Here is a 69639-nt window from a genome sequence, read left to right on the forward strand (position 1 = left end):
TTTTTCTGAAAAGTTTTAGATTTGCTCCATCATTTTTAAAGTTGTTTGTTGTGACTGCAGAGATTCCGTGCATCTTTGAAAGACCATCGTGTTTTCCTCCTTATCCAAATACCACCACCTTTTGTTTACTGCCCAAACATCCTGGGCTGAGCTGCTGCTTTCAGTTCATGACTGAAACCCAGATCTGGGCAAAAAAAAACACCAAAAAAAACAAAAAAAAGTGACATTTCCCAGAAATCTCTTCCTATTTACCTTTAACCTTCAGAGCAGTCAGTGGGAGGAAGCTTGGGCAGGGAAAGCAGAACACCAGGAGATAAAATAAGGTGAGATAAGCCCTGTGATAACACAGAAGGTGAACTGGGATCCTGCATCCCTTGCCCCTGCAGCACACAAATATTTAATTCTTCCAAAAACACAAGCAGTGGAGGGACCAGAGCAGTGGAAGCCTTTATTAACTCCAGCTGCCCGACCCGTGAAATCAGGAAGAGCTGTCCAAGGGGAATGGAGAGCTCTGCCTTTGAGGTCGCCTTGATTTTTTGGGTTTCAGCCATTTGAAAGGATTAAACCACAAAAACTTCTTGGGAGGTTCCTTTGCCCTGCTCCTCTGGGAAGGGGCTGAAACTCACTGCTCTGAACTTGCTCCTTGCAGCTTGACCACGGGATTAAATCTGGAGCTGAAATAAATATCCCAAAGAAATGCTCCCTGCTCAGTATGTATTAGGATATTAAGCAGCACATGGGTGTTGTAATCCTGCCCTGCTCTAACTGCACTCATGTTCCTTAATATTTGGGCGAAAACAGAACAAACTGGCCTCTTACCAGCCTGGTGAAGCAGGCAGGCAGCGGCAGCCTCTATTTTAGGTTATTTTTAGCATCTCCCCAGTGTTTGTAACGTGATTCAGGGTCTGGTTCAGACCCCAGAGCACGTGAGCAGGGGTTTGCCAACAAACCACGTGCCTGAGGCCAGGCACAAATTCACTTCCTGCAGCGGAACGTGGAAAGTGAGCGGTTCCACAAAGCCTCCTTGGGATGAGGAAGGATGAAAGTGCATGAGGAAGGATCAGTCTGGGGGAGGAAGGATGAAAGTGGATGAGGAAGGATGGGTCTGGGTGAGGAAGGATGGGTCTGGGTGAGGAAGGATGAATTTGGAAGAGGAAAGATGAATTTGGAAGAGGAAAGATGAATCTGGATGAGGAAGGATCAGTCTGGGTGAGGAAGGATGAACCTGGATGGAGAAGGATGAACCTGGGAGAGGAAAGATGAATCTGGATGAGGAAGGATGAATCTGTACTTAGGGAAGAGGCGCTCAGAGTCCAGCCCAGCTCTCTGTTCTATTTCCTTTGAACAAGATCTTGTTCTATTTCCTTTGAACCTTAGTTGTCCAAAGTTAAGGAGACAAGTTCTCCCCCTTTGGCATGTTATTTGCTTCCTCTGAAGTGGTGTTTAACTCCCAGTGACCTGTTTTATTTTAAATCACATCATTTTCTTTCTCATCTTAGCTGGAAAAATGCAGCAGGTATCCAAGAAAGCCTCACTGATATTTCAGCAAACCTGCGCTCTCCTGTGGAAAAACATTCTTCTGGTGTGGAGGATGAAGTCAAAAAGCGTTCAGGCAAGTGTGAGTTCTTCCAAAGGGAAATCAGGAGTTCTGCTCCACAGTATCTGCACCTTTTATTGTTTTGGAGTGAGGGGATGTGAGAAGGCTCAGCTGGGGCTCCCTGGGAAATGTCAGCAGCTCCTTCTTCCTGCGACACGACAATTCTGCCTCGGGACAAAGCTGCTCCCTTTGTGCCTGTTGATCCTGCCCTGCCCAGAGGAACACAATGTCCAGTTCATGGCTCCAGTGTCCCGTTAGCCACAGAGCTCATTGCATCCAGCGCTAAAAAAACATGTTTTCCGTGTGAAACCTGGCTGGGATTGTAAATCCATCACCTGTGGAACAGCTCTTCCCTTGGGGGAAAGGGAAGGGAAGGAAAGGGAAGGAAAGGGAAGGGAAGGAAAGGGAAGGAAAGGGAAGGGAAGGAAAGGGAAGGACAGGTAAGGAAAGGAAAGGCCAGGACAGGAAAGGAAAGGAAAGGAAAGGAAAGGAAAGGAAAGGAAAGGAAAGGAAAGGAAAGGAAAGGAAAGGAAAGGAAAGGAAAGGAAAGGAAAGGAAAGGAAAGGAAAGGAAAGGAAAGGAAAGGAAAGGAAAGGAAAGGAAAGGAAAGGAAAGGAAAGGAAAGGAAAGGAAAGGAAAGGAAAGGAAAGGGGAAAGGAAAGGGAAAGGAAAGGGAAAGGAAAGGGAAAGGAAAGGGAAAGGAAAGGGAAAGGAGGGGAAAGGGAAAGGAAAGGAAAAGGAAAGGAAAGGGAAAGGGAAGGGAAAGGGAAGGGAAAGGGAAAGGAAAGGAGCTGGGTTACAAGACTCCTGCAGGAGCCTCCCCTGATGCCTTGGAGTGGGTGTCTAAAAGAGAGGCTAGAAAAGATTGAGAGAATAAAAGAATAAAAGTGGGTGTTTGTTAAGAGAATAAACGTGGGTGTTTATTAAAAGCCTTCAATAGGTGCACCTTGGGCAGTCAGGAGCCTCCAAGGGGCTACACCCAAGCTGGATGATGATCACACAATCATAAATTTGGTCCATTTATGTCCATCAGGGGTTAATCCTCCAATTACAGCTTCAGGTGATGAAGTAATTTACTCCAAGTTTGCCTTTTCTGCCCCAATTCCCTGTTGTTTCCATCTTTCGAGGCCTGGGACAGAGAGGTGAATCCTTGATTCTCAGGCCTGGAGAGGAACTTTTTGTCTGAAAAAAATGGGAGAGCAGCAGCTGACAGGCCATGGAGTTTCAGAGTTACACCCTGAAGCAGTACAGGGAAAATATAAAAAAATAATATATTATAGAAAATTGTATTATAATATAAAATAAATAATATCAAATATTAGAATATAAAAAATACTGCAGCTGAAAAATAATATAAAATATGATTATGATATCATAAATACACTACAGCTGAAAAAGAAATATAAAATATTACTGCAATGTTATAAAACTTCTGCAGCTGAAAAAAAATCATATCAAACACTATGACAATGTTATAAAAAATCAGTTGAAAAACATAAAAGCATCATCCCCACGCCAGCAACTCCCCAGGCTGCCCCTCACCTCTGCATTTCCTTCCTCCCTTCCCTGCAGGAATGGGTGGCATCGCTGATTTTCCTCTACATCCTGCGGGACTCTGCGGCTCTGATCATGGATTACCCCACCCAGGAATTCCCCTACAAATCCCTGGGGAGCCTGGAGGACCCAGCCTTCAACACCTCGGGGGTGACACTCCTCTACACCCCTGCAACCAACTCCACCAGGAGAATAATGGCCAAAGTGGCCTCCAGCTCGTCACTGAGGGGTAAAAACTCTTAAATATCCATTTTTCTGCAGTGTCTGAAGTGGAGTTGGCTCATCCTCATGAGCATTTGTCCCATGTGATTTTCGAGGGGGGGAAAAAAAACCAATCCATTTTCATTGTTGCTTGAAGGATGGGAGTTTCAGCTGTGCTGGTTTGGTTAAAGTTTTTAGTAATTTTTTTAAAAATTAATATGATTGATCTATTCTAACGGCAGGTGTAATTATAGAAGAGGTGGAAAACGAGGCAAAAATGGAAGAAAAAGGGCTCTCGGAGGAGGAAACCATCGGCGTGGTTTTTAAGGATGACTTCTCCTACATTCTCAGATTTCCAGTGGGCAGAGCTGCGTTTCCAAACGAAGGCTTTCAGCACATAGGTAACAAAAGAAATGAAACCCCAGGCTTTGGTTTTTCATAAAAGATGTTTGGCTGGATTTCTGTGCTGCTGTGCCACCCCAAAAGGGATGGAGGCTGCACGTGCCAAATGGCTCAAGAAAACACGTGAGTGAAAATCTGAGGGTTTGTGTCTGTAAAAGGAAAACAAATACCAGAGAAAACAAAATTTTGTAAGATCATAAATGTCATCCACAGCCAGAGAATCTGAGAACCCCAGAATGGTTTGGGGTGGAAGGGAGCTCAGAGATTGTCCAGTGCCTTTTTCCCCCCTCTCCCTTTTGTACCTTAATACATAAAATATTACATAAAAACATGCCTGGAAAAGGAGAAAATTTTATGCAATAATGTCCCAGAGATTTAACACATTAAAACATAAAAAAACAGCCAGAGATTTTAACACATTAAAAGATAAAAAGGTTGAATAAACCCCAATCTTGATTTCCTCACACTTCAGTCAAACTCATTTTCAACCCCACGGATCATGCCCTAGTATTTACATGCACATGCATATGGAAATGTATAAATTAATATTGATGAATTCTGGTTGTTTTTTTTTATTTTAAAATGTTTGTTTCCCCAACAGAAACCTGCTGGGATTTTTCAGCCAGGCACTGCAGAGTCCCTCTGTACTGGTACGGGGGTTTCCTCTCCGTGCAGTCCAGCATCGATGCAGCAATCATAGAAGTAAGTGTGCTCGTGGTGGAATTTGCTCTTCTTCCCCTGAGTTCTGTGTGAACTTAAAACCCCAAACTGATTAAACTAAAAATAGAGGGGGGGGAAAAAAAAGCCCCCAGACACTGAGAAAACCACCGAGCCGGTTCATTTTTCCATCCTTGAACGTGTCTGAGGCCAAGTTGAACAAGGCTTGGAGCAAACTGGGATAGTGCCCCCTGGTAGGGGATGGAACAAGGGGATCTTTAAGGTCCCTTCCAATCCAAACCATTCTGAGATTTTTGATTTTCTGTGGACATGGACCTCTTAAACAATGTAATTCAAAATTTAAAAGAACGACAGATCGTTCTCATGGCTCGAGGCAGTGACTGGAACAAGGATTTAAAATGTTTATTGCAAGTCAACACAAAATTATACTAAATGCTGATTATTTGCTTATAAACATAACCTCATTATTGATAAACATAATTCTGAGGTTTGTAACCCCCAATTTATTGCAAGTAACACAAAAAGATACCAAATACTGATTATTTACTTATAAACAAAACCTCATTATTGGCAAGCATTATTCTGAGGCTTGTAATCCCCAGTTTATTGCAAGTCAACACAAAAAGATACTAAATGCTGATTATTTGCTTATAAACATCACCTCATTATTGACAGACTGATGCCTGTAACCCCCCTGTTTGTTCTGGTGTTGGCTATTTCAATGCAAAAACGAAATGAACCACTGATTTCTTTCCTTTAGATGAAAACCAACCACTCTGTGTGGAGGGAAATGGAGTCAATTACTGGAGTTCACCTAAAAACCGTGATTAAACCCCTGTTTAAACTGGATTACCTTTGGTTCAGCATCTTTGCCATACTGAGCTACTGCCCATACATGCACTTTTTATCCATCAAAGTCCTCAAGGAGAAGAAGAAGCTGAAGATATTGATGAGAGCAATGGGTCTGCAAGACATTTCCTTCTGGTAAGTCCCAGAAACGATTGTGCAAGTGCAGGGATTATTTTGCCAAGTGTATGGAGCAGCCTGCTCTGGTGGGAGGGATGGAATTAGGGGATTTTTGGAGGTGCCTAAACCATTCTGGGGTACTTTTTGCTGAGGGACCTCTGTTTCCAAGCCTGTTGTTCTGAGATAGGAGTTTTGTAGTTTTTTCCTCCCAGAAAAGAGGAGGAGCCCTCCTGGTGCAGCAGGGTTCTGGGTGTGGAGGGCTTGTTTGCCTCCAGAAAAATGGATGGAACACACAGAAAAAGGGAAAAAAACCCAACAAATTTTGGAGAAACCCCCAAATGCTGAAGCAGAGGAGGGACACAGGGTCTACCCAAACAGGCTCCTTAATCCCTCTGGGCATAAATATTTCACATTATCAGGAAAAACACGTGGATAAAAGGTCCTGGCTGCAGGTTTTTCCATGTCCCTTTGCTGCCATCAGTGCATCTGCAGAGACCTGGGCACATGCAGGACCTGAATTTGTGGAAGAACTTTTCTCCTGAGCAGTAACCCAGCACTGAACAGGCTTGAGCTGATCAGAGAGGGTTTGGAGTGTCCCTCACTGGAGATATTGCAGACCCATGTGGACACACTCCTGTGCTCTGGATGACCCTTTTAGAGTGCCCGTTCCAACTTGACCCCTCCTGTGACTCTCTGTGCAGTCTGGAGACTGTGAATGGATGAAAATAAGAAATATTTGAGTTTAAACCACTGCACCTGGTCTCGGCTGTGTCACAACAAGGGTTGTCATGCTCAGGGACAGAAAGAACTGTGCTTTTCTTTGTAGGTTATCCTGGAGCTTGCTGTACACTGTGTATGTCTCCATCACAGCCAGCCTGCTGACCTGGGTCACCCTGAGCGAAGCCTTTCCTCAAAACAGCTTTTTGGATGTGTATTTCTTTTATTTCTTTTATGGCACGGCATCTGTAAGTCTGCTTTCGTGTTCTTATATGATACAGCTTTTTTTTTTTTTTTTCCTTTTTTTTTTTTCCCTAATTAAACTATCTGAAAGACTGCAGAGCTTTTAGGTCTGGTATTATAGGAGAAAGTAGCAAAAAATACTGTGCTGTGATTTATTGTTATTATTTGTAGGCTTTTATACCACTCCCATTACATTTTGGGAGATTCTGACTCAAAATCAGAGTGAAGAGAGGGGCTAAAATGAGTGCCAGGAGTGATTTTCCTGTCCCTATAAACCTGCCCTAAATCTCAGAGCTGCCTGCTAAACAAAACCTTGTGCATCTTGGAGGGAACCACTGAAACCCAGCTGAGTCCCTAATTTTACTCCTATTTTGTTTTGTTTGGTTTGGTTTTTATTGCAGCAGGAATACATCCTGGTAACTACTGGTTTTGTCTTCTGCAGATTCACTTCACTTTCCTGCTCAGCTCGTTGCTAAAGCAGCGAAATATTTCCAGTTTTGTGGGATTCCTCCTTCACGTCCTCCTTGGGATGCTGGGCTTTTTGACATTGTTTGGAAAAGTGCCCCGGGCTTTGGAGTGGATTTTAAGCCTCTTCAGTCCTTTTGCCTTCACAGCTGGCCTTGCAACGGTATGTCCATAATAAAACCAGGGCATCATCAAAGCTCAGCCCCCCCAAAATCCACAATTTGCATCTCCAGAACAACCCAGTCACCCCTCTCTGCTTTTTTTTTTTTTTTAAAAAAAAGGAAATTTGGATTTTTAGATGATTTTTTTTGCTCCAAAAACTACCTGTGCTAAATCCTGGCAAATGTGGTTGGACAATCAACTGCATCACGAATTTTACTGCCACGAATTTAAATCCCCACGGAATGAGCAGTGGGATGTGGGCACCAAAAGCTGCAGGGATTGGGAGGGCTGGAAGTGCTGCCTCTGCAGACAGCACGTGCATCCCTCTGTAACTTCTGCATGGTTTGAAATTCAGCTTACTGAGGCATTTCTGGTGCCATTGTGGTCAGGAATAACCTTAGAAGCAGCGTCGTGGTCACGAGTGAATTGGGATTTTTAGGGAAAATGGCTGTGATGACACAGCAGTAGCTCACACAAAGTATTTCTGTCTGAAGGAAATGTTGCATCTGAATTGTGCTGCCTTTTTTTTTTTTTTTTTTCTCTCCCCTCCTCTAGATGGTAAAAATAGAAAAATATGGGCCAGCATCTACCCCAGAGTTGCAGCCTTTTTCTAACCTGTACCTCATCCTGAGCTTCGACAGTGTCTTGTATTTCCTGCTGGCCATCTACTTCGATAAGGTTTTGCCAGGTGAGTGAAAATGTGAGGGGAAAAAACGCTTTTTTCTTCTATAATTCCCTTCTTTGTAGGGAGAAAGTTACCAAGGGGGTGGTGAAAGGAGAGAAAACTACGACCCTGATGGAGGCACTGAGATCTTGCTCCGACAGCCCTGACCACTGGGGTTGGAAGGATGTTATAAGACTCCAGCTGATTTTTTGGAACCAAAGAGGTTGCAAATGGGGCCTTGGCTGTGATTATTCCCCACCTGCATTTACAGATAGGGGGCAATTGAAATTGCAGAGTTTATCAATTCTTCTGCTCCGCTGGAAGTTCACATCCTGCAGCTCCCGGGGCAGCGCTGGGAGTTTCTCAGAGTTGACAGATGGAGGTTTTGGGGTTGATATTTCACTTTCCTTGCCTCCGTTTCAGGCAAGTACGGGATCCCACATCCTCCTGCCTTCTTCCTGAGGCCCTGGTACTGGCTCGGGGGCAGCAGTGGGTACGTGGGGGTGAGAGCTGGCAGCAGCCACGACCCCGTTCTCGGCTGCGACGCCGAGCCGATGCCGCCGGGCTTCGATGGCAAGGAAGCCATCAGGTGAGGAACTCCCTTTGGCATGGAAAACACAGCTCTGAGTGGATTGTTTGGCTCTAGAGAGCACAGCCAGGCTGCACTGGTGAGGGTGAGGCTGGCAGCTGGTGTTATGGATAGGATTAATGCAAACAAGTGAAAGGGAGGGGTTCTTCAGTGTTTCATCCCGCCCCAGAGCTGGATTTGAACGTTTGTCGGATGTAGGGCATCCTCCAACTCTCTGCCCTGCATTTCCCTGCTCCTGTTCCCCTTCCCCATCATCTTCAAGCACAGATTGTGCTGCAGAAGCTCTGCACTGTCCATCCTTGCAGGGCTGGGTGGGCTCGTGGCTGGTTGTTACCAGAAAGCAAATAGAAACCTGCCAAACTTACACCTAGGTCATCCCTCTTAATTAAATATCCACATGTTGTTCCCCAGAGCCTCCTCCTTCACTCACAAAATGTTCCTCGAGTTTATCTTTGGCACCTTTTAAACGGCTTTTTGAAAAGTACAAGACCTAATCCTGCTTTAAAGGTACCAAAAAATGACTTACATCAAGTGATAACTTCCACAGGACCAGTGTGAGGAGGAGCCTGGGAAATATTCCCCCAAAAGCTTTCAAAGTTTAATTCGAGGCAGAGGAAACAGCCCCAAATTGTGATTCAATAACTAATGGCTTGCTTACTTTCCTTTAGACTAAACAATATTAAAAAAATATTCAAGAAGAAGAACAAGAGCACCGAAGCTTTAAAGGGTAAGGAGAGGCTTTGTAATTCTTTTATTCCTTTTTCACCAGATGAGAACGCAAGGTGTTTTGAAATGTACTGGCTGTACTGAATTCTGCCTCTGAGCCTGTTAAATTATATTGTGCAATGGTTATTTCTGCTGGGGGAAATTACTGGCAAATTCCTACCAGGTCGTTATCTCCCTGTTCCCTCCAGGAAAATCACTGTTTATTTTTTTTTTTTTTTGCAACAGCAGAACTGTCCTTAAAAGCTGTATTTTTGCAGTGATGAACCACTCTAGAAATCCCCTCTCAAACCTCCTTTTCAAAATGTAAACTATTTTGGACAAACTTGGGATTTTATTGCCAAATCTTCTGTCCCTGCCCGAGCTGCGTTCTCCAATTGCACTTGCCAATGCAAATATTTGACACAGTCATAATAAAGTCATGGGTTATTTGTAAAATGCCTTTGTTTAACAAGAACTCCAAGTGAAAATACCAAAATTGAAAAATACAAAAATATTTTAAAAATCAATATGGCCTCGAAGGTCTATATTGAGTAGGAAAAAAAACCAAACAAGCACAACTTGAACAACCCAGCAGAAAGACAAAATATTTTTTACAAAAGAAAATGAGGTAGAAAAGTCTGGCTGCTTTGTAATAAATCCTGAAATCTCATATGTTGGAAAAGCTCTGGGCTCTTCTTCTCCTGAGGACAGCTCTTGAGCCGCACTAAAATAAAATGTTATGAACCTTGTAGAAAACTGGAGTCAAAATTCTTTCAATATTGAAGATAATAACTTTATTCCCTCAATTCAATCAAAACATGGTTCCTTACTAAGCTTAGACCAAATTCCTGAAGAACCAACCTGTGCTTTTGAATCTGGTTTTGCCTCTCAGCTTCTAAAGAAATGTCACTTCTGTCACCTGTGGCAGCAGCTACAGGTCCAAGTCCACTTCTCACACCCTTCCATCCTACTGCTGTCCTGTTTCTGTTCCAGGTTTGTCCTTAACTATTTACGAAGGCCAGATCACTGCACTGCTGGGTCACAGTGGATCCGGGAAAACTGCTCTGTTAAATGTTCTCAGCGGGTTTTCCAAGCCTTCAGAAGGTAGGATAACGGGCCTGGAAGCTGAAGAGGAGGAGCTGTTGGTTTATTCAAGGGGAAAATGTGCAAAAAAACCCCTCCAAGTTTTCCCTCAGTCGTTCATGGTGGGTTGTTGTCAGTGCAGATTTCTCCCTCAACACGAGCTCCAGGGATAATGGATCCCAAGTGTCCATCTGCATGCCCTGGTGCTTTCCATGAGCTGCACGCCTGTAGGAAATATGTTTATTTTCAAGGGAGGGTTTTGGTGCTCTGAAATATTTTTGAAATGTATTAAATTTTTTAATCCAGTTATTTTGCTTTATTGGCTTTTTGTGGGGGTTTTTTTGTTTTGTTTTGTTTTGTTGTTTTGTTTTGTTTTGTTTTGTTTTAATTTAGGACTCAAGAAACATCCATGGTGTTGCAATTAATGTCAAATGTTTCGTTCATCCCCCTGTGCAGGTTCTGCCATGATCTACAACTACAATGCTTCTGAAATATGGGATATAGAAGGAATGCAGGAAAAAGTTGGGATTTGCCCCCAAATTAATTTGCATTTTGAAGCCTTAACGGTGAAAGAAAACCTGAGAATTTTTGCTCACATCAAAGGTATTCCGTGGAAGGAAGTGGATGAAGAGGTTGGTATGTTCTCAGCCACTGACTTGTCTTTTATGGAATCTTGGGCACTTTGTGCTTTATTTATAAAAGATAAATATGTGTCTTGTTCCGTGCAAATGAGGACAAACCTAATTTAGTGGCAAAGTAGTTTTCCAGTTCTTTCTTATCCTCATGTCATGAGTTAAAACTCAGATTTATCTTAGTTGTCTCCAAGCAAAACCATTAAGAGTAGATAACTTTGAAGTCCTGAAGTTATAAAGTTTGCAGCAATTTAGGAATTCAAATGTGCCCATCTGGAAATGTGACCCTTGTCTTCTTGTGTCCCCAAGGTGCAGAAAGTTCTCGTCGTGCTGGACCTCACCGACGCTCAGAATGTTTGTGCTGATGCCCTGAGTGGGGGACAGAAGCGAAAATTGTCCCTTGGAATTGCAATTTTAGGGAATCCCAAGGTAGGCACCAGTGGTTATGCACACACAACATGCATTGTTTTGGGACACAGCTTTGCATTTTGACTTGGCACAGAGAGGGTTGTGATTTTCCCCTGCCCTTCCATGACGGTGTTTTACACCACAACGACACGGACTCCGAGCTTCAGAAGGCTGAAATGACTCCTTTATTTTTGGGATGTGTCTCCCTTATGTACTATTTTACACAGGCCAATTTGATTGGTGACACAAAGACAAACCTCTTCCCCCCCATTGGTCAGAGCAGAGGGACATCAAGGAGAAGTCCCTCCTAGGGAAAAGAATGAAACATAGTACGGTTACAAAACCACTCCTCTTGTTTACAGAAAATTCCCTTGGGAAAAGAATTTCAGAAAACCAAAACATCTCAGCCAAAAACCATGGCTACACTTCCAGGCTACTAGTTCACTAATTGGAAGGACTGGGGAATCCGGTTCAGTCAGAGCCATATTTATAATTAGAAGGGTGGTAATATTATGACAGGAGGAAGAGCAGTAAAAACGAGCGACACTTGAGGATGTGTTCTCTGAGTGAGATCACAAAAAAGCACGAAACAAAGTGTGGAGCTGAACACACCTGGGGCCTGGAGGGGCTCTGATCCTGTTGGCCTTTGCAGGTGTTGCTGCTGGACGAGCCCACGGCAGGGCTGGATCCCTGCTCCAGGCATCACATCTGGAGTGTGTTGCGGGAGCGCCGCGCCGGGCGCGTCACGCTCTTCACCACCCAGTCCATGGAGGAGGCTGATGCTCAGGCTGGTGAGCCCAGGCTGGCACCTTGTGGGGGTGTAAACCAGGGTGTCTTGGTTTGGCAAGACGGGTGTCTGCCAGGGAAAACTGGGGTTTCCCTTGGAATGGAGAACGTAACCCCCCCACACCTGCCTTAGAAATTAATATGATTTTGCAATTCAAGGCTTTTCTGGCAAAGATTTGGGAATAGGAATGATGGTTCTTTACTAGAAATATTGAGAATACAAATGTGGGAGTGCAAAAAACAAGCAAACAAAACAAACAGAAAATCCTAGAAACCCCGACAGAGTCGGAAATGCGACCCCTGACACCCCGTTGGTTGGGGTGCTGGAAGCAGTCCAAAGTCAGCCCTCCCGGAGTGGCAGATGTGGTTCTGTTGGAGTAGAGATGGTCCTTGTAGGAAAAAAGGGTCCAGTAATGGTGAGAAGGGTCCAGTCATCCTTCAGGAATGCAGTGGAAAACCAGATGTTCCTAGTTTCCACTGTGTTCCTAACTGGTTCCTATACCTGGTGTTCCTATGTCTCGATTTTCATCTGGATAGGAACGATTTGGCTCCCTCCACAGGGTGGAGCCTCTCACAATGGGATGATGTAATGTGTGATGTCACTGGTGAGCCCTGATGGCCCATTACCAAAAGATATCCCCTGGAAGGTGGGAAGAGATAAAGAACAATGCCCCACCCGGTTTTATCAGCTGGCCCATTATCAGAAGGGCACCTTCTCCCTCCTCCCTGGAGTTACAAGAGATAAGGAAAACACCTCCCCAGCTGATTTCAACAGATGGAATAGAATAAACATGTTTTGCTAACATAACCCAAGGCAGAGGGGTTTGCAGGGCACAGCCCACCTCTGGGGCACACAGAGCTGGTGTTCTCTGGATGGGTTCGGTCTGAGAGGGCCCACCCAAGCTGAGCTGGGCAAGGCTAAAACTGGGCTGAGGTGTCCCTCCAAGGCTTTGCTCATGCTCCTCTCCAGGATAAAGTCCTGTTCTTCACAATAAAGCACTTCCACATTATCTGGATTTGTCTCTATGTCAGTAAAACTCGGTATTTTAATATATTTAATCCAGTGATTCTCGGTATTTTAATTAGATTTAATCCAGCATTTTCCTGGATTTCACTTGCCACTATTCTCATTTCTGTGCTGCATGGGAAATTCTCCACGAGCCCACAAGAATGCAGAACTAAAAGAATTAACCATGATGTTGAGGGAAAAGGCATTGGTTCAAAAATAATATAAAAAAAAAACCCTTCAGGACTGGCCTGGTTTTACTCTTCTCAAATTATTATTAAAATGTCTGCTGAGTTCAGAAGGAGCAGACTGAGGTCAGTCTGCTGCACTCTTGTAAATCCCCGTAAATTCTTTGTGTTCCCTCCTCCTTAGATCGGAAAGCTTTCCTCTCCTGTGGGAGATTACAGACTGTCGGCTCATCTCTCTACTTGAAGAGAAAGTGGGGAATTGGCTATCACTTGAGGTAAAACCTTTTGTTCCATGAAAAGCTTCCCGTTCTCACGAGTATTTTCTCGTAGAATCTGTGTTTTTGTAGTGCTCATATAGACAGTAATAGAAATCCCAACAATTCATTTTAAAAGACCTTTATGGCAGCCAAAATTTCCCTGCTTTGGACAACAAACTGCCTTGCTTTGGAACCCAACACTGAAAGCTCCTCTACAGCTGGAAGGGGACCAGAGTGAGGTGATCTGAGGTGCCAGAGTGATGCACAATGGCTTTGATGCAGAGTTGTTTTTCTTAGGAGTTTGATTGCTGAGGTCTTGGTTTAGCAGCATTGTCCAGGATTGTATTTCTTAACCTCATCCACTTTGTGCATGCATGGCAAAAACAGGGGCACTGCAGATGGCTGTAAAAAATCCCACTGAAGTTCTGCCCAGTTTTGGAGGTTTCCCTATGGAAGAATCACCGCTGGCTCTGTGCTCCAACCAGATGATTCACTTTATTTTTTGTTTTGTTTTGTATTTACCATTATAACAATTTAATTTTTTTTTTAACAGGATGCACATTAACGACCTGTGTGACCCAGAGCTTGTGTCATCCGTGGTCAGGCAGTACATCCCTGATGCTGTGCTCAAGGGGCAGAAAAGGAATGAACTGTGTTTTAGGCTGCCTCTGGAAAACACTGACAGCTTCCCAGGTAGGAAACCTGTCCCTGTGCCAGGGTTTTAAAGGGAAACTCACTGGTGGAAAAAGCAGAAATCAAAGTTACTGTGAAGGAAAAAAAATTATATCACTTGGTCTATAATGTGTGGTATTAGGAGGCTGCATAAATACCAGTTTTACAGAAAGCCTTCAGTGCACATGCTAATATTAATAACAAAGATTAAAAAAAAAAGAAATTCCACCAACTAACCTACACATTAAAATCCACTGACCCTCTTCTGGTTTCAGGGTGGTCCATGAAAACCAAAACGACTGAATTTTCCACTAGTTACGTCTAAAAAAAAAAATAGTAAATTTGTGATGACTTTCAGGTTATGGGGATTGATGATCCCTGTGAATGCTGGAACATCCCGTGCTAATTGGCTGAGCTGGTGCTGACTCTGGCTGTTCCTCCCGTGTAGGTCTGTTCAGCCACCTCGAGAGCAACCTCTTGCAGGGGGTTGTTGATTATGAGGTGACCAGGACAACCCTGGAAGATGTTTTCCTGAAGCTGCAGGGTGAGGAAGCCATCGATCCAGAAGGTAAAGCATTGGCTCCCTTTAGCAAGCGTGGCATCCCTAAAGTTCCATCTATGGAATCTAAGCTCCATCTGATGTGTGATTTAATTGAATATCTAATAAATTCCTGCTAAATGTGGCTGTTGACAGGCCTAGAATGGCACTTGTATCCCACTTGCCTTCACTGAGGAATATCATCTTGGAGAAGCCCAAATGATTCCATCTTGGCTTCCCAAAAGCTTTCAAGCACAAAAATTAAGGCTGCTGTTGGAAGTGTATTTACCTTTGAAGGGTTGTACAGCCCAGACCAGGAGGTGGGAAAGGATAAAGTTTGCAAAAGGCGCTTCCCAAGGCCACTGAAGATCTTGGATGTGTTGCCAGCCCAGCCAGTCTGAATTCACCGATATAAATTCTCTTCTGGATGAATTATGGCCCCTCTTCTCTACCCTTCTTACTTTTCTCTCTCTCAAAAAAAAAATGAAAGCATCCCTCTGTTCAGAGCAGAAGAGCCTTGATGATTGTTTGGGATTAAAAGGTGTCCTTCGAGGGCTCTTTGTGGGTGATGGCATTTCTCTTGGTGAACACACAGGAGATGGAGACCTCGAGGAGAGGGACCAGAACTTCCCGGGGTTCTCCAAGCAGGAGATCCTGGCCATGAGTGGGATGATGCTCTGGAGGCAGCAAGTGTGTGCTGTGCTGAGAATTCGCCTGCTGAGGCTGAAGCATGAAGGAAAATTCCTCAGGGGAATGTAAGTACAGAAGCTCCCACCTACTCTGCAGCCCTGGAGTGGCTGAGGGAAGGCTTAAACACTACTGGAGATATTTGGAAGCAGAGATTTAGGTGGGAAATGTTTCAAAATAGGGGCAGTCTGGACTTAGTGGGAGTACTCTGGCTTGCTTAAGTTTAAAATTCCCCTATAAATCACACAATTACTTATTAGTGGATTTCCCCTAGCCTCACTTATGCTCTGTTTCTCCATCTAGATTACTGTTATTTGGAACGTTTATCCTTCCACCCCTGATGACTTTAATGCTGTTTCATCTGTGGCACAACTCCAGCAGCTGGGAAATCACATCTAGCCCGTATTTTCTTCCCACAAAAGAGAAAATTCAAAATAGGTCTACAAACCTCCTCATCTTCAATGACACAGGTGAGGAAAAACATGTGAGGCTGACTCACTTTCTGCATCAATGTGGATTTTATTATAATTGACAGAGCAACCTTGCAAATGCCACAAAACTGTAAAGGAATGTGCATTGAGAGATGTTTTCTTCTGAGCAAAAGCAAATGCAGTTCTAGTAATGATATAGATGATCTATAAAAAAGTAATGAACCAGGTAAGTTTAAAAAAAGGCAATAAATTGACTAACTTTGAAACATATATTTTGTTTAACCAGTTTAAATAAATATAAAAGATAAAGGAAATATATGTTTGCTTAGAATCTCAATATTTGGAGTTTTTTACATACCTCTGCTTTGCAAATAGGAACTTGTTTATATGAAACTGTTTCTCTTTAAAGGAAAAAAACCCTCTAATGGCTTTAATTTCTGTCCTTGATTTGATTTCAGGATCAGAAATCGAGGATTTCATTGCTGCTTTGAAGGCTCAAAACATAACCCCAGAAATAACTCAAGAGAAAAATATCACGAGCCTTCCAGATTACAATGGAGCTATAAAAATATCCCTGGAAGGCAAGGTGAGGGATTTTTTCCCCCTCTTCTTTCATCCTGTACATAATCTGAGAAGTATTTAAATGAGAGAAATAAATATTTTTGGTGTAATAAGTACTTTCAGTAGCGCTGCTCACGCCTCTCAATGGGACATGAAGGCCCATTTCTAATTTTTTTTTTTTTTTTGACATCTTCAGAGGCAGCAGTTCACGGTCATGTGCAGCCTAGAGCCCATCAACTGCTTCCCTGTGCTGGTGAACATCCTCAGCAACACCTTCCTGAAGCTCCACAATTCCACCGCGCGCCTCCGCGTCTGGAGCCAGCTCTTCTACACGGTGAGAGCCCTGCCCTCATTGCTGGGCCAGAATTCCCTGGGATAGCTGCAGGGCTGGGGGCTGAACAGCCTGGAAACCTGGCTGGGAGAATAGAATTTAAGGGTTGGGGGCAATGGTCCCACTGCTGGTGGCTCCTGGGGGTGTTTAATGATGATTTTTCCTGCAGTGTCCAAGGGTTCTGTGGGGTTTCGGTAGGGTGAGGTATTTAAGTTCGTGCTGTTCGCAGAGAATTGGGGTTGTTCTTGGAAAAGAGAAGTTTCAAGGTGACCTAACTGTGGCCTTCCAGTCCCTGGTGGAAAGAAAGATTGTTTACAAGGCCTGGAGTGACAGGAAAAATGGCTTCCCACTGAGCCAGATTGGTTTAGATGGATATTAGGAGGAAATTTTTCCCTGGCCAGGTGGGACACTGGGGCTTGGAGCCACCTGGGACACTGGAAGATGTCCCTTCCCATGGCAAGGAGTGGAATGAGGTGATTATTAAGGTCCTTTCCAACCAGGACACTCTGATGAATTTGGTGGGAATACAACAGTGACCTTTGCAAACCTTTCCTCAGCAACAAAAAATTGGTCTCCATCTTCAACAATTCACAGGAATCCAAATCTTTCTGCAAATTTTAGGATGCTAAATGTCATTATTTTGGGGTGGGGTTTTTTTGCCTTGTTTTCTGTTCTTAAACACAACTGACTTACCGTCAGTGCTCTTGTTCACTTCGACCATCTCATGAGCATCAAGCCACCACCAGATTTTCCCTGGGGAGCATCAGCTGTGGATGACTGAATTTCTCCCCACAGGGAGGAAACGGAGAGCTAACAAACTACATTTTTTTCGGCTTGTTCACCTACCTGCTGGTTTTGGCTGCTGGTTTGCCTCCTCTCTTTGCCATCAGCAGCGTGGAGGATTACAAGGTAAAGAGCACGAGCTGCGGGTGGTTGTACACAAAGAGTGAATAAGATGCAAAATGTCTGCAGAGCATCAGTGGGGAGGCCCTGGCACAGGGTGTCCAGAGAATCTGTGGCTGCCCCTGGACCCCTGGAATTGTCCAAGGCCAGATTGAAAATGGAGCTTGGAACACCCTGGCATAGGGGATGGTGTCCGTGCTTGTGGAACTGGATGGTCTTTACGGTCCCTTCCAACCCAAATCATTCTGTGATTCTGTGATTTCTAGGCAGGATGACAGAAGAGAATCAGTCAGATTAGCACCACTGTGCACTTCTCTGCATCCCATCTGGGGCTCGCAATAATTTGGATGTTAATAAAGCTTTTGAGATTGGAATGATGTAATATTTTTCCTTTTAGGAATTATATGGTTTTAAACAATGGTGGAGCTAAGAATTGGAAGTGCTCAGAAAGGAGAGGAAGGGAGGAGGAGCGAGGGAACAGAGAAGGAGCAGGAATGATGTTTCAGGCTTTCCCTTTTCTCATTTTTGTCACTTTTGCAGCTCCAGGCTCGCTCCCAGCTGCGCCTGGCGGGGCTCTTCCCCTCAGCCTACTGGTGTGGGCAGGCTCTAGTGGACATCCCCCTCTTCTGGAGCCTGATGTGCCTCATGTTTGGGCTCCTAGTGCTCTTCACCCGCATCTGCCCCTTGGAGGCCAAGGCCGTGCTGACCCTGGTGAGCTCCGGGCCATTTCCTAGCAGGATTTGGCTTTAAAGAGTTTCTTTGCAATGGGCAGCTCTGGGCAGGTTTTCATATATCCACAGGCCCCTCCTTGTCACTGATGTTTCTCTCTCTCTCTCTCTCCAGCTCATTTGCCTCTTTGGTTATGGGATGTCTCTTGTCCTCCTTGTTTATTTAATGGCCTTCGTGTTCCACACGGGACGAAGCAATCGTTACATTTGGTCTTTAACCTTCATTTTGGTAAGTGAGGAAGTGTTTGATTTGCACACCTTGCCACTTGGTGCTTTATTTCAAATTTACGTCGCTTTTCAATTTATTGTCAAATTTCAATTTATGTCAATATTCAGCAGAACGACCTGAATCACCGACAAATATTTTTAGCAGTGGTACGTTAATATTGGAAATAGTTTTTCTGCTTTATTCCAGGTGAATTATGCTGCTTTTATGAACAGTGACCATCATGAAGCACTTTACTACGTCTGTATGCTGATTCCTGTGTTTCCACCCGTGGGCTGGATCATGTTCTCTGGACTAGTAAGCAAAACACATCCTACTAAATTCAGTAATTATCCTCATGGTTTGCAAACTGGCAAAGCAAGAGGCACTTCCCAAATTCCCAGTCAAAAGGAGAGAGTGGGAAAAGAAAACAGGAAAAGATTTTCCAGGCTATTGAGTGGGAGAAGAGGCCGAGATTTGCCCCGTTAATCCTTTGTTTGATGGGGTTGTTTTTGGTTTGTTTAGTCACCAAGAGCTGATACAGTGGCTGCATTTTGGCAGCAAGGTTGGCATGGGAGGGGAAAGTGGTGGAGTGGGAAAAGCAGGAAGGACGAGGTGAGCTGGGAGAAGGCCAAAGAACTGGGAAGAGAGAAGCAATAATAGAAAATACTGACTTAACCTGACTGATTAGAGGCCTCTGAATGACTGCAGCCAAGGAAGCCACAACCTCTTGAGGCAGTAAGAACCAAAGAAAAAAAGGCAGATCAAAGCTCCTTTATCCCACCCTGAAGAGGAGCTGAACATCCCCACCTTGCTCTGACCCTGCCCTGAGAAGCACCGTGCTGAGGAATTTTCTAATTGACTGATCTCCTTTTCTTCCAGAATTTCATCATTTATAACAATCACACGATTTTTGAGACGTGGAATTACGTCTACATACCTGTCTTTGCAGTAAGGAGAGGCTTGGAGGTGGCTGCTTGGGCAGGGATGACTGTCACTGATGCAGTGGGCTTGCACTGGGATTGTAAACTCTCCCCATGATGAAAGGATTGAGTTTTTTGTAGTCAAAATTTCCCATTAAGTGTTGGCAGGGAAGGAAAATTCCAATTAATCCTGGTTTTATGCCTCATGTGGCTCTTGGATGCTGCAAAAATGAGGGAGGGGGTTAAGTGGAGCTCATGTGGAAGGCAGAGATATCATTAATAAGGTGATCATCCCAATGCTGCTCCTACGAAAGGACGAGATGATCTTCCATCCCACAGGATGTCTGCTGGGGTGCGGGTGGATTATCTGGGCTAGAGCTGCTGTAAAAATTCAAGGCTTTTGCAAAAAACCTGCATATCAGAGAGGAATGTCTGCAAAGCATCAATTCAGCTCCTTCCCCTTGCAGACCTTTTCAACAGCTGAAATTAATGAGATATGTCACTGCATCCCTTTATAATTAAAATTAACAGAGTGTGTTGTTGCCTTGTCTCCTACAAACCTAATTAATGTCTGCTTTTCAGCCGTACATCCACTGTGTGATTTTGGTTTTCCTCCTGCGCTGTTTGGAGATGAGATATGGAGAAGGAGTCCCTGGATTTGATCCTGTCTTCAGGTGTGTCCCAGGGATTCCTCGTGATAATCCCACTAATCCCGGTCTGCAGGGTGGGCTTGGAGCTGCACAGCCAGGCAGGACCCTGACAGCAGGAGGGAAAAACATGATATGTGAAAAATGTTTTCCAACATGTGGCTAAAGCCAGTGTTTTCAATTTTTTCTATGTCCTTGAGAAGATAATAATTGTAATTTAACCTTTTTTCAAAGGTTCATACCTGAGATTTCAGGACATTTCCCTACAGGGGGCTAAATTATAGTTCCAGATTGAAACAGAAAAATTTTAACTGCTTTTCAAAGGTGTCAGTATCGCTCCAAATAGGATGAGGACTTTCCCTAAATCTTCATCAGGTCGAGGTTGTTTAAGTGCTCTCTGCTTAATTGTCACCAGCAACAAGTGACCAACCACCTCAGCCACGTGGGAGAAGACTTGTAAAAACATCATCAAACATTACCTCGACTTATAAAAAGTATTTCACTATCAAACGTTGTGGGAGTTAAATGCCCAAATCGGTCTGCAAACCTGCCACTTGGATTTTAATTCTCCTTGAACAGATGATTGGCATGTGTGGAGCAGGGAACAGGTCAATTATTAAAGATGAAGGAAAAGCTAAAACTGCCCTTCATTTTCTCCGTGAATTTTAGCTTTTCCTCCCCAGGAATAAACACTTGAGCAGACACTGTCTGTGGAGCAGCTCAGTGATCCTTGTGTGTCCCTTCCCAGCTCCCCGAGGGCAAATAAATTTTGGGTTTCACTGGCACCGCCCTGGGGAAAAAAAAAACCCTCGTAAACACCAACCTTTTTGGAAGTGATTCCCAGTGAAAGCATCTCTCCTCCTTCTCCACTCACAGGATCCAGCAGAGGAGAGTGGTCACCCAGCAGAACAAGGACCACCCTGGAGAGGAGCCCCCCGAGGTGCAGGCGGAGAGGGAGCGGATGCGGAGCGCCGCGGCTTTGCTGCAGCACGAGGAGGTGAATCCAGACCCAGCCCTCCTCTGCATGGTTTGGCTTCTCACTCCCCATCATTTCCCTTCTCTCATCTGCCTCTGCTTTCTTAGCTCATGCACTCAGATCTCCCAATGTGATCTCAGCGTCCAGCCCACGGTCACCCTGGCACCACAAGGACTCTAGCTGGCACCGTTATTTTTATTCCCATTCTGCATATTTTTCTTTTTTTTTTTTTTTTTTCTCTTTCTCAAAGTTCTGCTTAATGGTAAGAACAGACCAGCTGTCTCATGGGGTGGGAGGAGAATTTTTATTTCCCTCTCTGTCTCTTCATAGGACTTGGTTGTTGTCAACAGTTTGCGCAAGGAATACGAAGTCAGGACAGCCACTTCCATTTTTAAGAAAAAGAAGAAACTTGCTGTCAAAAACCTCTCTTTTGGTGTTAAAAAAGGTTCAAGTACTTTGCAATACTCTCTATAATATAAATGACTAAAATCTAAAGGGAAGGTCTCATTTGGAGGCAATATTTTTGTCAGAATTTTCTCACGGGCATTGAGACCTGACGCTCAGGTCTCCTGCATTCAAAGTTTTAGTTTAAGGGGATAAAACAACTCTTTCTCCTACTGGACTTTTAAATATTACATAGAATACTGAGGAGAAGTCACATTAGCAATAAATATTCTTAACAGTTGTTGCATATTTGTTCCAGGAGAAGTCTTAGGTCTGTTAGGACCCAACGGAGCTGGCAAAAGCACAACTCTCAAGATGATTTCTGGAGGTGTAGCAGTGACTGCTGGGGAGGTAGGTGGCTCCTTGGAGCAGCTGCAGAGATGACCTTGATGCTTTTAAATATTCAGAATGTGATAAGGCAAGCCAGCAATATCTTCCTACAATCAGGGGATTTATGGGTGTTTATGTACAATTTATGTGTCCTGGATATTTACAGAGCTGAGAAAAAAAGCGTTGATTTATGCCAAACATAAATTCTAGTGTTCCTCAAAGTCAGTGTTACAGATTAAAGAGTTTGAGCAACAGAAAATCTTCAGCTGGCATTGGAAACCCATGGTGAAATGTCACAAGCCTTGTAAGGATTGTTGACATCTAAAAAACCCCAAAAATAACACTCCCCATAAACAGCCTTGCAAAACCAGGAAATTGAAAACGAATGTGAGCAGTGTTGGGCCAGTAACAATCCATCACTTAATTACTTGCAGAATGATTAATGGCATGTGCTGAGGGAGGGGAAATGCCATTGCTCTTACAGATTTGGGCCTGAAGGTTGGAAACACGAAAGTGTTACTAGGAAAAGACAGGGTGATGTCAGTAATATTACCCAGAGTGAAAAGGCAGATGGAGCAGGATCACCCTGCTCATGGAGTGACCACTCACTGGTCTGCTGACCACACAACTGCTTGGCTTGGCCAGTTGGACAGGGCTTGGGGCAACCTGGGCTGGTGGAAGATGTTCCTGCCCGTGGCAGGTGTGGGATGGGATGAGCTCTGTCTTGGTTTGGAAAGACAGGTGTCTGCTAGGGAAAGCCAGAGCTTCCCTTGGAATGGAGGAAAGTAAACCACACCCCCCTCCAAAGTGCTATAATTTTGCAATTAAGGGAAGATTTCAGGCAAAGATATGGGAATAGGAATGACAGTCCTTCACTAGGAATATTAAAAAGATACAAATGTAGTAGTACAAAAGGCAATCAAGCAAACAAACAAAAAATCCTAGAAGCACTGACAGAGTCAGAATACAGCCCTGTTGGTCAGGGTGATGGAAGCAGTCCAAATAAATCCTCCTGCAGTGACAGATGTGGTTCTGTGGGAGTAGAGATGATCCTGGAGAACAGGGTCTAGTGGTGGTGAGCTGGGTCCAGTCTTCCTCTGGAATCCAGTGAAAAATAGGCTGCTCAGGTGTTTGGAATGGCAGGTTTTATACAGGTAGGAATATTTGGCTCCTCCCCCTGGGTGGAGCCTCTCCCAATGGGATGATGGGATTGTCTGAGCCCTGCAGTGAGCCTGGATGGCCCATGAACAGCAGATACCCCTGGGGGAGGATGGGTCCTGGAAGGGATAAAGAACACAGCCCCAGCTGGTTTTAACAGCTGGGCCATTGACAGAAGGCACTCACTCCCTCCCCAACCAGTTTCAAGAGATGGAAAATAGAATACACATTTTTGGTCACGTATTGCAAACCCAAGACAAGCTCTAAGATACCTCCAACCCAAACCAGGCTGTGACAGTGTGACCGCACAACCACAGGGCTGTGTGTCTGTGCAGGTGCTGTTCAGGGGCCGGGATGAAGCCACCCCATGCCCGGGGGCCCTGGGCTGGTGCCCACAGCTGGACCCACTCTGGCCACACCTGACAGTGCTGCAGCACCTGGAGGCCTTTGCTGCTGTCAGAGGGATGAGGGAAGAAGATGCTGCTCTTGCCATCAGCTGGTAGGAAGCCAAATGCTCTCATCTGTTGGTTTTCCCTCCCTCCAGAGGTAGGGAGTCTTCCAGCCCAGTCACTCCATGGTTTTATAGGGTAGGGAAAGGGTTTCTCTGTTAACAAAACTGGCTTGTGCGGTTAAGAAACAACATCTTCAATGCTTCTCACCTTAGAGAGGTGATGACATCTGCTCCCGATGACATCTGCTATTTTATACTGTTCTCAGTCCCTTGCCAATGAAGGTTGTAGCCCAAGTTTACCTCGGAAAACTCAGAAAAAAAATATTCAAACTTGTCCCGGTTCATGACCAGTTGCATGAGTAACTCACTTCTCTCATTAGCTGCGCTTCCTGCCTTGAATTTCTGCAAAAATTCCTCAATTTACCATCCAAGTTAGGAGCAGAATCAGCAAGTAACCCAAGGGGATGGATATAACCTGAGGATGTCAGTGTCTGACCACAGAGGTTGCACACCAAGATGGTCATCTGGGGCTTTTCCCTTTCCCTTCCCCACAGCATAGGAAGGGCCTTGGATCTCCTGAAGCATTTCAAGACCCCAGCAAGAAGTTTATCTGCTGGAGAAGCCAGAAAGGTAAGTTTTGGGTTTGTCTTTGCTACTTAACCAACCTTGCTCGCTCTTTCTTGGACGTGGTGCAGAGGAAACCTTCAGCTGAGTGTATTCCTGGCATCTTTCATTTTCATCAAAACCTTTTGAATCCAGCCTGGCAGAATTCCCTCCCTCCTCCTCACCCTGTTGTCCCATTCTCCTGCACCGGGTGTTTAATAAGTGCTAACCACAAATTGGATTTACAATCACCTCTTCACGCCCCACCACCTGCATCTGCCAGTAAATGGGATGGAAAACCACTGTCACATCTTTGGCAGGCTCAGGAGTTCTGGGGAAATCTGATTTTGAGAGATTAAAATGTTAACTGAGAGCACCTGAAGTGGGATTTTTTTAAAATCCCTGTTCCTCTTGTGCTTTGGAATCAAGAGCTTCAGCTTTGAGAAATACTCGGGGATTAAGGTGCACCAGCTTTGCAGGTAAAGAAAGGAGCCCTGACCTCATGTTGTTCCCATTCCAGCTGTCCTTTGCTCTGAGCATCCTGGGAGACCCAACAGTGATGCTTTGGGATGAACCCTCAGTGAGCATGGACCCCAAAGGGCAGCGCCGCATGTGGTGAGCAGCCCTGGCCTGGCAGGAATGGGAATCTGGGACAGGTGTGACAGGATGGGCCTCACCCTCCCCACTGCAGGAACCCCTGGGAAGGCAGAGGTCCTGTCTTTTCCCTTTCTCCTAATGCCCAGAGGATGGGGAGGACTTGCTGAGCTCCTCACTCAGCTGACAGCAAGTTCTGTAATATTATGGTCATTAATGAACCCCAGAAAATCTCAGTAGACACCAGCTGAACCCGTGCATTTCACAAAAAAGACACAGATTTCTGTTTTCTTCAGAGCAAGAGAAAAAACTGTAGGAAGTCATTCAAAACCTGAGGCCATGAAAAAGGCTCCCAAAATTGAGTGATAGCACTGGGATTATGGGTGTGTGGTTTGAATAGAAGTGTGTGATATCACAGGGTGGAAAACTGAGAGTTTAAGGGTTTAGAATCTAGTAATATACATATTAAGCAAGATTGAGGATTTAGGGCATGGGTTAAATCCTTCTTTTTCACCCTCTTCTTCACTTGTCTGGATGGGATTTTGTAATTGGGTAGAAAAATCCACATTGTGGGACAGGGGTGGTTGGTTATTTGGTTAAAAGTAAAAATAATTTAGGCGTCATTTCTTAATTGGACACTTTATCCTTAAAAGGCCTTGTACAGAGAGAGACAGAGGCCATTTTTTACCTCATTAGCCAGAAGTGCTGTAGAACTCCAAGTCTGTGGGACTGTGATAGAGATAAGAATTTATAAACACCTGAGTCTGAACAAGAAACTCCGTCTGGCGCATTGAATCCCAACTGCGGCAGGAATAAAAAGAAAAGCTACAGGGAAACACAGACCAGGAGATTATCTGTGGCTATTCCCAGGATGTGACTGAGATCCCTGTGTTCCCAGGAAGGTGATTCAGGCCTCCATGAGGAGCAAGGAGAGGGCGGCCATCCTCTGCACACAGTCCGTGGAGGAGGCGGCGGCGATGTGTGACCGCGTGGCCATCCTGGTGTCTGGCCAGCTCCGGTGGGCACAGGGGGAAGGGGGTTTACTCTGGGGGGCTGTTCGGGTCAGTTTGGGGTTTTTTAATTTGTAATCTAATGGAAAATGATGTTTTGGATGTGTTTGGTTTGGTTTGGTTTTGTGTGTGCTACAGTCGGTTCTGTGAGGAGGTAACGCAGTGTAAAGAGCTGATGGATAAGAGGATCTACAGCTACTCCTCAGCTCCCTCAAACTGATGCCTTGGGAAGGCTGAGCTGGAACAGAGACTGCACAGAGCTAGAATAAAGTAGATATTTATTGAAAGACCTTTAGAATACACCTTGGGCAAGACAAGAGCCTGGCCATGGCTACACCCAGAGTGGACCAAGAATAGTCACCAAAATGACTGACCAGTCACCAGGTCTCAACTTGGGTCAGTTTGGCTCCATTTGCACCTTGGGGTTGAACTGTCCAAGGGCAGCTGCAGCTTGGGAGGTCCCATCCTTCTTGTTCCTCCCTGCAGCCACCCTTGGCTGTGCTTTGGGGCTGAAAGTTGTCCTTGGTGTCCATTGGGGAAAGGATTTGTTTTGTGTCCCTGCTGTGTGCAGAGAGCTGAGTGACACTGACTGTGAGCTCAGAACTGCCCCTGGGCAGCACAGAACCTGAAAACATGAAAGATAAACCTTAAGGCATCAAAGCCATTGATTTCTTTGCTGGTTGTGGTGGTTTGAGCTGTGTTTTTCCCCCCTCTGCAGCTACATCGGTTCCCTTGAGGATCTCAAAAGTAAGTTTGGCACAAGTTACCACCTGGAACTCAAAATGACAGACGTGGGGCACAGCGATGCTCTCCACAGAGAAATCCTGAACCTCTTCCCCTACGCAGCTCGGCAGGAAAGGTCAGTGTCCACGGGCTGCCCAGAGCCTGGGCCTGGCTGAGGTGCTCTTTTCCTTCTACTGACCTTGCTCAGTGATTTACCTGGAGCACAGTTCTCCCACAAACCCCGCCAAACTGCAATGCTGTGTCACGAGATGAAGAATTCATTTTTTAAATTACTTTTTCAGGACTTCTTCCTTGCTGACCTACAAGATTCCAGTGGCAGATGCACTACCTCTGTCCAGGTCTTTCTCCAAGCTAGAAGCAGGTAAAAGGAAGCAATCAGTTAAACAAGGAAATCACTTTCCAATGGTTTATGTGGATTTGGTTTTTAAGGATGCTTTCTCCATCCCTCCGCAGCTAAACGGACCTTCAAGCTGGAGGAGTACAGCTTGTCACTGAACACTTTCCACCAGGTAGGCTGATGCAGGAGCTCCAGGTTGGGAACTGCCTGTGGAAAAGCGAAAAATAACCTGTCACCATCTCAAATACAGCCAGTCCATGGCAATGATGGGGTCATTTCCACTGTGTCCCGTTGCAGGTGTTTGTAGACCTCACCAGGGATGCGGAGGAGCACGACCTGGAGGTGGCATCCAACGGGGCTGTGGAGCAGAGACCCCTTCACCCCTGAGTCTTGGAGCCACAGTGGGGAATATTCCATGTGTTTCATCAGTGTCACTGATTTTTATCGGGGTCACTGATGGCTGTGATCAGCTGCAGCCTCAGCACTCAGTCACCCACGTCACAGCACACGCTGCCCTGCAGGTCTTCTGCCTCACAGAGGAAAAAAAAGAGTTATTATTTTAATAAATAAAGCCTTTATCCTTTGACAAATTGGTGCCTGACTTGTCTGTGCCCCTGCTCATGGAGATTGAACTCCTGGTCCTGAGGCTGTGGCTGGGAAAAGGGGCTCAGTCCCTGGAGAAAACCAGGAGCAAGCCCAGGTAAGGCTCTGACACCTGACTCATCCATGGCAGGAGGACACCAGTTCTCTGCCTTTCCCAGTCCTGAGAATCACTCCTCTGGCTGCTGGAATTTGGCCAGCCAAGGGGCTGATTCCTGCCAGACAGGGGCACAGGGCTGCATTTTGGCCCAAAAAGCTGCTCTTGCTGTGAGTCCCAGCTCAGGCCAACTTGGCCCATCTCATCCCCACCACTGGGGCCAGCCACAGAGGAAAGGGCTCAGCAGTGCCTGGATAAATGTAATGAAAACTGGCAGCTCTTGTACCATCATCTGTAAATCCCAGTTATTATTTAGAGTCAAAATAAGGTGTGTTTTGCCCCAAAATAGTGCTGAAGAAGGACAGCAGGCTGAGCTTTGCTTTGGTCACTGGGAAGAGAAGGCTCCTCAGCAGCACCCACCCCTGCAGGGGTAACTGATGGGGGGCTGGGGGCAAGCAGCAGCACCCTGACCCTGTCTGAGCAGATCAGCATCTCCTCTTGGAGCTTGGATAGCTGCCTGCCAGGGCCAGAGTTAAAAGTTAAAAAAGATTGAGGTGTTAGGGCTGGGTTGGACTCAATGACCTGGAAGGTCTCCTCCAACCCAGTGATTCTGTGATTCTGGCAAAGGCTGGGGAGCCCCTGGAGGCCAGGGGCAGTGCCATCCCATGGCATGGACACAGCAGCACGACCCTCCCCGTGCCCTGAGCTGCCCTGCTTCGGGTGGGTGATGCTGGGGGTCGGGCAGGGATGGTGCTGGGCTGGGACACGGGCAGGGAGGATTCTGCAGGTGCTTTAGGCAGGGAGATGTGTGTCTGGGCAATGCAGGCAGGGACGTGGGCCAGCAGGTGCCAGCAGGTGGCTGCCGTGGCTCATGGATGGGCTGCTCCTGCCAGGAGAAGTCCCCAGAGCAGCCACCCACATCCCAGGGTTCTGCTTTCCAGTGGATCGCCAGCATCAGCTCTCTGCCAAGGAGGAGGGCGGGCAGGAGACCCTGAGATTCACTGGCTGGGACCTGGCATCTCCACCTCTGCAGGTTAGGGTTGTTTTTTTTCCTTTTGCAAGGAGTGGAGGAGAAGGTTTGGACATCCAGGAGATGTTCTGGGGACAGGTTTTGACTCCATCCCATGCCCTGACTTACTGCCCCTCTGCTGTCTGCCTCGCTCTGAAACATTTGAATGGGATTTAAACCTTCGGGGTGTTTTTTTTCCTGCTGGGCAGAGCGGAAGGAAACCAATCCAGCTGCTCCACTTTGCCAAGCCCATCCTCTGTCCCAGATGCTCACTCTGCCTCCCTCCCCTGGTCCCTCAGCCGTGAGGAGCCCAGGGATGCTGCTGGGGCAGCCACACTCCACAGCCTGGGATGAGACCAAACCCACCCCCTTTAGGAGTGCAGAGTTAGTCAGGAGAAGTTTATTTCAGCCTTTCCAAGATGGTTTTATTTAGCTGGAAGAGCTGTAGCTATCCAGGAGGCAGCACTTCTCTTGTTCTGTGGCTGATGCCACGGGAAGAGTTTGGCACCTTTTGTCCTCCCCTGCCTGTGCTGTGACATCGTTGTTGATTTCAGCCCCTCTTGCTGCTCTGAGAAACACAGCAGAGCTTGCCAGAGAAAGGATTTTTGTGTGGTTTGTCGTGGAGCTTGTTTTTCTTCTCTCAGCTGCCACTCAGGAATGTCCCGAGTTAAATTTTGGGACAGCGCACGCCAGCGCCTCAACAGTGATGTGCTCTGTTTGCTTCTTCTGCCACAAATAAAGCTGAAGCTCTGCCAGGCAGGAAGGGGAAGGAAGCCAGGGGGAAAAAAAGAAGTTGTGATGTGAGGAATATCTTTTGCAGAAGTGCTGAGGGAAGAAAAACGACAAAGGAGAGCTGGGAGTCTCCGGGACAGTCGGCATTCCATCCCATCCCAGGGAGGCTCAGCAGCTCTGCTCCTGCAGGACAAGCTCTGGATTCCTCTCAGCACTTCCTGTCGAGGTAAGGCTTGAGCATTCTTCCTAAGCCTAAATAAAAAATGTTATTTTGAAGGTATGAAACCCCCCAGTAAATGATAATACTGTTAATAACCCTGGGTGAGGGCACAAACGTGTGGGTAGGGCACAGGGGCATCTTTCTAATAGATTGAGTTTGTGCTAAGTTTGTGTTTAACCTTAGGGGTGTTTAAAGGCATTGGAGTTTTTTTAAGCTTACTTTGACAGGAAATAACACACCAGTGGAGCTCAGCTTATGGCAGAGGTTTATTTCCAGTGTTTCTCAGCACTACATGGAAGCAGTAGCTTCAGCTCAGTATTTTAAGTGATCCAGGACATACCAGGAGCAGATTTTTTTTTCCCTACTTCTAGAGAAAGCTAAAGTTTGAATTTAAAACTTCTGTCCATCCTATGCTCTAAAGAATTCCACCCGAAATAGCACAGGAGCAGAGGAATCAGTTGTCCCACATTTCCCCCAGCTGCCCAAATCCTGCAGCAGCACGGCTGGGGTCACTCAGCACTGAGGGGTGACAACAGCAGGGACATGAGCTCCTGGTGTGTCACCTCTGCACCCAGCCAGGATCTCCTGGAGGTGTCAGCCTGCCGAGATTACTCCACAGGACTCTTAGAACAACCTGGCAAGCTGCTCTGGCTGTGACACAAACCCCGTGTCAGGGGTGGAGATGGGACACACAATGTCGTAATCCTCACCTCCGTGGGGTGAAAAAGCAACCAAATAACAGCAAGTTTAAACCCACAGTTTATTCAAGGAAGTCTAGAGGTCATTACACAGGCTAAATTCAAATTTTTACACTCCTGGGTTTGGTAAGATCATCAGTGAGGAAGAAAATCTCTTTAGAGATGATGGCAAAAGCCAGGGCAAGTGTTTGCAGTGCCTGCTGTCTCATCACAAGGAGATTCAGCCCCTGGGGGCTGAACAGAAATATTTGGAGGAAGATGAACTCTGTCTTGCCTGTCAGCACCATGAGGCATTGTCCCCCAGGGGAACAGGACAGTGTAAATCTTCCTTCTCTGTGACAGGAACCTTGAAGGCATTAGGTCTGTAACAACTCTGGGTTTTCTACCTGAGAATCACTTAGAGGAGACCAGGGTTTTTTTTTTTAAAGCAGATTTCAGCTCCTGATGTGACAGCAGAGCAGCTTGGCCACGTGAGCAGAGCTCTTTTACATAGAGGTGCTGAATCCTTTTGCTCACTAAAGGTAATTTTATGGATAGTTCATAAGCACAAATGCAAAAATCCGACAGACAGCTCTATGCTTTACTCCTCTCAGTTCCCACCACCAGCATTTACCAGGCAAAATAACCCTTGTCATTTTGAGCATTCTGCCCTGTCTGCTGGAGTAACACATCAGTGCCTGCTCGTGGCCACTCAGTTTTCCCTCATTTTTCATCAATAACCCAACTCATAACATTTCTCTCACGCACTTCCAAGAATTTGTTCTCTCATGGCTGCGAGTTCCCTTCAGCAGATGCTGTTTACCACGAGAGCTCAGCTCACACCACTGCCAGGAGTTGCTCAACACTTCGTGGTGTTGAGCCTACAGCGCACTGAAATGACAAAGTGAAAGGGTTTTAGAGATTTTAATTGACTACATTGTTGTTGTTTCTTGGATATGGAGCCCACACAAGTGGATTAGGTCATGCAATGTGATAGTCCCTTTTCTATTCCCTCAAAACTCCTCCCAAACTCCCCGTGCTGCAGCATGGAAGCCTGAAATTCTGCTTTTTATCAGTTTTTGCTGCTGAGCTGTGAGGGTTGGAGTGTGTTGAGGGTGATGAGGTCTCTTGGACCCAGTGCTGCGGGGGTGGTTGTGCTCAGCACACAACATCTGAGTTTCTTCAGCTCATTCTTGCTGTAAAAAGAGAGAAAAACTTTCACTGCACAGCTGCAAGGACTGTGCAAGGAAAACCAGTTGCCACTGGTTTGGCTTTTGTTGTATTTGAAAGCAATTTTCAAAAAGAAACTGTCTCTAGATTCAAAGATGAAGACACTCCAGAGGAATATAAGTGTGTTCCAGCAGACTAAAATTCTCTTGTGGAAAAATCTCCTGATCAAGTGGAGGATGAAGATGCAGAGCTTTCAGGTAAGAAAAAGTTAAAAATAAAACCAACATAGTAGCTGACTACTGAGAGTGGCCAATCCCTGCTTGCCCCTAGACACCAACTTCTTTGGGTAAAATTAGAACTTAAAGTACTTTTGAAAAGCCTGACGGGTAATGATCACTTGGAGACTTGAATTTGTTTTAAATGGTGATATTTATGTCTTGTTTGTGACAAATGAGGGCAGAGATGGGCTCTTGGAGCAGGTGATGTGCACAATGCAGAGAGTTCTCTTCATCCGCATCTAAGAAATGGGCGTGACAGAGTTCCTCTTTTTTAAATTTTAATCCAACCAAGATTGAATTCCCCATTGTTTACATTTTAGTCCCACAAAGAACGTGTTTTTTTGTACTGCCGTGAAATTCTCCTCCCTGCTCTCCCTGGTGTAGGAGTGGATCCTGTCCCTGATCTTCCTGCCCGTGGTGTTCATCGCGTCCTCCTTCATGTCACAAATCTCCTACCCCGAGGTGCCCTTTGGCTCCCTGGGCCACCTGGATGACCCTGCCTTCAATGCCACCGGCACCACTGTCACCTTCACCCCCGCCACTGCCACCACGAGGCACATCATGAACAAAGTGGCCTCCAGCTCTCTCATGACGGGTGGGTTTTGCTTTATAAAAATTGAATTTCATTGTGATTTAACCTCGTTGGAGCCCTGGGCACTGAGAATTTCAGGCTTTTTGTGCTCACAGGCACTGACCCCCAAGTAAACACTGCATTGGACCTGAGGTTGTGGAAAAGGCTCCCAAAATTAAATAACAGAACTAGAATTGTGGGGGTGTGGTTTGAATAGAAGTGTGTGATATCACAGGGTGGAAAACTTAGTGTTTAAGGGTTTAGAATATAGAAAAAAATATATAGAATATATATATATGGCAAGATGGAGGTTTTAGGGCATTTAATTCTTCTTTTTCACCTTCTCCTTCATTGGTCTGGATGGGATTTTGTAATTGGGTAGAAAAACCCACGGGTGGTTGGTTATTGAATTAAAAGTCAAAATAATTTAGGTGTCATTTCTTAATTGGACAGTTTATCCTTTAAAGACCTTGTAGAAGGAAAGCAGAACACTCCCTCAGTGCCTGTGGACGCATTTCCAGACTCACAAAATCTCCTGGCAATGTTTTTTTCTGACACTCCACAGGGATAAAACTAGAGGAGCTGGATGATGAGAGAGCCATGGAGAAAGTCCGGATTTCGAACGAGGAAATGATAGGAGTTGTATTTAAGGACAACTTCTCCTACCACCTCAGGTTTCCTATGACCCACGTGGTTATTCCCAACGAAGTCATTGGATACATAGGTAACACAAAATGGGAACTTCAGGGTCATGGCCTGGTGTGGACAGGGTGGGAGTAACCCATGTTTGTTGAGTGGTGGAATAAATTGTGAGTTTGGGTGTTTTGGGGTTTCTTTCTTGTCGTTATCCATTTGAAGAGTTTCCCACGGTGCCAAGTGTGTTCTTGTCATTACATTTAGTAGTGAAAATTAATCATTTTTTCGTTAGTGTGATGCCCTTTGCCTTGCAGACGGCTGCTACAATTTCTCCTCGTTGCACTGCAACAGCCCAAGGTACTGGTACAAAGGCTTCCTGTCCCTGCAGTCCAGCATTGATGCTGCCATTATAGAGGTAAATCCAATTTAGGAACTGATGGAGGCATCCTTTTATTTTAAATACAATATAGGAAAAGCAAACCCTGCTGTGGGAATAACAAGAGGTGGGTTCATCAGAAAATAAAGCTGCTTTAAAGAGTTCATCCAGGGAGGATGAAGCAGGATATTCCTTGTATAAAAACGCATCTCACTGCAGAAAATAAGCAAAAAACACTTATCTGTTGACCTTGCGTTCCTTTAGATGGTGACAAATCATTCTGTTTGGAAAGAAATGCAATCCATTGGTGGCGTCCAGATGGAGTCCCGGAGCATCATCTCCTCCTTCAGCCTGGAGTACAGCTACGTCATGATGGTCTCTGTGATGTGCTTCTTTCCCTTCATGTATTTCTTATCAAAGAATGTCACACGGGAAAAGAAGCAGCTCAAAGTGCTGATGAAGACCATGGGGCTGCAGGACATTGCGTTTTGGTGAGTTCTTTTTAAAGTGGAACATGTTCGCCAAAAAAAAAATCAGTCTGTTCCTGGGCACTTAATTGAGAAGCCAATTAATGAGCTCAGTGGGTTTGTAACTTTTCTCCAGGACTTGAAGCTGTGGGATTGATTCCTGATGAAGAAAAGGAAACACCGTTGTGCAGACATTTCAGTTAGTCAATGAAAGAAAACACTTGCATTGCTCGAAAATTTATGTCAAGTCTTAGTTTATTAAACTGGTCACTGGTTTTGTTCAGTTTCTCAACCAGAGGGTCGAGCATGGCAGTGGTGTCCTCTGCTCCCTGGGGTATTTCCTGCTAAACTGGATCACCTGGCTGTTCTGAGGGCATGAAAGAGAAATTATTGGCATGGGAAATAATTAATATTTAAATGTCAACACTCCTGACGTGTAGATGAAGCTGTAAGCAGAGCTGTTAATTACCCACAAGGCTGATTGCAACAGTTCTGGCATCTTTTTTCCCTGCCAGGATCAGGATTAATACACAGGAGTCACGTTTCAGACTCAGTTGTTTGTTATTTCTTATCTATTTACAGACTCACGAGCCGTGAGCTCTGACTAGCAGGGTGAAAATGGCTCTGTCTCTAACTCTTTCCAAGGTCTTTTGAGCACAGTTTGTCCAATAACGAGACGACACCTATATTATTTTTACTTTTGACCCAATAATGACCACCCAAAGCCTGCAACTGGGTGAAAGACCTTTTTCACCCAATTAGAAAAATCCACTCAAAAACCATGAAGAAGAAGATGGAAGAAGAAGGAAGAAGAAGGAAGAAGAAGGATGTAGACAATGCCTTAAATCCTCCATATTCCCCCATATGTATTACCATATACTAGAACCCCAAAATCCAAGTTTCCAGGCTTCCAAGAGCTGATGGCAGCTTTCCCTCCCCAGGCTGTCCTGGAGTTTGCTGTACTCCCTTTACGTGCTGATCTTCTCCTGCCTGCTGACGGCCCTCATGCTGCAGGAGCCCTTCTACACCAGCAGCTTCCCTGCAGTCTCACTCCTCTTCTTCCTCTATGGCCTGGCGTGTGTAAGTCAGGCTTTAAAGCCACATTTCCTCCCCACGTGATTGTTTACCTGTTGTGTTTTATCTTCTTTTTTTTCCTGCCACGGTTGGGATTTAATGCCCCAGATGGTGTTTCTTGTCGGACTCAGGTGTTTATTAATTCTTATCTCTATTACAGTCTCACAAACCTGCAGCACTTCTGCCTAACAAAGTGAAAATGGAGCCCTCTCTCTCTGTGTACAAGGCCTTTTAAGGATAAAGTGTCCAATTAAAAAATGACACCTAAATTACTTTTATTTTTAACCAAATAACCAACTAGGCAAACTTTTCTACCCAATTACAAAATCCCGCCCAGACTCATGAAGAAGAAGGTGAAAAAGAAGAATTAAATGCCCTAAAACCTCCATCTTGCCATATATATATATATATTCTATATATTTTTTTTCTATATCCTAAACCCTTAAATGCTAAGTTTTCCACCCTGTGACATCACACACTTCTATCCAAACTCCACACCCACAATTCTTGTTCTGTTATTGAATTTTGGGAGCCTTTTCCATGACCTCAGGTCCAATGCAGTGTTTGCTTTGGGATCAGAGCCTGTGAGCACAGAAAGGCTGGAATTCTCAGTGCCCAGGGCTCCAACAATTACTGTGTTGATGATCCTGAGCATTGCTCCAGTGCTCAGGACCTTTCTGGGCCACGTTGGCTGAAACATCTGAGTGGCTTTTCTGGGTCAGCAGCAGAGATTCCATTTGCAGCCTGGAGGGCTGACAGGCTCTTGTTTGGCTACAAAAAGGCCCAGTTTGAAGCCCAGATCAACCCACTCAGAAGGGCTTTAGTGGGTTTTGTTGTACAGACTCAGCTCAGCAGAGATCTGGCACCTGGCAAATGGAAGTGCTGCTCTTAAGGATGTTTATTTCCTTCAGTGGTTGAAGGAGAGTTCTGTTCTTACAGATCCACCTGGTTTTCATGCTCTGCTCCCTCCTAAAGACCTCCAAGCTTGTCAGCTCCGTGGGCTTCCTCATCATCTTTGTCTTCGGGTTCCTGAGCCTGGCAGTGCTGATAGAAGATGTCCCCGACCCGCTGAAGTGGTTTCTTGGTCTCATGTGTCCCTTTGCATTCAACATTGGCATTGTCGAGGTACGGGGGCACCACCCCTGCAGCTGAACCTTCTCCTGGAGAAAGGCACAGGAATTCCTGTCCTCAGCTCAAAAACCCGGCTGTAATTCCTGCCCTCACCTCAACAACCCAGCTGTGGAACATTCAGGCATTTTTTTTTTTATTCCTCTCCACAGCCTGTGTGAAACCCCCACATGAGCTGAGCACAGAGAGGCTCCAACACCCTCATCTCATTCCTCGGCTTTAAAACCAGATGAATGCAGAGACAATCAGGGCCCTTGGCACAAAAAAAAAAAAAAGGGAAATTTGCTGTTGTGTGCTGTTGTGCACGTCTGCAGCTTCCACATGACCCCGAGGAAGCTCCATCCCTGCACAACAACAGCCCCATTTTCCTCGGGAACATCAGGGACAGCATCCTTGGCTGCCCAGGCACCCCCTTCCTACTGGCAGCAGGGGCTGTGCAAATCCAGCTCTGAATTCCTCCATCCCCACCCTGGGTATACCCCTGCAGTTTCCCACTTTGCCATTAGTCATATCTCCACGGCTCTTTCTAGCTCTGGTAATCTAATATTTGATTTCTTGGTGTATATATATTAAGAAAAAAAAATCTGCCTGGGAGAGGAGATTTCTGCACCAGCAGTTTGTTAATTCACCATACGGTTAAATCAATCATTATGTAAATTATAACATTCTTGTCGTGATTCTGTCACATCAAGAGTGCCAATATCAGGTTTTTTGAATTGATCTCCTCTAAAACTCTCATCTTTTCTTCTGTTTCTGGATTGTTCTGGATAAGTCTGGATGAAATCTTAAAGATCTCTGCATGGAGTAAAGTCATTCCCCTTTCCCCTTAGAAAGAAAATAAGAACAGTTGATCAATACTGCAGATTATTTCTGGGCTAACAGAGTTGCATCCATGGCGTGTGCATATTTCTCCAGCCTGAAATTTATTCTTCTTTCTCTTTTTTTTTATTCAGATTTTCCATTTAGAGAAATATAAAATAGGTTTCTGCCTTTCCAACCTTATGGATGAAGCATACTTTTTATTTTCAACATACATACTGCTGGTGTTTGACTCAGTCCTGTACATGCTTCTGGCTCTATATTTCGACAAAATTCTGCCAGGTAACAATGATTCCTTTTTATTTACGTGGATTGTATGGGATATATCAAGGAAATGATGGGCTGCTCCATTCTTGGACTCAACCAAAATAAAATTTGGACTAAAAGAAATTTATAATGTCACAGAGTGACTTTTCTGTTTCTGGTACAAGCCAGATTCAGAGAATCAATTACAACAATTAATATTTTTATTTAATATTTTGTCCTTCTAATTCTGAGATTATAGTGTAATAATGTCCAGGAAAATACTTTAATTCATTACAAAAAGCACTGAATTTATGGCATGAATCCCTGAAGGCCACCCTTCTCATCTCCTTCGCCTCTGCTCCAAAACTGGGGGGGTTGACTAGAAAAAAGCAACAATTTTGTACTTATTTGAAACTCCCAAAAGTTTAGCCTAGCACGGTGTCTTGGCTGTGCCCTTGGTTAATGACAGAACATCTCTTTTTTTTGCTTTCCTGGCAGGCAAATATGGGATCCCAGACCCTCCTTTGTTCTGCCTGAAGGCCTCGTACTGGATGAGGAGCAGGAGAGGCTCCAGCAGGGACGTGCCCAGAGCCACAGCAAACCCTGAGGAGCTCCTTGGGGATGATGTGGAACCTGTGCCCCCCGAATTCCTGGGGAAAGAGGCCATCAGGTTAAGAGAGAAGGAACTGCTTGTGTCTGGTTTAGTGCTCCCCATTCCTTCCATGGGCTTGGGCTGGACTTTTCCAGGCAGTTTTCATGGCTGAGAGGCTCTTGCCAAACATTTTGTTTCATGGACAAAAATGAGAGATAAAAATGTTGCACAGAGAAAAATTAGAGACGAAATGATAATTCAGGCTGGTCGCTAAAGGTGAAATTTAGATAAATTTAGATTGAAAAACAACTGGGTGTTATTTGTTGTGATCCTTCGGTGTCCTTTAGGGATAAAAGGGAGAACAAAGAGGGTGATCCATTGTGAAAGTGTTGCAGTGGGTTTGGTCTTGTCTTTGCCAGTCTTGCTGCCCCATTTTTTGGTTGTGATGTTCACACCTGGGCACAGAGTCTGTCAAACCTGTGACTCTCAGCTTTGTTTCTCAGCACCTTTTGTTTTCTTCATGCCATTTCTGTCATTGTAACTTAAGGTCCACAGAAACGGAAAAAGAACAGCAGGGAAAAGAATTTACAGTCTTTACTATTACAAGAATTTACAGTCAAAAATAAGAAATACCCGAATAATAACCTCCTGACCTTCCCTTTAGGCTCCACAATATTAAAAAAGTCTATAAGAGGAAGGACAAGAAGACAGAAGCTTTGAGAGGTATGAAAGCTGTGAGATTGATTCCTGTTAAAGACAAGGAAACACCATTGGGCAAGCAGTCAGTCAATGAAAATAAACCCACTTGCATTGAAATGTATGTCAAATATTAATTGATGGGACTGATCAGTGTTTTGTTTTACTGATTTGCTGATTTTAATAAGACTAAAGAGAAGAAAGATTTTAATTTTTTAAAAAAATTATTTCTGTCTTTTCTGCTAAATCCAGACCAACCCTTATGCTTCCAGTTAAAGGTTTGCAGAGTTTTGCCCCACTCAGTGCTCTTTTGCCTAATTATAACCACTTAATTCTTGCCCTTTTTGACTTCTCTTGCCTTTGACAGTGAGTGGGGGCAGTTCAAACCCCATTTCTCCCTGGACTCGATGTTGTTTTTTGTTCTAGGTCTGTCTTTAAACATTTATGAGGGTCAGATCACCGCCTTGCTGGGCCACAGTGGGGCAGGAAAAACAACACTGCTGAATGTGCTCAGTGGGCTCAGCTTCCCCTCGGAAGGTAGGAGGAGGCTGGAATGGGGACACCTTGATCCAAAAGGATCAGTCCATTCCCCCTCATCCCATTTATCCCTGCTCCAGGCTCTGCCACCATCTATGACTACAGACTGTCTGACATGGGAGACAGGGAGGAGATCAGGGGGATGGTGGGGATTTGCCCCCAGTTCAACACGCAGTTCGAGGTCTTGACGGTGAAAGAAAACCTGAAGACTTTCGCCGAAATCAAGGGCATCAAGTCCAAAGAGGTGGAGCAAGAGGTGAGTGTGTGCTCCCCACCATTCCAAAGAGGCTCCTTTTGTGCTGGGAAGCTCCAAGAATCCACCTGGACCTTCTGAGGATTGAAGCTCCAGTGTCCAGCCTGGCCTTGGGCACTTCAGGGATCCAGGGGCAGCCACAGCTTCTCTGGACACCCTGTGCCAGGGCCTCATCTCCCTCACAGGGAACAATTTCCTTCTGATGTCTAATTTCAGTCTAAATCTACTCTAATGGGGGATGAAAGGACAGTGGCTGCTGAGAATGGACATCTTTGTGCTGTTGTAGGTGCAAAACATTCTGGAACTGCTGGATATCAGCAACATCCAAGACACTCAAGCTGAAAAACTGAGTGGTGGACAGAAAAGGAAGTTATCCATTGCGATAGCCATGCTTGGAAGACCCCAGGTAAAGCAGCAGGCATGGCTAGGTGATGTAGAAAATACTCAGGTCCAGCATAATTAAAACCTTGGGCATGTATTTGGCTCTAGGATTTCAGACTTCTTTAAAGCGCTTATAATAAGAATGAATAAATTTCATAAATTCTTTTTTTTTTTTTAATTCATATCCCACCTTTCCAGGTGAGTTTTGAAGCAGACAGAGCTCCCTGAGCTCTCACAGCCCCCTCAGCAGAGCAGCCCTTGTCTAAAAGATGCTCTGGGTCTCTTGCCTTCAGAACACCAAACCCCAGAGAGGCGCAGCTGCTCCAGCAGTGAGGAATGTCTGGCTCCATCCCTCCTCCTGCAGGTTTTGCTCCTGGATGAGCCCACGGCAGGGCTGGATCCCCTCTCCAGGCACCAGGTGTGGAGCCTCCTGCGGGAGCAGCGGGCGGGGCGGGTGATCCTGTTCAGCACCCAGTTCATGGACGAGGCTGATATCCTGGCAGGTGAGCACGGGCTCTGCCTGGGGAATCCCTGTGGGATCACCCTGGAGCACAAAGCCCCAAAAGATGGCAACGTGCAGTTCTAGTTCTACCGCTCTGCACTGGAAATTCCCTTTGGCTTTTCCTTTCTCCAGACCGCAAGGCTTTTATCTCACACGGGAGGCTGAAGTGTGTTGGCTCTTCCCTGTTCCTGAAGAAAAAATGGGGGATTTGCTATCATTTAAGGTATTTCCTTAAGCCCCAAAAATGCCTGGCAACATGCAAGTACAAGGGGACACCGAAATTAATGAGACCCTAGAGCAGATGGTATCCAGACAAACAAATGACCCGCATCAAAATCCAGCTCCATTAGCTGAAACAGCAGTAAGATTTAGGGTTAGGGTTATTTAATCCAGAGTAGGGAATGAATGAAGAATATTGGAGCTTTCTTTTTATGCATCCGTAAAATGGTAGGTGTTGTTTGTTCAGGTTGTTTTCATTCCAAACCTAAACATTTGCGGTTTTTTTTCCAGGATCCATGTCAGTGAGTCTTGTGACCTGGAGAATCTGACATCCTTGGTGAAAGGGTACATCCCCAACGCCACCTTCTCAGGACACACCCAGTATGAACTGAGATATAAACTGCCTTTAGAAAACGTGAATAAATTCCCAGGTAGTGTACATGAAAATAATTGAGAATTATCCCAAGAGAAACAAAAAATAATGACAAATGTAGGGAAGAAGAAATGCAAAGGGAGATCTTTTACAGGAGTCATATCAAGTTTGGGTTTTCCCTCACAATTGTATCCTACATTTAAGATCAAATTGTGCCACAAATGCTTTTATACTCTTCACAGTGACAAACCCTGCAGGCTAAACTGGGCCACGTGTGTTACAGATAGTTCAGTTCTCTTTCTGTTTAATGAAAAGACGGAGATAAGAGAAAAAAAAAAAAACCCACACAACCTGCACTGCAGTGCCCTGCTCTCACCCACCGCGCCCATCACTTCAGCCTGAGCATCCCACAGAGGATGGAAACAGTCTGAAATGTTGGTGCTGAGCGGAAAAGCACCTTCCATGAGGGATCACTCTGGCAGTTTTGTGTTTCTCCACGCCTTTGTTTCCTGGCAATCCATTGCTTTGTTGTTCTCTGTCACTGGAGATGCTCCAGTCAGGCTGGCTCAGAATGGTCTGGAATTCTGTGTTTATGCCTTGGTTTTATCTCTGCCCTGCAGACCTCTTCAGTGGCCTCGACAGCTGCCCTGGTCAGGGAGTTATCAACTATGGAGTCAGCATGACCACCCTGGAGGACGTGTTCCTGAGGCTGGAGGGAGAAGCCACGGCTGACCAAGAAGGTACAATTTACAATCCACAGCCAAAGTGATCAGCTCCTGTCTTGGTTTGGGGAGACAGGTGTCTGCCAGGAGAAGCCAGAGCTTCCCTTGGAATGGAGAATGTAAGACTTCTCCCTCTGAATTATTATGATTTTGAAATTAAGGGGCTCTCAGGCAAAGATATGGGAACAGGAATGACAGTTCTTTATTAGGAATATTAAAAATAAAAACGTAGTAGTACAAAAAAGCAAACAAACAAAAAGAGAAAACACTGACAGGGTCAGAGCACAGCCTGGCCCCTGTTGGTCAGGGTGATGGTGTCAGTCCAAATAAATCCTCCTGCAGTGACAGATGTGGTTCTGTGGGAGCAGAGATGATCCTGGAGAGCAGGGTCTAGTGGTGGTGAGATGGGTCCGGTCTTCCTCTGGGATCCAGTGAAAAAATAGGCTGCTCAGGTGTTTGGAATGGCAGGTTTCATACAGGTAGGAATATTTGGCTCCTCCCCCTGGGTGGAGCCTCTCCCAGTGGGATGCTGGGATTGTCTCAGTCCTGCAGTGAGCCTGGACGGCCCATGAACAGCAGATACCCCTGGGGGAGGATGGGTCCTGGAAGGGATAAGGACATGGCCTCAGCTGGTTTTAACAGCTGGGCCATTGACAGAAGGTCCTCCCAGAGTTATGAGGGGTGGATCCTGGAAGAAATAAAGAACATTGCCCCAACTGGTTTCAACAGATGATAATACAACACATATTTTTAAATTACGTTTTGCACTGCAACCCAAGACACCTCCAAAGGTGACTCCTAAACTCTCATTAACCCCAAGGCAGAAGCTGGGCCTGACCTAAACGTGTGTGTGGGAACTCTCCACAGATGATCCCATCCCTGGGGAGGAGTGGGGAGGAGCAGCCCCAGGATGCCCTGACGAGGCAAGGCCGTGCTCCCTGCTGCCCTCGGACACCGGGAAGGCGTCGGAGCAGGGTCTGGCCCTCTGGAGGCAGCAGGTCTCTGCCATGGCACTGATGCACTTCTTGAAGCTCAAGAGCTCGGTGAGGAGCCTGCGGTCGATGTAAGTACCAAAGGGATTCTCCCTGGAGGTCTGGGAGTGGACACAGTCCCACCAGGGGGGTACAATTTCCACACCTCTGCTTCAATGAGTTTGGGTTAATTGATATGAGGTCTTGGCTAGGAATTATCTTGGTCACCTGCACTCAGAGGAGGGGAAAGTTGTGGGTTTTTTCCTTTCCAGTGCCAGTAATGCAAAATCTTCCTTTTGTGCATTTTCATTTCTATGCTGAATAATTTATGCAAGAGAAACCCATTTTCCTTCCAAAGAAAAGAATCATTTAGAAATGCTTTTATATCAAATGGAGGAAGTTTTAAAATAAGTCAGGGCATACAGAGAGTACTTTCAGGCTTCCTCTGGCTTTTTTTTTTTTTTTTTAATTTTCATGTGTTCCCAGTGTTTGAACTCATTTGGCCCCCGTGGTGTTCGAGCTGGAGTTTCCTGGTGGGGCACAAGGAACTGAAGGAACATGCTGATTTATGAGAAACTTGTATCTAAAGGAAGTCTGAAAGGCATTTCATGGCCCTAAAACATTTAGAAGATTCTGATTTATAAAAACCTTGTATCTAATGGAAGTCTGAAAGGCATTTCATGGCCCTAAAATGTTGAGCAGTCCAGACCTGAGGTTCTATCCGTTCTACATTTTGAATCATTTGGTGAATGAGCAATGTTTGAGACTTCTGGAAATAAAATTCTCTCTGGTCATTGGTGACAAGGCCTGAGGGAACGGCTGGAGCAGTGCCAGGGGAGGTTTACGTTAGATATCAGGGAGAAATTTTTCCCCAGAGGGTGCTGGGCACTGCCGAGGCTCCCCAGGGAATGGCACAGCCCCAAGGCTGCCAGAGCTCCAGGAGTGTTTGGCCAATCTCCCAGAGATGACCAGGGTGGGATCGTTGGGGTGTCAAAGCCATGAGTTGAATCCATTATTGTTGTGCGTCCCTTCCAAGTCAGGATATTCTATGATTCTACGAAAATTGACAAAAGTTTTTACCAGAGCATTGGGTAACCTGAACATCACCCACCATTTCCAACACACAAACGCATCATTTCTGCTGAATGCCTCTTTTCAGAATGTTTACTCATCTCTCTGTTAACACAGTTTGCTGCTCTATGTGGTTTTCCTGCTTCCTCTGGGGCTGCAAGTGTGCGTGGTGGCTGGCTGGCAGAGCGTGAGTGCCTGGCAGCTCTCTCCTGCACGGTACTTCCTGCCCCTGGGGAGGAAATCCTACATGGAGACCACCACCCTCCTGGTCTACAACCACACAGGTGAGGGCAACCAGCCTTCCCTCATCCTTCCCAGTTCTGGGCTTCCTGCCGCTCCAAAGGAAAACACAGGACGGAGCAGATGGATGTGGAGGATCCAAGGGGAGATGGAGGTTTTAATGAGGGAAGAGAGTAGGGATTGACTTTAAAGGTTGTGAAGCAAACTAACTGTGGCTTCAGCAGCTGGTGAGACCCTGATGAGAGGTGTGCAAAAGGGTATCAGAGCAGGTGAGATAAGGTGGGGACAGGGTTCTCTCCCTGCCACAAATCCAGGTCTCTATCCAAGCAACGTCGGAGTGTGGGATTTTTGAAGCAGGAACCACACTCCAGGCTCACTCCTACTGAGTCAAATTATTGGGCTGCTTCCAGAGTCTCACCTTCAGCATTCCCATGGGTGGATGATATTTTGTGTTAATTAGCCAGAGAATGACACTGGCTAATCTTCATCAGATGGTCCCAAAGGAAAATGCAAATTTTAGCCCTTCAGAAAAGGCTGGGGGGAAAGAAAAAAGCAATAATACGAAAATTCAGACTGAAATCCATTAACTTCCCAAAAACTAATGTGCAATGATCCAGCACACATGTGCTGGCTGATGCACACAGTTATTGGATTTCCTCTGTTTTTGTTTGGTGGTCATGGATTTAAAAATAAAAAAAAATAAATGTCAAATCATCAAAGACCCTTTTGTTTTCCAGTGTTATAATTCCTCTGTTTTTGGTCCTCACACCAGGCACAGGCATTGATGACTTCATCCATGTGCTCCAGAGCCAGGATCTTACAGTGGAAATAGCAAAGGAAGAAAATATCACACAGAAACTACAACAAAACGGGGCTATAAAAGTGTCCCGCGAAGGTCAGGTGAGGATTTTTCTCCTCTCCCTCCAGTTTCCTCACAACAACTGAATAATAAAGCAAGGTGCCTCCATCAGCTCTCCCTGTGGGATGGCCCAGTTGACTTTTTGTACCACAGGTATGAAAATAAAGAAGTGTTTTGAGCAGTAAAGCCCATGCTAGAGGAGACCTTATCTCCCTGCCCTTCCAACTCAAAGTGTTATTGTAAATAATGCTATTTTTAGCACAGGAATACAGTCTTCCAATGCCTCATAATTTGGTTTTTATAGCGAACAAGGCGTAAGCAAAGCTATTTCAGGCCTGGATTTTCCTGGTCTGCACTTTTCCTACTGCTTCCCTGCTGTAGATGAGAAAAGCCAGGAATTCTCACCTTGTTTTCCTGCTCTTTGAAGAGCTACAGGTTCACCCTGCTGTGCCACATGGAGGCAATCAACTGCTTCCCAGTGCTGGTGAACATCGTCAGCAACGCCCTGCTGAGAAGCCTCAACTCCACCAGGCACATCCAGGTCTGGAGCCACCCCCTCTTCTCTGTAAGTGAAGCCAGAAGGTGTCAGAAAACCATTTAAGGTCTCACGAATTCATCAGATTTTAATGGGAAGCCTTGTAGAGCTGTCTGAGTGTGTAAATCCACCTTCCTTCATGGTGCCTCTGGAACCACCACCACGTTTGACTTCAGGAGAACCAGATGTGATTTTCCCCACGTGGGTCTCAAGGGGCTGCTGGATGGAGAGAGTGGCTGGGAAGGTTTCTCCAGGAGGTTCTTCAGTCTCTCCATCACATTATTCAGGCTTTGGCCCATCAGTTGATGGTGCAGAGATGCATCAGAGAGCTCCCCACAAATCTGGGATGGAGGAGTGGGACTTGCACCACCCGTGTCTCCCCATGAGCAAGCACTTCACATGGCTCTGGTTTGGGAAAAACTTCCAAAATTTGGTTTCAAATCCCTCTTTTTTGTTCATACTGCCCTGTAATCCATGAGAACTGGAGTCAGAAGAATGGTGAAATGAATTGTAGGCATTTTCCAAAAATGCTGTGTTCTTCTGTTTTCAGCTGTTCAATCCACACTTCTGGAATTTTTTCATATCCTTTAACCTCATTTATATGCTGCTGTTATTCCCTGGTTTTCCACCTCACTTTGCGATGGGCTACACGCAGGATTGCAAGGTAAATTCCCTGAAATGGAGCAGGTTTGGGGTGGGCAGAAGGGATTACATCTTCACTTCCAGAAGGAAGTTTGAGTACAGAATCATGGAATCATTTATGTTGGGCTACACCTCTGAGGTAACTGAGTCCAGCCCTATGACTGGCAGCTTTCGATCCATGGGAAGTCTTGCAGCCAGCACAAAATATTAAAAGACAAAAAGAAGTCGAATTTAGAATCACAATGGTGCCAGGTTTTACTTCCTTTTCATTTCCTGGGGCCACTCCCGTGGGTGCAGTTGGCCAACCAGGCACAGACAACAAACCACCCTTTACAATTGTGCCTTCCCAGGCAGGAGCTCGTGCCCAGCTGAGGATTTCGGGGCTCTTTCCCTCTGCCTACTGGTGTGGCCAGGCCCTGGTGGACATCCCCATCTGCTGGATCCTGCTCTTCTCCATGTTTGGGCTCCAATTTGCCCTGAGCGGCAAGTTTTTCGGCAACGTCGGCACCTTCTTCTTGCTGGTACTTCCCATTCTGGCCCTTGCTTGGAAGGGATTGGGGGAAAATATTTTGTGTGGGTGCAGATGGCGCTGGAACACTTCTTGTTCCTCTTCCTGACCTTCTTGTTTCACTTCCTACCCTTTGGGTTTCTCCAGCTGGAAATAAAAGGCAATAAATCTTGCTTTAATGCAACGCCTTTACACCTCAGTGTAAAATCGTGGTAATTTCTAAAAGGCCTGATCTTACTGTGTGATCATTTCCACTGCTCCCCTTTGCTATAGATGGGTTTCTGGTGGTTTGCCTCACTCTGTTTTCCCCAACAAAAGCCTTTTTTTTTCCCTGTAGGTCACGGGGACGCTGGGTTACGGAATTTCCCTCGTTCTCCTAATCTACCTGATCTCCTTCAACTCTCGCAAAGGATGGAGCTGTGATCTTTGGTCTTTCATCCTGATTGTGGTGAGCACATGGTTGGATAGTGCCCTGCTGGGTTTACAGAAATATTGAGATTTAAAGAATGAGCTAGATGTCAGGACACCAAGCAGAGATGTAGAGCATAAACCTGGGGGTGTTTCATAGCAGCCAATTCTGTATTAAATTTGTGTCACCGTGTTCTGTTGCCGCAATCCTGCTGAGACATGGGGAAACACCTGGATCCAACATGAACTGGTGCAGGAATGGAGGCAAAAAATGAATTTATCACTCTCCTTGACAGTCCACATCCAAAAGATGTAAAGTGTTGAGACAGGAGCTATCAGGCTGGAGATTATCCAAGCCTGACCTGGAAGGAGGTGGATTATTGGCATGGGTTGGGATGGGAATGAAGAGGATAGGATCCCATGTTTGATTTTTCTGCCTGAAGCAGCCCTGTCCCTGGGAAGAAGTCTCCATAGCCAACCTTCAAAAAGAGACAGCTGAAGATCTCCTGAACCCTCTTTTTTTTTTTTTTTTTTTTTTTTTTTTTTTTTTTTTTTTTCTATTTTTATTAATTCAATGGAGTGTCCATTTTTTTTAATTTCACGGGGAATTGCAAAGCTAGACTGGCACAGTTTTTAATGAGCAGTGAGTAGACCTTCCCATCAGCTGAGTTACCCTCTTGTTTTATTTTCAGGTGTGCTTTATTTCTTTTTTCGTCAGCAGAATCCTCAATGAATTAGGTCACTCTGGGGCCTCCCTCTACGCTTTGTCCCTCTTGGTTCCCGTGCACCCTCTGCTGGCTTTTGTGGCTGATTTTGTGATTGACTCCTCTCGGGTGAGTGGAGGTTCTAGGCAAGGAGAGGTCTAAAACACAACCCTGGGTCCTTGTGACCAAAAATCTGGGAGTAACTGCACCAAAATCTGGGAGTAACTGCACCAAAATCTGGGGGTAACTGCACCAAAATCTGGGGGCAACTGCACACTAGGAAGGCTCATCCTGGGTAGGATTTTCCACAGTGCATTGTTAGGTGATTGTTTCAGCTCAGATCTCATTTTTCAGCTCTTCATTAGGGCTGGGGGTGACTTCTTGTGCAGGTCTGAGTGTGGATTAGGTAAAAAACTCTTTGTTCTTTCCGTGCAGAGTCGTAGAAGGGAATCATGGAATGGTTTGGTTTGGAAGGGACCTCAAAGCTCGTCTCATTCCACCCTCTGCCATGTGAGGGGACACCTTCCACTAGACCAGGCTGCTCCAAGCCACATCCAAGCTGGCCTTGGACAATGCCAAGGATGGAGCAGCCACAAAGTCGATCAACTTCGGCTTGACCAATCCTAAGAGAAAATCTGAAGCCACGGATCTCTCTTTGCATGGGGAAAAAAAAAAAAAAAAAAAAAAAAAAAAAAAACAACTGAGTGAGAATTTAGAATACTCACGAGGGACTTGACAATGTGTCAGCTGAGGGGAGTGGTGGAAAGTCAGCTGAGAATTTAACTAAACCCCCCCAGCTACGTGCAGCACTGCTGTGAAATGCTGAATTACTGAGGGGTGAAGTCCAAGGAGGAGAGACTCCTCCTCTGTCCTGTCCCACTCACCTCTTTGGGACCCAAAGCAGAGATGTTTTCCTGGGACAGAACATCTGGCAGGAGAGTCAGGCCCGTGTACTGGGAGCTGTGACGTGTTGTGGTGTAGGACCCCCAAAGCCAAACATCTGTATCTGTCCATCTGTGTGCTGAATATTTGGGGGAAATCAGGAGTTTTGCAGATTTCCAAAGCATTTTTCAACGTTGCTACATTAACCAGAATGATACTAAAGAACTGTCTTCATTGAGTATTTTCTTTTTTATTCTTACAGATGTTCATGGAGGACACTGAGACATTTAGTGCAGCTTCGGACAGTCATATACTGATTGCCGTCTTTGCAGTAAGAAAACATTTAACATTGCTTTTATTGAGGAACGTGGGTTTCCTAAAGCCCCTCCTCAGGTGTGAGGAAGCAGGGGGAGGATCTGGGTGGGTCTGGATAACATTTTACCTGCTGTACTAAAATAATTTCACACCTCTGAAATGGGGAAAGCAAAATGAAATAAGCTCAGATCACCTCAGCAAAATGAAATAAGCCCAGATCACCTCATGCTGTCCTGTTATTTTACGAATTGGGTTTGTTATTTGGTTTTTTTTTCTGGCCTTAGTGCTTTCTGCAGTGTTGATTGCACTGAGTTTCAATGTCCAGGGGCTCCATTTTCACATATTCTGTTTCCCCCATGTATTTTGCAGCACTGCCACCACCTCAGTTCCAGCTGTGGTGGGAGGCAAGGCAAGGCTGTTGATGTGGCCACCTCTGTTTTTCAGCCTTACATCCACTCTGTGGTGTTCATTCTTCTTCTTCGCTTTCTGGAGTTAAAATATGGAAAAGCAGTGCTGAGACAGGACCCAGTCTTTAGGTTTGTATAAACACACATGTGAGACCTAAACTCCTGCCCTGCTGCTTCTCCTTGAGAACATCATTGCATTTGTGCTCCTATTTTTAAATCTTTTTTTTTTCTTTTTTTTCTTTTTTTTTTTTTTTTTAATGCTGCTGATTTTTTATGACTTAAATTGCCCCTTAAATAATGCAGTGGTGTGATACTATAAAACAGCTTTTAAGTTATTTAGTGCCTCCACAGGATGTTGCCTATGCTGTGGGATGTACAGGCTTCTTTTTTTGGTACAAACCAAAAATTATTAATGTCATTGTCACCATCATCATCATCCCCAACAATAACAATAATGATGAGGAGGATATTAATAGTAGTCATTATAATATATAATATTATTGGGATATTATAACTTTAAATTATATTATATTATTAAAATAATAAAAATAATAAAAAATTTGAATAATATAAATTCAATCCCAGGGAAATTGACTCTTGGTCTATCCAAAATGCACTGGTGGAGAACAAAGGTAAAGAACAAGATCCTAAGCTAAAGCTGGTGGGTTTTCAGGATTTCCCCAAGGAAAGAAAGCAGCCAGCAGCAGCCCAAGGAGCTCGAGGAGGAAGATGAAGATGTCAGAGCTGAAAGGGAAGCAGTGAGAAATGCCATGGTGGCTCCCAGCCATGAGGAGGTACCCCTGAGTGTTGTCCTTCTTGTTTTGTTTGATTTTCTACCTGGTAAAACACAAACCAGTGCAGGTCAGGGCCCTGGCTGTGTTGCTCTCACTGGGAAAATCGAAATTCCAAAAGGGTGGGTTCCATCAGGAGAAGAAGAAGAAGAAGAGGAACCCGGACAATAAAGTGTCTTGTTGCACTACATATTGCTGGTGAACCATAAAACAAAGATCTTTACAAGTGTTTCTGCCTTCTTAATGGAAAAAATATAACAGAAGGATTAATGCTGTCCAAGACAATAAATTAATCTTGCGTCTTCCTCCTCACTTTCAGAAATCCGTCATTATAGTCAGCAATCTGTGCAAGGAATATAATATAAAGCAAGCTGGCTCGTTTTTTAAGAAGAAGAAGAAAACAGCCACCAAAAACCTTTCCTTCTGTGTTAAAAAAGGTGAGAACTGGGACTGTTCTCCCAGACCTGTGTGGAACCCTGAGTTAATGCCCTGCACATTCTCAGTCACCTGAGCAAGGACAGAAAAGTCACATCCATTTGTTCTGTTTTTAAAGCACCTTCAGTCTGGGCTCAATGGTGCATCCTATTAATGATCTGTGACTGCCCATTATCTAAAATAAAGATAAAATAAAGATAAAGATAAAATAAAGATCTGGGGGAGAGGGGACCACTTTAGCAGTGGCTCCTGGGAGCAATTCACAGCATCAACTTAGGCTGAAATCTTCTGGGCTCTCTGAGCATGTATTTTATACAAATAAAACCTTTTATTTTATATGATTTTTTAATATTAGGATGCTGCCTTTTCTGGATTTGTGTTGGTTTTTGTTTTTTGGTTTGTTTTTTTGGGGGGGGGTTTTTTTGGGTTTTTTTTTCCTTTGTGCATGATATATTTCTCTAATGGGGAATAGTCCTAAGAAATCCTGTGTGTTGACTGCAGGAGAAGTGTTGGGACTCCTGGGGCCCAACGGAGCTGGGAAAAGCACAGCCATCAAAATGATCACTGGAGAGACAACCCTGACTGCTGGGCAGGTAGGAGACACCTGCAGCCAAGGGATGGATCCACGACAAAAATCCAAACCTTGCACCTAAGCTAAGCTAACATTTTGATCAAGGCTGCAATTTTCGTCAGAGCATTATTATTGATCAGATTTTTAATCGAGTTCGTTGTGCTGTTAAATTAAATAAGGCATTGATAAGACGATGGTGAGCCGCTTCTAATTTTGATAAGCTGTTGCCTCTGCCCTCGTTGCCACGTTTATATTTAAGAACAGTGTGAAATCACTCCCTCACTGTGGGTTTCCTCACCCAAACCCCACAATCTTCCCCTGAACCACCCCTTGTACTGGGCAAGGCTGTGTCAGAGGACAATGCCTAGCCTGGTTGTGCAGGTGCTGATGAAGAGGGGAGATGGAGGAGGCTCCCAGGACCAGGCTCCTGCATTCCTGGGGTACTGCCCTCAGGAGAACCCCCTCTGGCTGGACCTCACCCCGCAGCAGCACCTGAGGGTCTACGCGGCCGTGAAGGGGCTGCGCCAGGAGGACACGGCTGCTGCTGTGCACAGGTACAGGTGGAGGGCTGGCACGGCCCCTGTCCCACCCCTCAGCCTCGGGGAGGGCACCAAACACTCGAAATTCACAGAGGAAAACCTTGGAAGAAATTCAGAGGAAACTCAGCTGCAAAAAGCGCTTTTGTGCTCGATGCCGTGATTTAGTGAGCGGGTTAAGAAAACCTCCAGTTTTCCTGAGTGCTTTTGGTGGGGGGATAAATTTACCACTAATGCCCTTTTAAGAATGTTATCTTTAGGCAGCTTTTCTGAAATCTCTGATGTTAAGGTTTGGCACCACGAGAAAAGATGCTGAGCTGACACTGGCAAGGGGGAATGGATTCATGATGCTGTTGACACTGAGGATGGGTTTAGAAAAGAGCTTGTGGCTTATTCAGTGCACTCTGCTTCAAACAGTCACTTACATTTTAATAACACAATCAATGTTTAATGAAAACAAGCAAGAGTCAAGAGCAAAGGGAGAAAAGTTCCTTTTTCTGGTCATTTTGGGAACTCTGGTTGACAGTATTGATCAGGAATAGTAAAAATGTTCTTTTTTTCATTTTCCCCACAGAATTGTGAATGCTCTGCAGCTTCAAGACTACTTACACAAGAAAGTCAGAAAATTACCTGCTGGGATAACCAGAAAGGTGTGTTTTGGGTGACTGTAATGCTCAAGCACTAACTAAAACTCTCCTTCCTGAGTGGAGAGACCCATCTGTGTGCCCTGGGAGATCCTCCTGTTGGGGTGGGGGGTGACAGAGCTGAGCCTTTCCCAAACCCTCATTTCCCATAAGCCAGAACCCCCGAGGATGAGGAGGGCACAGTGCCAGGAGGTTTGGCTGAGCCTTTTCTCCGTGTCACAGCTGTGTGTGGCACTGTCCTTGCTGGGCAAACCCTCCGTGCTGCTGCTGGACGAGCCCTCCACTGGCATGGATCCCAACGGGCAGCGCCGTGTCTGGTGAGCACCAGCCCAGGGAAAGGGGTGGGAAGCCAAAAGGAGATGTCTAAAATTGCACCAAAAGGGTTTTGCCCCATGCAGAGATGCAAAGATCCCTCACGTTGCAATGGTTCTGTTGGAAAATATGGGGTTTTTTTGTCTTTCTCTAACTCAGGAGAGACAAAAGGAGCAACTAGAGAGAAAAGTTTTTTTACCTTCATCCTTCTTGCAAGATTTAGGAGAGTCTTAAATGGGATTTGGAGGAATTCATAAAGATACTCAAGCCAAAAGTATTTTTTGTCATTATTTCAAAGCATTACCATGTGCTCGTTAATTAGAACAGTCCTAAAAGGGAATTGGGAGAATCCATAAAGATACTTGAGTCAAAAGTATTTTTTGTTATTATTTCAAAGCATTGCCATGAGCTTGTTAATCTAAAGTTGCTGCACGTGAAAATTTTATTCTTATTTTAGGGGGAAGGCATTTGGATGGACAAAGATATAAAAGCAATGTCTGATATTTCTAAGGAGTGTTAGATTTTTAATTTTTTCAGGGTGGTTTTTTTTTTTTCCACTCTAATTCTCAGGAAAACAATCCGGGATGCCCTGAAGGCCAAGGAGTCAGGAGCCATCCTGACCACACACTACATGGAGGAGGCAGAGGCCGTGTGTGACCGTGTGGCCATCCTGGTGTCCGGCCAGCTCCGGTGGGTGACAGCACCTGGAACTGCTCCTGCCTGCTCCTCCAGCCTCAGCTGCCATGGCTTCCATGGGCTGAAATGGTTTCACTGTCACCTCTGCTCCTCCCCGCCCCGCCAGGTGCATTGGCTCCATCCAGTACCTGAAGAGCAAGTTTGGCAAAGGATATCTCCTGGAAATCAAGGTGAAGGATCCGGAGAGCGCTGACGTTCTGCACGCTGAGATTCTGAAGATTTTCCCAGGTGCAGCCCGCCAGGAGAGGCAAGTATGAAATACGGGATGAGGAGTGGTTTCAGCACTGCCTCAGCCCTGAAAACACGCCTGGTGAGATGGCAGGAGAGCAGAAGTATAAAATATGGGATGAGGAATGGTTTCAGCACTGCCTCAGCCCTGAAAACACGCCTGGTGAGATGGCCAGACCCAGGATCTCAGCTGCAGAGGGATGAACAGCTGATCTGATTTCATAATGCCACCACATCCACCCTCCTGTGGTCCCATCAGCAAGGCATCCATACATCCATAAAGGTTTGAGCCCAGGACCTCAATACAGAGCAAAAATCACCTTTTCTTCTGTTTCCTCAAGGTTCCCCTCTTTGCTGGTCTACAAGGTCCCAATGAAAGATGCACTGCCCCTGTCCCAGTCCTTCTCCAAGCTAGAGGAAGGTGAGAGCAAAACCGGGTGACTTTTCAAAAAGGCAGAACAGCAACTGCTCATTTTCAACCCTCTTCACATTTCTTCACAGCCAAACGAAGCTGCAGCCTCGAGGAGTACAGCTTCTCCTTGAATACTCTGACTCAGGCAGGTGATTTTTATTTGTGCTGTAAAGGCAGGAGCAGAGACAAAAGCCACAGCTGAATGTGCAGTGGCAAAAGGCAGCTCCACCAAAACACTGCCTGGGGATGGTGGGTGAGGAGCTCTCTACCGGTAAAGTGGTGGGAAATGGTTTGGGTTTTTCACTGCTGGGATTTTGTGTGCTGGGAACAAGTCTGGGTGAAGTCTCAGACCCCACTGGGTCGAGAAAATCACACAACACAGCCAAGGATGGAGCTGCCCACACCCAGCCCCTCTGGGTGCCCTGGAAACAGCAGATTATTTATTGTGGCTCCTACAAAGCTGGTGGCAAAGATGAGGAATGTTTAACTCAGTCCATCGGTGGGGAAAACCTGTGTGGAAATGCCTCCAGGCAGGTGATGCCTGTCTGGTCACTCCAGACAGCACAGGAGGCTCAGCTCCTGCTCTGCTGCCCCCAAAAAGCCTCTCCAGTCTCTCCCAGGGGCTGCAGAGCTGTGCCTCCTGCAAAGCAGCCTCACAGAGAAATAACCCAAGCATTTTCTTGCCCATTTCAGGTGTTTCTGGAGCTCTCCCGAGAGCAGGAAAAGGATAATTTTGATCTGGCTTTGGACGGGGCTTTTGACTGGAAACAGCTGCAGCAGGAGGACTGTTAAATGCTCATTTATGCATCGCTCAGTATTAACCAAATGCAATTATTTACTGCCACTCTCGTGTACCACAGGGAGGGGAACCGGCTCCTCTCCGATGCAGAAGATGTTTCACCTGCACTCTGCAGAGGTCTCAGCCCTGCTGCAGGCTGCACTGCAAAGGCTGGTGGATGAAATAATGCCTGCTCTGGTGAGAGGGACTGAAAGCTTTGCAGAAAGAAGGGTCCTAATCCATCTCTGGGGATCAAATCTCTCTGGATCTGGGCGCATCAGGGAATCTGGACACGGTGCCACCCTTCTGGGTTCCTCTCCCACCAAAGCCTGGGACTGTGTGCCTACAACTTGTTCTTTCTGGAATTTGCACTCTGTTTTTACACTCTCTCAATAAAAGTCTCTATAGAAACTGCAGTTCCATCCTCATCTGTCATCATTGCTGGGGACCCTCAGGAAGAGCTCCAACTCGCTGCCCTGGGGATGGGGATGCTGCAGAGGGCAGGGAGATGTTTGCCTGGCTCAGCAAATGCTCAGCCCAGCCCTACCTCCACTCTGAGGTGAGTAGTTGTCAGATTTTCCCCTGAAAACCACTCAGGTGGAGAAGAGAAAGTTCCAGGGATTCCTAAGAGCCTCTTCCAGTGGCTAAAGAGAGCTGGAGAGGGACTTTTTACAAGGGCATGGAGTGAGAGGACAAGGGGGAATGGTTTCAAAGTGACAGAGAGCAGGTTTAGATTGAATATTGGGAAAAAATTCTTCCCTGACAGGGAGGTGAGACCCTGGCACAGAGTGCCCAGAGAAGCTGTGGCTGCCCCATCCCTGGAAACATTCAAAGCCAGGTTGGATTTGGTTTGGAAGAACCTGGTCTAATTAAAAGTGACCCTACTCACTGCATTGGATGACCTTTAAGGGTCCCTTCCAACCCAAATTATTCCATTTTATCCCTGTGCTCAGCTCATTTGCAAAGGTTAAAGCTCTCCCAGAGAAGATTCAGTTGTCTCCACACAGTCCCACTGATGGCTGTGTTGCAATCATTATTTGTGCACATCCCACACTCGGCTCCAAAGTGCATTTTGGCACTTGGAGGACACATCTTTAGGGACACCCTGGTTGTTTTCCCTCCTGCTTGCACAACAGCTCCCTTCCACTCTGCAGCCCTGAGTGAGCCACCAAACATTTGTGTCACCCGTGCACACCCTCAGCTCAGGGCAATGGAGATGCTGTGAAAGGGAACAGTTTTATTTGGTGCTCTGGGGGTATCAGCAGCAGGGGAGAACTCAAGCCACGAGCTTCCAGACATAAATACCATTTATATGATGTGTTGCTGTTGGATTTTTTAAATTTTTTTTTCTCCTCAGCATTTTGTGGTTTGTGCCTCTGCAGGTGCTGCTGGTGACGGGGCTTTGAGGGGGTTTGTGAGATCCACTGGCTCCCCTCTGCTCTGCCCTCTGTGTCCTGCTCTGACACACAGAAACCCTGGGAAATCCTCCCTTTACCACCATGACATAAAGACTCCAACAGCACTAAAGTCCCCAGCAAAGAGCTCTGTCCCAGAGAGAGCACCTCTGGGGCTGGAGAGGGAGAGAGGGATTCCTTCTGACACCACTTGTGCTGCTGTTTCTCCCAAGGAGCCAGCACCCTTCCCTCCCACAGCTCTGAGTGATTATTCCCCCTGACATTTGAGATTTCCCATTGCAGAGGAAGGTGAAGCAGGCAGAGCTCACTCCAGCACCTCCTGCACACGGAGGAGAAGGGAAAAGAGCCCCAGAGATCCCCAGAGGGGAGCTGGTTGGAGCTGGGGCCGTGTCTCAGCCTGGAGGGAAGGGGACAGGGCTGGTGGCATTGCCAGCACACAGGGGACAGCCCCAGGTCCTGGCCCATGGCCAGCACTGGGAGAAAGGGGGTTCTGTCAGCAGCACAAAGCCGAGTTTAGCTGGGAAGAGAGAACAAACAAAAGTTCTCCAAAAGTTCACAAGGATTTAACTTTTCCGTTGGGAAAAAAAAAAAAAAAAAAAAAAAAAAAAAAAAAAAAGGAAAGAACAAGAGAAGGATTTCCTGGAAATGAGCTGACTCCTTAAACATTCCCTTTGGAGTTTGCCTCTCCCCCTGAGCTGAAGGGCTGAGGGAGGATGAACATCCCCAGGAGCTCCAATGGCTCTGCCTGTGAGAGGAGAGGCTGACACATCCCACAGGGATGTTCCTGCAGCAGCACAAATCCAGCCCCAAAGTGCCCTAACACTGGTTATTCTCCCTATTTTCCAGCACAGCACGAGCCCTCCTTTGCTGACAAACCTGGGGCAGAATCCATCCTCCCAGAGGGGCATGGGTGAGGCTGCTCCCCGCAGGAATCTGGTCTAGAAGAACAAGGAGATTCTCATTTCCCTCCTTTAATAACGCCCTCTTTATCCATCATGAGGACAAAGAGCCATTCAGCAGCTGCCTCCAGCCCCGTGTCCCAAATTGTCCCCTGGAAGTGACAGCGAGGAGCAGCCCAAACCTTCCAGATCAGGTGAGAAAAACTCACCCCGTTGAGTATTTTTGGGGGTGTTGAGGACCAAAGGAGGCAGGCAGGGGTCTGCTCAAGGTTTGGGAGCTTGGGGGAAGGTGTTTCATTCACCCAGAGAGATTTGGGGGGCAAAGGGGGTGTGTGATGTCTGCACAGGAATATTGGGGGGTTTTCCAGGTCTCCACAAAGCTGCGATGGAGATGAACGTTAAATGCTAATGAAGAATTAACTCCCCTGAAGCTCAAGGGAGAAAACCCAAGAGGAAATTATATTTCTGAGAATTCCTGGAGCTTCCCAAGAGGCAGTGATGCAGGCTGCAGAGCAGCTGAGACACAATCCTGTGGGGTGGGATGAGGGAGGCTGGGGGATGCCAAGCCCAGGGCTCGTGTCCTGCAGAAGAAACCCGTGGTGGGGCTGTGACATTGTCCCTGTCACCTCCTCCAGTTTTAATTAAAAACCCTAAACCACAACAAATTAAAAGTTCTTTTCCGTTAATAACGTAGGGCAGAAAGTTCATTTGTGCTTTAACAAGTGCGAGACCTAAATAACTTCCCACAAAAACCATAAATCCATATCAAACACAAAAAAACACCGACTGCTCCATGACCAAAAAAGCAAGGACACAAACCTGAACTACCCCAAAATTTCAGCCTGTACCTAACATCTTGTGTTCTGCCAGCAAAAAAATCGTAAACTTTAAATTTAAAGATCAGTGATATTGTAAAATTCTTTTATTAAAAGATGGCTCAAGAAAAATCTAGAGCTCAGTTGAATGTTATGCTTATGCTTTTTCACTTTGCTTGCTTTCAGTAATGCAAAATTACAAGTTAAACAACCTAAAACAAATAGCTAAATAACTTTAACTAATGCATCAAGTTGAAAAACATTATTTATTAAGTAAGTAAATGTTTAATAGTAATAATTTAGTATTAAAATTAATGCTTTAATGTTTAGAAATATTAAATGCAGTGTGTATGAAATACTGTGCAGCTCTTTGTGGTCCCTCCTGTATCCCCCTGCAGTCCCCTTGGGCAGGCACCTCTGGATCTTGGGGCTCAGCTGGACAAAAAAAAAAAACAACCTTTGTTCAAAACAACCCAATGAAAAAAAAAAAACCCAAAAAACAAAACAACAACAACAATAACAACAACAACAACAAAAAAAAAAAAAAAAAAAGAGACAGGAGCAACATCAAGGAGCAAACTCTTTGTGTGTGTCCTGGAGGGAAAGGCCCCATGAGCAGGGGCTGTCACCTGCCTCAGGTGACTTCAGCTCCTGTCCCTGCAGCCCCTCTGGCCGCGGTGGCTGGCCCAGAGCACAGGCAGATGTTCTCCAAGCAGCAGCAATGAGACAAGGCAGCCTCTGGCAGCCTCCACGGCTCAGGAGGCCAATTCTCTTTTTCCATCCTCTCAGGACAAAGGAGGAAATGAGGGTTGGATCCTGTGTGTTGGGGGGGAGCAGGGAGCATCAGCTGCTGGCTGGAACAAGCATCTCCCAGCATTTAATTTTTCAACTATTTCAGCCTGAATTACTCCTCAGGTGAAGCTGAGAAAGGTTTTCCTCCTGCTCTGCCGCTTCTTGATTCACCTCAGCACCTCAAAACCCCTTTGGAGATTTCCAGCCCCAAATATCCTCTTCGGCAGCAGATGGCTCAAATATCAGGCAGAAGGGGATGTGTGGCTGCGGCAGCAGCCAAACCCAACAAAATATTTGCTTCAAAGCAGGAGCAAGGACAGCGTGTCCAGCTGGGAAAAGCAGGAAGCGGTTTCTGAAAGAGGGGAAGAAGGGGCTGGAGAAGGAGATGATTGTGCAAGACATGATGTTTCAATTAGAACGGGCCTGAGCGAAACCAGCAGCTCATGAACTCGTGCTCTAGGCAGAGAGGAGATGTTTGATTTGTTCCTGTGCATCTCCAGCCTGGCACAGACACCAGGTGGTTTTATGGACAGGTAAGGGAGGACCTGGGCTGTGCATCAGCCGAGCCAGAAACAGCCCTGAGTGTCACTGCTCCTGTTCTCACTGGCAGGAGGATGGAACCCACCCCTCCTCAGGGCTTGGCGCTTTCCAGGAGGAGTTTTGGCTATCTGAAAATACCAGGAGCCATCTGGGCCAGCGTTTTCCCTGGAGAGGAGCTGGGTTGGCTCGGAGATGATGGATGGATGTCAGCAGGAGACTGGGTGCCAAAGGCAAACCATTCCCGTGGATTTGGGGCTGCCTGGAACAGGTTGGGTCACTGTGCCTGGGAGATATCACAGGTGACAGCTGTCACTGCTGTCACATCCCAAGGAAATGGCTGCAGCTTTAGGAAAATCAAATGCCTGTAAATAATCAGCTCTTGCAGGTGGCTACAGCACCTTGGTCCTTGCTTTGACACTTCTTTTCTTTTTCTTTCTTTCTTTCTTTCTTTCTTTTTCTTTCTTTCTTTTTCTTTCTTTCTTTCTTTCTTTTTTTTTATCTTTTTTCTTTTTCTTTCTTTATCTTTCTTTCTTTATTTCTTTCTTTCTTTATTTCTTTATTTATTTCTCTCTCTCTCTTCTCTCATTCTCTCTCTTCTCTCTTTCTCTTTCTCTTTCTTTCTCCTTCTTTCTCTCTCTTTCTCTTTGTTTCTCTCTCTTTCTTTCTCTATTCCTTCCTTCCTTCTTCCCTCCCTTCTCTCCCTCCATCCATTTTTTCCCTGTGGCCAGCTGAGGGATTCCTGGCACAGCCAGGAAGGTCACAGGGACACGGACAGAGGATGCTCGTTGTCCCCTTCTCTCAGCGCGAAACAGAGTTTGTGCCTTTTTTTCTGTTTGCTTCCCACGCCAAAGTAACTCCGCACAAAGGCTTTCCCAGAAAAATCATGTGAGATTTTCCTTGGCGTTCCTGGAAGCGATGAATCACCTCGCTCGTTTTTTGGGGGGGTCCCGGCGGCGAGGGGCGCGACCCGGTGCGACATCAGCGCTCGGGCTGTGCCACCTCCTGGCGACAGCGGGCGGTGCAGCCCTGAGCTGCTGCATCCCTGAGCTGCTGCGTCCCTGCGTCCCTGTGTCCCTGCATCCCTGAGTCCCTGCATCCCTGAGTCCTTGCATCCCTGAGTCCCTGCATCCCTGAGTCCCTGCATTCCTGAGCTGCTGCATTCCTGTGTCCCTGCATCCCTGCATTTCTCTGTCCCTGCATCCCTGCATTGCTGAGGCCCTGTATCCATGAGTCTCTGCATCCATGAGTCCCTGAATCTCTGCATCCCCACATCTCTGTCATCCTGCATCACTGCATCTCTGCATTCCTGTATCCCTGCATTCCTGCACCCATCTCCCTGTATCCCTGCAATCCTGTATCCCCACATCCCTTTATCCCTACATCACTGCCTCCCCACATCACTGCACCCATGTCCCTGCATCCCTGAGTCCCTGCATCCCTGCACCCACACATCTCTTCATTCCTGTATCTTTGCATCCCTTTGTCCCTACATCCCTGCAATCCTGCATCCCTGTATCACTGCATCTCTGCATCCCTTCATTCCTGTATCCTTGTATCCCTGCATCCCTGCTATCCTGCATCACTGCATTCCCGTGTCCCTGCACTCTGCAGCCCTGCACTCCTGCCCAAACCCCAGCCGCCCTCAGCCCTGCATCCCCAGGATTTTCGGGGTTTGTTGCCCAGTTTCCACGCCCCAGAGCTGTGCCCTGAGCTCGGAGGCTCCGGATGCTCCGGCCGACGGGAGGAGGAGGTCACACGGCTGGTCCTCAGGGGCTGGTGGCCACGGGAGTCAGCAGCCACCACCGGCAGAGATCTCACTCCTTCAGCTCTGACCTCATCAGTGACATCAGAGCTCTGGGGCAGACTGGTCCCGGGATTCCCTTTGCCTAAAGGGATGTGCCCGTGTTAAATACATCCACTTGATACTGAAGGGAAAGGGAGGAAAACAAACGGGTGTTATTCCAATATATCCCTGCCTCTCCTCCAGTGCCAGCTGCCCTGAAATACTGTGGCCAGGCGGTTTGGAATTGGGATTTTTATCCAAGCCCAAGCCATTCTATGATTCTGTATCATGGGAAGGTCTCCCAGCCCTTCCTGCTGCAATTTGGATATCTGCAACCTTGAATCCCTGCTCAGATGAGGAGAGAGGTTCTGGTCAGTCGTGTCTCCACGCTGCCAAATCAGACTCTCATTTCTTGCAGTCAGAACTCTCCTGCCAGTCCCACACCAAATTCCATAAATCTGTGTCTCCTCTCCCCTTGGAGGGGCTGAGGGTGCTCCCAGCTCAGGGCCAGAAGGAGCAGAGAATTGGTACAAGAAGAATAATAAAGTGTGGGCACAGCTCCGAAACCAGGATTTATTTAGGAAGATTTTCTGGTTATTATCTACTTAGGAACAGAGGATTTGTCAGAACAGATCAGAGCATTTTCATCCAATCTGGCAGCCTGCATGGAGTGGTGACAGTGAGAGGATGCTCCTGGGGGAAATCCCTCTGGATTCTCTCAGAGGTGCAGGTTCCTGTTGGAAAAAGGAGGCAGAGGCAACGCTGGGGTAAAACAGCAGCAGAAAAGCAGCAGCAAAGTCCAGTTGCAGTCCCACTGGAACCAGCAAAGGCACCTTCAGCCTGAGCTGACCCAGCAGAAGGGGAGGGGAGGCTGAGGGCTGACCTTTCAGCACGTTAAAATCAACACAAATCCTTCCCCAGCTCCAGCCACATCCCCCTGGCTCAGCCTCAAGGACCCGTCACTGCTCTGTGTCACATCTGGGGACACAGAGCACAAACCCCCCCAGCCTCCACCAGGAAACACATCTTGGATATTCCCACTGGCATTCCAGTAACAACAGCATCATCCTGAGCCATGGAGTGCTTGGGAAATACTTGGTTTATGAGGCAGGGTTGGAGCTGCTGCAAAAACAATCCCTGCTCTTGAGAAGAAAACATTCTCTTGTAAACAGTGAGGAAAAAAAAAAGCCCACGTGCTTGTATCCAGAGGAATGAGGACTGGGAAATGCCCTTTGCAATGCAGGAGGAGGCTGTGGGAGGGCAGTGCAGATGAGGAGCTCCGTGGAGCACCGGGGTCTGGGTGGCCTCAGCTCCTCGGTGCTGCTCTCGTTTATCATCAGAAAGCAGAGAATTATAATTATAATTCGTTGAGTGGGGCTGGAACAGCAGCAGGGAAGGTCTCCAGGAGAGCTGTCTCCAGTTCAGCACAGCTCCTGGGGTGGTGTGTGGAGGAGAGAACATCCTGAGGAGCACCCCAGGAATGAGGGGGTTCACCTCTGCACCCGCTCCAGGACATCTCCAAGGATGCTCTGCTCTCACCCCACGCTGTTTCCTGGGCAGGGCATTAATAAAGCAGCTTGCCTTGGGTGTTTTAGCCCCAGCACCTTCCCCAGGACTCGGAGGGCACAGCCAGCTCCTGTCACCCTGTCCTGAGGCACATCAGGAAGCTGCTCCCACACCGAGCCCAGCGAGACCTTTCCATCACCTCTTCAAGCTGCCCCAAGAGCCTGTGGATGGGCCCAGAAGGAGGAGGATGCACAGGAATCCTGGATTGAAACCCACCCTGGAAAGCCCCAGAGGTGGGTCAGCTTTCCTGGCTGCAGCAGGAGGAACACACCAGCTGTGTCAGGGTGGCTTTTGTGTGTGTGTCCTGTGTTGTCCCCATGTCCCTGCCACCCTCCCAGCCTCTCCCAGAGGGCAGCACTCAGGCTGTGCCCAGGGCTCTCAGCCAGTTCTCCCAAAGCCATGGATTTGGGGCTCTTTCTCCTAAAATCATGGAGAATGAGGGTCTCTCAGCCAGTTCTCCCAAAGCCATGGATTTGGGGCTGTTTCTCCTAAAATCACAGAGGATGAGCCCTTCCAGTGGCACTAACTCCTGCAAGATCCACCTGAGCACACCAAGGGTCACCTTACCCTGCCCAAGCTCATCTCTGCTCCCTGTTTTTACAGCTCCTGCTTTTAAATCTTACTTCTCTTGCCTGCCTTTCTGTTGGAAGCCACCTTTTTTTTTTTTTTTTTTTTTAATCATCTATACATTACACCTTCTAAAATGCATCCCTTAATCCACAAAACTGCACCCAGCAATGCCCAGACTGGAAGCATTTCCCTGGGGAATGTCCTTTTCAGGGTCAGAGGGAAAGGAGAAGCAGCACACACACAAATGATCGATATTTTTTAAAATAGAATTTGAAAGCGAAGCATGAGAAGCCTCTATCTGGTTTTAATTTCTAATGGGGAAAAAAAAAATATGGCTATTAATATATGGTGATGTTACTCCACTGGAAGAACGAAGTGTAGATAAAACCTGCAGGCTTAATGAGGCTCAGGAAAAAAATCAAATTGGAAGCAAATCTTTGAAAATCTCCAGGTAATCTGTGTTCCATTTATCATGCTTTGGCAATCAGAAAGTAAAACCAGGCTTAACATAATGAGGAAAATCAAACTGGCTTTTTTTTTTTTTTTTTTTTTTTTTCCCCCCTGCTGCTCTAAAACCCCAGAATATCATCATCACAGAAAAACGAGGGGGGGGAAAGGAGGAACTTCTGCCCTCCTGCTGGAGCCCAGGGAATTTAATTGCAAAGGTTTCTTCCTGTGTGTCTGAGAAGATGATGCAAGGCAGGACCTTTTTTCATGACAATATTTAAGCTCTCCTTGGTGATGCTGAGCTAAAGCAGCACTCCCGTCCTGAGCTGGCAGGTGGGAAGGAAACAATGGTTTGCAACAAGCTGAAAATGGAGGAAAATGCAAAAAAAACCCACCTCTACTTCTCTTGACATGCCACCTGGCCAGGTGAGCAGCACAGAACTGGTCCCAGCCAGGCTGGGGAGAGGAAAAAAATTGTGGGTTTGGTGATTCCAGAGCCTTGAATCTTCCAGCTCCTGGAGGGGATTGGAGAGAGACCCTGGTGGTGTCCCCCTGCCCAGGGATCTTTGGGGTACACAGGGCTGGAGCCCAAGGCACCAGAGCCAGGGGGTTTTGAGAGTCCAAAGCTCATCCCAAGTGCTGCCCCCAGCACTGGACATCCCTGGGTGTCCTGGCTGTGAGCACAGGAGGGGAGCTGATGTTCGGGAATCAGGGCTCCAAAAGGCCCCACTGCACTCAGAGATGGATTCTCCCCATCCTGCCACTCCTCAGGGCTGGAGGTGGCCAGCCCTAGAGCCAGACAAGATGCCTTTTACCCCTTTTCCCTCACAGATTTTCCCACTGGACCTCCAGGATCTGAGCAACTGTGGATGCTAAACACACCCACAGCAACATCCCCCCCATCAGCATCCGCTTCCCACTGCTCTGTCCCCTTTTTAGTCCCCACAGGACACAGAGGGTCCTGCAGGCACCATGAAACCCTCGGGTTTGGGGACACCAACACGTCTGTCCCAGCTCCTCCTTCCTCTCTGGGGGGGAGATATTGAGGCAGGACGTGATGCTTTTCCACGGTCACAACGCCAAGGGTCAGGCATGTCCCTGTAAATCTGGACACAGATCACAGCAGCTGCTGCTCCAGCCTTTTCCTACCCAGTTCCCTGCTGCTTTCCTGGGAGAATCCTCATTATTTGTCACCCTCAGCTCCTGCCTGACCCAGCTGCCAGCCCAGGCAGGTTAAACACTCAGTGCTGTGATGGCTGCAAGCACCACCTGATTAAAACACATAAAAAAATAAACCAGCGATATAAAACTGCCAGTTGCTCATAGAATCAAATTTAATTAGTCCAGCTCTGCCTCTCCCTTTTTTTCCTTGGTAATAAAACCACTCACTATGCAAATATGGAATTTGAGGTGTGTAGGAGCTCCTGGGGGGCAGTTCAGCCTGGGGAGGGATGTCCTGGGCTCTCTCTTATCAGTAACTCTTTATATAAAAAAAGCTCTTTATATAAAAATAAAACAGCATCTCTCCACAGAGGGACAGGAAAAAGGTGTGACCACAACCATTTCTGGAGCTGTGGTGGCCAAAACCTTCTCCTTCCCATCCAGAGGGAGGTTTCTCCTCTGTCCATGAGCATCATCCTCACCTTCCTCCTCCTCCTGCACCTCGCAGGGCTGGGGAGAGCCCAGAGCAGCTTCCAGGGGTTAATGAGCAAAATATCCTGAGTGAAGCAGGCTGTTAATGAGCATCTCTCCCTCAGGTGAATAGCTGAGATGAGAATATTCCCTGCTCCAGTGCTGCTGGGGGTGTGAGAGCCCAGCGAGGAGGGAGACAGTCACCTCTCCTCAGCCGGATCACAGCCCCAGCCAAGTTCATCTGCATTCATCTTGCACTCATTAAAATCAGTTGTTCTGTTTCTAATTCAACCAGCGCTGCCAAGATCAAGAATTAAAAATTGATGAGTCAATGTCCCTGGAAAAAAAAAAATTAAGTTCATCATCCAGAGCAGCACAGATTTTAAAATAATTATGAAAAAATGTCTGGCTGCTCTTTGGGGGTCTTGACACTTCCATGAGGGGTTGGGAAAATGTACAAAAACTGAGAATGCTACACAACCATGGGAGTCCAGAGCCTGGAGCTTCCTGGGGGCAGCCCCAGCCACGGCCTCACTTCTGGGGAAAACCCAAATTCTGAGCCACAGGGGCGGGATGAGCTCGTTTGGCTCCTCTAATCCTGCCCCAGGACAAGTGTCACTGCAGAGGTGACAGCAGCCAGGCGCTCCCGTGGGGACAGAGCAGCAGCCAGGAGGCACATTCCAGTTAACAGCAGAAGTAAATAATGAGTTTGTAAATTCTGCATGAGTGACAAACTCAACGTTATTTTTAAAGCGTGCCTAATTGTGGTCACCGATGACAACGGCTGGAGACAAGGATGATAAACAGCAGCTCTTTGAAGCAGATGAGAACTTGGAAAAGGCTCTCCAAGAGCCAAAACTAAATAATGTTTCAGAGAGAGCCAGAGCCCTCCCAGCCCGTAAAAACACCCCCAATCTCCCATGGCTTTTGCTGACCCAGGCTGGAGCGATCCTGCTGAGCTGTCTGGGTCTGTCTCCACAAAAGCTGCCCTTTTCCCTCATTAAAAGGCACCATGTTTGCAAAATAAGCTCAAGCAGGAAAACGTGGAGCCAGGCCAGTCCAAAAGCAAGCTTGGGAGAAGTTTGGGATTAACTCCTTTAGAGCCAAGCAGAGGTGGCTTCCTGAAGGAGAATAAATAAAGATGGGCTGTGGGTATTTATTTATAGCATTCATTGCCTTCAGGATCTGGATAAACACCCATTAGCCTTCAAGGTGATGAATCAAGTATTAATTAAACCTGCTGGAGGGAAAAGAATAACAGGGATATTAATGTTTTCAAGGGAAACTTCCAGCTGAAGGAAACAAAGGGAGAGAGCAAAGCTGAACTTTTCAAATAAAAACCTTTTTGTGCTGGAAAGGAGCAGCGAGCACAGAATAAACCAGGTGGATGCTCTGCCTGGGAGTGGGGTAATGGTAAATTGGGAAAAAATTTGGTAAATGGGGAAAAAATAAAACAACAACAACAACAACAAAAGTTTTCTTGGCATGTCTCCAAAGCTTCAGGGTGGAGAAGGGCTTGGAGTGAAAATTTAATGGGCAGCCCCTGCCGGCCCAGAGCCCTGTCCCCAGGAGCCACCCACAGCCTGCAGGCTGGGAAATGGCATTTATCACCTGTATTTATCATAGAGGTACCTTGTTACATTTATCATATCATAACATGTGTATTTATCATATCATATATATAATATATATCATATATATCATATATATCATATGATTTATGTTCATTTATCATATAACAAAGATGCAATGACTGGTTTTTTTGCTCTCATTTCCCTCACAGGTCCCTTCTGGACCCTCCTGCAGTGCAAGGAATGAAAAGCCCGAGCAGGGAAGCAGCAGGATGGGCAGGACGTGCTCTGGCTGTTGCACACAGGGATGGGACAGCCCTTGGCCCTCGGATCCCTCTTTTCCTCTGTCCCACTCAAGGACAGAATTCCCCTTTTTTTGGAGATCCTGCAGAGCAGCCACATCCCCAGGACACCAGCAGGGCTCAGCTCAGCACATGCCACGAGCATCACAGAGAAAAGAGAAATCTTTCTGAAGGATCAGGCTGTTCTCTGAGCAAAAAAATGCCCCAAATGAAACGGGACACCAAAAACTGGACAGCAAAAAGAAACCAAATTTCCTGGTGGCAGCTGTACAAGACCTGCACCAGCATCCAGCTCCCTGGGATGGGTTGGCTACAAACCCAAATCTTTAACAACTTCAAGCTCTTTTTAATTTTTTTTAATATAGGGAGGAAAAAAGCATATGCAGTCCTCCTTTTCCTGCCCATTTTTAGCTTTTTTTTTTTTTTTTTCCTCTGCATATTCTCCAGTTCTCTTCCCACACACAGCCACGCTGCAGACAAACTATGCTAAAAAAGACATTGAAAGAGATCTGAAAAAAAAACCAAGAGTAATCCAGGGGGTCATCAACTTCCAGAAGTGCAAACTGGCTCAGGAAACCACAAGCTCTTTCTGTTGTTGTTATTTTTACACGGGATTTTTTTACAATTTTACCGTTTTAAAGACTGGCAAGGGAGGAATTGGTTCTTTCCTCACCCTCCCCTGCTGTACTCAGACATTTCTCGCCAGCCTTGCTCATCTCACATTTCAGGGGCAGAGCAAATGTTTGTGCACGGAGGGGATGGAGATGAGTCAATTAGACACTTCATAAAAAATCTGATTTAGAAAATTCCCTGTTGGAGACCAGAACATTCCTCTGGGAGGCCACAGACCTCAGCAGAGAGGTTTGGGACTCGAGCAAGAGGATTTAGGAGGTGTTCAGGGGGGTCTTGGAGCTGTACAGGGGAGTTGTGATAGACCCTGGCACAGGATGGACACAGCCTTTAACTTCAGCCCATGGGGACAGCTTCCAACACTGAGAGAGGAATTACACACCCCAAAGACCTGAAAACAGTAGTTTAGCCTAGTATAGGGTGAAAATTTATGTAGGTTTGAGTTTTTAGGCTATAGGTACGTGGAGGGAAAAGCTGGAGGATTCAGGATTCTCCACCTCCATCTCCTGGTGATGGTGGCACAAAGTGGTTTAAGGAGATTAAGGAGTAGTTTAAGGGGATTGGGTCAGAGTGGAGTTGAGCCCTTTAGTTCAGGTGAGAGGCATTGGCACAGAGCTGTAAACAGGTGATTTATATGTCATTTTCTGTATAAAGGGGCTGTGATGTCCCATTTGATGGGAGTTGTCTCCTGTCCTCGCTGCTGCTCAGATCTCGGCTGGGCACAGAGGACACTGAAATATATATCTATGAAATAAATATATGAAATAATAACACGAGAAATTGAGAGAACAAGACCTCGAAGACTCCGCTTCAGCCTGGCCTTGGGCACCCTCCCAGCTCAATAAAGCACATTGCCAGCAGGATTTCTGTCCCCACTGCTCTTTTAGCTCCACGGCCTTGGTGTGTTCCCACTCATCACCCAGCCCTGCAGCCCTGATTTCCCCTCTGATTTTTACTCTAAAAGCGACATTTTACTTCAGATTAAGAGTGTAATTTTCCCTCCAGTTTTTACCTCTAAAAACTGACGTTCTCCCATATTGAAAAAATCCACTCCCCTTAGTGCAGAACCTTCTCTCCTCCTGCAAAAGCTTCTCCTATAGTGCAAAACTTTCTCTCCTGGAGCAAAACCTTCTGTCCTCATGCAAAACCACCTCCCTCAGTGCAGCCACCCTGGCAGCATCATCTAAATGTGTCCATTCCCCCATGCACGAAGGGTAATCTGAGGAATCACGGTATTTTGGGAGAGGTTTTGATTTTATGGGACTGGTCAGGTTCATGGGGGGAACTGGAGCACACAGTGCTGAGCTCTGCCCTGCTGGAGCAGCAGCATTTCAAGCAGAACAGGAGCACTGAAATATTCATAGCAGGAGACACCAATTCCGTGTTAAAAAGAGCTGAATTTTTAAAATGCCCCCGTGGACCTGGCTGTTTCATAACCAACAACCCTGCAGGGTGCAGCCAAGCTGGGTGGATGTTACATAGCAGCACAAAGACATTCCTGGGGCTCTATAAACTCCCTGTAAGCCACAGCAGCCAGCAGCTACCGGGGCCAGTGGCCAGCTGGACTGGGAAGAGGGATGAGGACTGGTCTGGCTGTGCTGATCATAGTCTGGAGTGACCAAAATCACAGAGCACCGCAAAACTCGTGGCACCATCATTTCCATCAACAGCTTTACACTCCTCCCACAAGGAGCTGGTGGTTTCCTTCGTAGGACAGACAATTCTGTTACACCAGTGGGGCTCTGTTTCATTTTCTTCTGGGTGAATATGCCTTATTTTGTGGCTGGGTAATGCAAATAAACTCATTATTCAGTCAAACTTGCCTGGGTTTTTTTTATTTTCCCTTTCTCCAGTGAGCCCTGGGGACACTGGGAGGAGCCCAGGCAGGAGAGGGGCAATGGGCTCCAAACGCCAGACAGGAGGATGTCCATGGGGTCAGTGCCAAAGGCCACGAAACAGGCCAGGGAGAACATCCAGGTGAGGATTTATCAGCCATCCAAGGGGCTAATGCAGACATTTCCCACTGGACAAGTCTCTCCTTCTGTCCCCACCAGCCCACACCAGTCCTGGCCCTGATATAAACCCTGTTCTTCTGGCTGCTTGCAGGAGATAGCACATCCCAGAGTAACCCAGTGCAGGGCAAGCGAGGACACTGCCCTTGGATCTCTCCTTTTCAGACAAGAAAACAAGTTAATGGTGACACAACAAGAGGGTGACCGTCATTTGCCATTGAGCTCCATAAAAATGTGAGGAAAGACGCCTGCATTTCAATGAAGTCCTGGGAGCAAAAAAACCTGTGTGCACCTGGCTAGACTGCAGAGAGAGGAACTCATTACTTCATCCACGTCTCAGGCTTCTGCCTGCTCTCCTCTGCGACAGAACCATCAGCTTGGGCTGCAGACAAGGCTTTTAAAAAGGAAAGAATCCTTCCAATCCTTCCAAAAGAGCCAGGCCAGCACAATTCCCATGGGGCTGGGAATCCTCAAGCACGTTTCTAGGGACACTGATGGGCAAACACTCCGACATCCAAAAAGGGCTGAGCTCCCCAAACCGGGCTGTCAGGAGGGAGCTCGCTCCAGATTTTTCCAGACAGCTCCAGCAGCTGGCAGATTTTTCCATGGATTGCCCAGGTCGGATTGTGTGCGGAGAAACATCCCGGGGCTGAGGTGCCCTTTGCATCTCAGGAGTGCAGAGCTGGGAAAGGGAGGCCGAGTCTCCTCCTGCGGGACGGGGCTCCAGAGTGGGGGTTTGTGCCCAAGCCGTGGAGGCCACGCTGGGGTC

At 46.4% G+C, this 69639-nt stretch overlaps 2 protein-coding genes and 1 pseudogene across 2 annotated transcripts; all 3 read left to right on the forward strand.

Annotated features, from left to right (window-relative positions):
* Positions 1 to 3173: 3173 nt before the first annotated feature.
* Positions 3174 to 27166, forward strand: LOC136369473 (ATP-binding cassette sub-family A member 9-like). Its single transcript, XM_066332336.1, has 37 exons — positions 3174 to 3380; positions 3595 to 3753; positions 4356 to 4456; positions 5193 to 5416; positions 6225 to 6363; positions 6801 to 6986; positions 7541 to 7673; positions 8073 to 8238; positions 8907 to 8965; positions 9937 to 10047; positions 10483 to 10658; positions 10968 to 11087; positions 11719 to 11857; positions 13231 to 13321; positions 13857 to 13996; positions 14424 to 14543; positions 15109 to 15268; positions 15504 to 15670; positions 16090 to 16217; positions 16389 to 16526; positions 17319 to 17432; positions 17967 to 18137; positions 18270 to 18383; positions 18570 to 18677; positions 19242 to 19310; positions 19865 to 19956; positions 20806 to 20926; positions 21236 to 21350; positions 21609 to 21700; positions 23173 to 23336; positions 23843 to 23918; positions 24412 to 24506; positions 25384 to 25503; positions 26214 to 26354; positions 26521 to 26600; positions 26693 to 26748; positions 26874 to 27166. The coding sequence occupies exons 1-37, from the start codon at positions 3227 to 3229 to the stop codon at positions 26961 to 26963; spliced, it is 4629 nt and encodes a 1542-aa protein (XP_066188433.1). The 5' UTR covers positions 3174 to 3226; the 3' UTR covers positions 26964 to 27166.
* Positions 27167 to 29168: 2002 nt separating this feature from the next.
* On the forward strand, positions 29169 to 54312 carry LOC136369472 (ATP-binding cassette sub-family A member 9-like). The gene is made up of 39 exons (XM_066332335.1): positions 29169 to 29240; positions 31229 to 31338; positions 31744 to 31954; positions 32496 to 32654; positions 32881 to 32981; positions 33207 to 33433; positions 34351 to 34489; positions 35423 to 35608; positions 36565 to 36712; positions 37175 to 37346; positions 37933 to 37991; positions 38391 to 38501; positions 38582 to 38757; positions 39041 to 39160; positions 39500 to 39638; positions 39770 to 39860; positions 40148 to 40287; positions 40850 to 40969; positions 41819 to 42014; positions 43111 to 43277; positions 44006 to 44133; positions 44520 to 44657; positions 45178 to 45291; positions 45620 to 45790; positions 46115 to 46225; positions 46878 to 47018; positions 48034 to 48102; positions 48531 to 48622; positions 49167 to 49287; positions 49604 to 49721; positions 50221 to 50312; positions 50672 to 50844; positions 51401 to 51476; positions 51693 to 51787; positions 52353 to 52472; positions 52585 to 52725; positions 53048 to 53127; positions 53208 to 53263; positions 53812 to 54312. The coding sequence occupies exons 2-39, from the start codon at positions 31237 to 31239 to the stop codon at positions 53908 to 53910; spliced, it is 4899 nt and encodes a 1632-aa protein (XP_066188432.1). The 5' UTR covers positions 29169 to 29240; positions 31229 to 31236; the 3' UTR covers positions 53911 to 54312.
* A 1905-nt stretch (positions 54313 to 56217) lies between these two features.
* Positions 56218 to 60189, forward strand: LOC136369548 (uncharacterized; annotated as a pseudogene).
* Positions 60190 to 69639: the final 9450 nt, after the last annotated feature.

Source organism: Sylvia atricapilla, chromosome 18, assembly GCF_009819655.1.
Source record: "Sylvia atricapilla isolate bSylAtr1 chromosome 18, bSylAtr1.pri, whole genome shotgun sequence".
NCBI classification, from domain to species: Eukaryota; Metazoa; Chordata; class Aves; order Passeriformes; family Sylviidae; genus Sylvia; species Sylvia atricapilla.

Bases quoted from the DNA above. Each gene is read 5' to 3' on its own strand.
- LOC136369473 (XM_066332336.1), top strand. From the start codon at position 3,227: ATGGATTACCCCACCCAGGAATTCCCCTACAAATCCCTGGGGAGCCTG. The intron at 18,678-19,241 runs GTAAGCAAAACA...CTTTTCTTCCAG, and splicing joins GGATCATGTTCTCTGGACTA to AATTTCATCATTTATAACAA. The intron at 19,311-19,864 runs GTAAGGAGAGGC...TCTGCTTTTCAG, and splicing joins TCTACATACCTGTCTTTGCA to CCGTACATCCACTGTGTGAT.
- LOC136369472 (XM_066332335.1), top strand. From the start codon at position 31,237: ATGAAGACACTCCAGAGGAATATAAGTGTGTTCCAGCAGACTAAAATT. The intron at 32,982-33,206 runs GTAAATCCAATT...GCGTTCCTTTAG, and splicing joins TTGATGCTGCCATTATAGAG to ATGGTGACAAATCATTCTGT. The intron at 42,015-43,110 runs GTAAGTACCAAA...CTGTTAACACAG, and splicing joins GTGAGGAGCCTGCGGTCGAT to TTTGCTGCTCTATGTGGTTT.